General features: G+C 42.8%; 1 protein-coding gene across 2 annotated transcripts; it reads left to right on the forward strand.

The window, feature by feature from the left end:
* Positions 1-28,019: 28,019 nt before the first annotated feature.
* DSEL (dermatan sulfate epimerase like) lies at positions 28,020-34,172 on the forward strand. Of its 2 annotated transcripts, none has more exons than XM_048508228.1 (2): positions 28,020-28,858; positions 29,463-34,172. In XM_048508228.1, the coding sequence occupies exon 2, from the start codon at positions 30,341-30,343 to the stop codon at positions 34,001-34,003; it is 3,663 nt and encodes a 1,220-aa protein (XP_048364185.1). In that variant the 5' UTR covers positions 28,020-28,858; positions 29,463-30,340; the 3' UTR covers positions 34,004-34,172. The 2 variants fall into 2 exon arrangements, with proteins under 2 accessions (XP_048364185.1, XP_048364186.1); XM_048508229.1 differs by having other exon boundaries at positions 28,020-28,416.
* Positions 34,173-72,089: the final 37,917 nt, after the last annotated feature.

Here is a 72,089-nt window from a genome sequence, read left to right on the forward strand (position 1 = left end):
ATAAATGGTGAGTTTTCTCTCTGGTTTCTAAAGGCTCATTATTTCATTTCTCACCGGCTTACTGATTAGGTTCCAACCTGTGTGCTTTCTCCTCTGAGCAAGGCTTTTGCTTGCTTTCCAATAGTATCTCCCCTCTCCATCAACAAGTTATTTATTTAGACTCCTATGTGGGTTTGGTTGTTATTACTGATGTTAGTGCTACTGTTGATGATGGTCACTGTAATAATGATAATAACAGAAACAACAACTACAGAAAATGGTCTTCCTCCCTCATTATGTATGTGTTCCTGATCGTCACACTTTCAGAAGAAGAGCCTGTTGCTTTGCTGACTGTTATTAAAGAGGCAGAGACATCGTGGGACACAAAACGGTAATGCATGTGTTTAATTATATTTCTTTACCATGATCATGATCCAATCCAATCCAAAAACCTTTATTAGGCATAAAACCAGAAGTACCATACATTCCAAGTACAATAACAGGATCATTGTTACACATCATGTAGAACACGGATTAAAAATGTGGCAACTGCGTCAGAAATTTCTACATGAGTGCTGTTCAATAGCTTAGACATTTTTAGTTTGTCTGAAAAAAACATAAATTCTAGAGATAGTAAAGCTCCCAGATTGGTACTAATATCATTATACCTCGAACAGTAAAGCAGGATATGAGGAATTGAGTCCATAGTGTTGGGACAGTACCGACAACAACACTCACTTCATGGGATGTTAAGGAAACGACCTTGAAGATAGACAGAGGGGAATGAGTTGCACCTTGCTCTGGTCATGACCCATCTGCACTTATAGTTAACAAGCTGTTCTAAATATACAGCAGGGCTAGATTTCTGGGTTGTGATCCCAAAGTATAGAGGGGAACAAGAGCTTTGCACAGGACTCAGGAGAGATTGGTATTCCTGGTCATACAGTCTGGTCTTTAGACAATGGTAAATTTCTGTGGCGGTAAGCATATGAAGAGACTCCCATGAGAAACCCAAGGAGATTTTTTTTCATGATCAACCAAACCAACATACACAAAATACACAGTACCATATCAAATTATCACTATTCTTTGAAATATCACCCCAAACTGTATATTTTTGTTTCCTGGGCCAGAATTTCCTTTCTAGTATTCTAGATTATGGTGACTAGGAGTGTGCACCATTTTTTCCAGGTTTTTTTTTTTTTTGGGGGGGGGGTATGCAGGCTTAATAGACTCCAAAATTTTTGGGGAAAAAAAGATAAACCCCTATATCAACATGAGCTTTTTCTGGCTTTTTTGAATATCCTATGGGAACATTCTGTGGGTCTCTTGGGGCAGTTTGTTTTTTAAAGTAGAGACACCAAATTTGCAGCATAGCTGCTGGTAACTCTCCTTACAAGAACCTCAAGTTTGGTAAAGATTGGGTCAGGGGTCCAATTTTATGAGCCTCCATTTTTTCTCCCCTGAAAACAACAAAGAATGAATGGGGGCACTTTCTTTGTGGGCTTATAATATTGACAAAGATCAATAAAAATGACAAATGTGTGTGTGAGTTACTAGAAATAAAAATGGGAAAGTATATGCAAAGAGTGCGGAAGGATAAGCTCTGGGATGTTATAGTGCGAGCAGTGGCAAGGGGTGGTATGGGTGAGGAATTCAAAATACAACAGTGTAGATAGTCTGGTTATCTAGGAAAGGAGGAAAAGGACATATGGTGATGAACAGCACAGATCAAAGGAAACAGGGATTATAGAGACTCCTGTCTAGCTATGAGAAAGCAAACTCCCATCATGAATGTGATGCCAATTTCATTCCTGCCACTGCTAAATAATTGGTCTAATAAAAAAAAAAGAACTGAGTAGTCAGTGGTCTGGGTTTAATATTATATTGTTTTATTGAAATCTAACTCAAGAAAAGAGCAGATTACATGTTCTGGAGCCTACTACAGTCTATTTAGTAGCATGTGGATATTTTGTGATTACACTCATATTAACAAAACTTAAATTTAATATTTCTATTTTTTGTCCAATTAACCAAAAGAAAAGGTTAAATCCTGAAAACCTAGGATAAGTAAAAATGTAAGTGAAACTCCAAGATGATAATTTGGTAGTCTGTGCCCACCCTTTGAAATAACTAGGTATGTCAGTCTCACCTGGACTTGCCCTAAATTCTACCCCTGGCTGTCTTGTTTTAATTAACTAGCTGGTTTAACAGTGGTACTTCTTAGTTTCTAGTATTCTGTTGTGATTCTTCCTGGGTCTTTTAATTGTTCTCTGGCAAGTTTTTTTTTTCTTCAGAGTGGCTAAATGGATTGGTAGTATATTTGTTTTTATATGATGCTTGTGAGATTTGCGAGCCTCTTTGGTTTTGGGATACAGTATTGGCTGAGGAGTGTAGGATGTGAATCATTAAAATAAAGAAAGAAAGGGATTGGATATTCTGCACATAGCAATTTATTTCAAGGCATGTTCTAAATGGGTAAAGCTTTTGGCAAAGTACACTAAAACAGTCACAGCTGGGTGCTAAATTAAATTAAGGCTGTAGCCCTGAAGCTTTTTAATCAGACACCAATTTTTGTCAGCAGCACTATGGAGCAAGTAAACTGAATTTGAAAAATCAGGCAGCTAACTGTGCAATCATAGCTGAGTCCACGCCCAGGGATGTCAATGAACTTTGGAAAGGGTAACTGCTTAGAACTGGATTGTAAATTAATGAGCTGATCTTCACAGCTTGGGAAATCCACTGACACTCAGATCTGGTGAAGAAAGTATTTGGTTAGTGGTAGAATTACCTTTTTTTTTCCTGGTAGGGTACTGATACTGCTCCTTTGAAAAACTGTGTGGTGGGTGAAAATCCAACTGGTGCAGCTATATCTATCACTTGCTGGGCAAGAAAAAAACTCCACTTCATTGTTGAATCTGCCTACCCTGCTACTGCTCCAGTGCAGGAGCCTGACCAGGAAAAAAGTAATAGTAGTACCAAGTCAGTCAGCAAGGAAGAAAATTACCAGCTGTGCACATATAGTCTTTGTGTAAGCAGCATTATATTGCTTGTAGAGAAGCATATGTTCATCACAGCATAAAGCTTTCCATTAGAGCCATCTCAATGCCAGTAATTTGGCTGTTTCCCAGAATCAACACATGGTGTTATCTGGGATCGGTATGTTTAATATTGCATTTCCATAAGCTGAATTCTTTAGGATTTGAGTCAGGAAGGTATGACACAAATCTCCTCCTCCAGCTTTGCCACAATCAGATAAAGCCACATCTGGTGCAAACAGTGTTTGTTCTTTTTAAAGAAACATTTGAAAATACAGGACGTTTTGATGCTTTTGAGTACTGTAAATGTTGAATTCCCCTGCTGTGGCTACTAAGCATTGTGTTTCCCGCTGCTGTTGCCAGAAGACAGTCGCATTGCGAGAAGATATGCCACAGCCTGCATGAACATGCTATTTCCAAGTGCAGTGAGCCAATAAACAGTTAACAAAGAGAAAGCAGAATTATCTTATTTTCTGGCAGTGTAATCTTAAACAACCTTCTAAGTTCTTGTAACTCTGTTTAGGATGGCATTGTAAGTAACCTTAGAGTAGACGCTTTCCATTATGATCATAATTTTCTTCTTGTACTTTAGACATCCAGTATAAGCAAATTATGGATAAACTGGACACATTACCACAAGCTTTGGCAATGCTTTCATGAAGCAACCCAATATGGCAGTGCCTGAGCAATCTGATCCTGACACCTCTCTCCATTGTAGTATTTGCCCTTTGATACACTGTGTGAGTTAACATGAGCTCTCGAAATGAGCCACCGCTGAAGAAAATGGTGATCCTTCCTGTAACTGCTGAGAATGAGCCAAATCCACTGTAAATTGTCACTGGTCCTTCTTAGCAGTCAACAACTCATACCACATTATAGGTATTTGAATGCATTACAGAAGGGAATGATCCTTAGCATTGTCATCTCTTGTGAGCATCCATCATCACAGGCTCAACTTTTGTGATTGGGGGTAGGGTGCTGGCCTTCACTGGAGTTTAAATATCCAGTCACCCTGCCACCAGTTCTCTGGGTGATTTTGAGCATTTCTCTCAGTCCAAACTATCTTGCAGAATTCATTTGAGATAAAATTGTGAACAGTCCTGTGTTCTGTGGGAACAGGGATAGAATATAAATGTGACTCATAATATCAGTTAGGAAAAAACTTATTTTATTCTCAGTTTTTGCTGCTGCTGCTCCTCAGCTGTTCCATATGGCCCCTAGTACTTTCAGATTTCTGTCTGGAATACTCAGGAACAACTTTAGGAAAGGAGATTTTGAATACTGGCTTTTAATTTTCTTACTTCCTTTTTTGCTTTCCCTGAAAATTGATTGGCATGACCAACCAACTAGAATAAAACAATGTGAAATAAAAGGGGAAATGGATTTTCATAGCTCAGAAAATACAGAAACCGATGTTTCAGACATAGAAAAGCACATACATAAAGACAGAGGCATATCAAGTGAAAATGACCCCCAGGGTATGACCGGCTCCCCAACCCCCACCTAGCTCTTTACACCCCCTTCCTAGCTCCTTGTGTCCCCCTCTGCACCCCACTTATATCAGCCAGCAGGGAGACTGGGGAGGGCAGGGCTTGGTGGCAAGTGACTCAGGCGGGGGGCTCAGGCACAGTGGCAGGCCAGCTTGGCCGGCGAGCAGTGCCCTGGCATGGAGGGAGCTGCTGGGCATTGGCCAGGTCGCTGCGCTGCAGGAGAGGCCGGGTGGAAAGACCCAGCCAGCTCCCAGTGCCCCCCCATATGATCAAATGGCATGCACCCAGGGACATGGGGTACCCCATGTCCCCATGGATGGTACACTCCTGCATAAAGACACTTGAAAGCTGTTTTGGGATGAAGAGCAAGTGTATTCCTTAGTGATAAAGTCCAGACTTCAGTGAGAACTAGGTCTTTGTGTATACAATTAGGGAGGGAGGGAGGGAGGGAGGGAGGGAGGGAGGGAGGGAGGGAGGGAAGGAAGGAAGGAAGGAAGGAAGGAAGGAAGGAAGGAAGGAAGGAAGGAAGGAAGGAAGGAAGGAAGGAAGGAAGGAAGGAAGGAAGGAAGGAAGGAAGGAAGGAAGGAAGGAAGGAAGGGAGGGAGGGAGGGAGGGAGGGAGGGAGGGAGGGTTTCAGTGAAATGTAGGCCAATTATACACAAGATGTCTGGTGCATGACAGGGACAAATATCCATCATGGCAAGATTTCTTGTACAGATGTTTTTCCTCATGTTCCACTTTCACTTCCCATTCTCTCCATGGGAAACAAAATGACTTCTAGTGCAATTTTTAATTTGCTTTGCTGCCAGGACAGGAACATTTGCCAGTGAGCACAGCTTTGTCCCAGACATATTCCCTCTGCCCCTGACCAGCCTACCTAGCTCCATCCTTCCCACTCCCTCGCACTCCCATCTATGCCTTCTCCCTCCCCCCTTCCATGTTATTGGCTTTTTCCTGCTTCTTTAAAAAAACTCCTATTATAATATTGATATCTCAATATAATAACAGAGAGGGTTTTTCCAAGGAACAGTACAAGCAGGGTCTCTTTTGGTTCCACCCAACCTCCCCCACTCTACTTCTTAAAACTTTACTTTACAAACAGCCTCTTTCTTCTCCTGTGGTGGCAGCAGCATCAGGAAGAGTGTGTGTATGTGTGTGTGTGAGAGAGAGAGTGTGTAGGGGAGGGGAGAGGAGAGGAGAGGAGAGGAGGGGAGTGGAAGAGAATATCAGGTCTAGGACACGGTCCCTTTCTTCAGCAGTGTGTGGTCCAGGGAATTGCTTTGCCTCTTTATTTTTTGTGGGAGGTTATTTTTAGGAATGGCTACAATATTGATATAACTGCATTAACAGAAATATTAATATATCAGTGATTTAAAAGCTTTAACAAATCCAGCCAAATCTTGGCATTACTGGGTGTGATGAGATCTGTACCTTTAAGGCTGAGTGGATGGACAAAGTTAAAGAGCACCAGGAAAAGCAGAGGCTCGGGAGAGTTCTGTGCAAAAAAACTGCTTGGCAGGAGTGAATGTCTCCTCATGTGTAAGCAAAGAAACATGAGAAGATCCTACTACAGGCTCAGTGAAAAGCCTCAAAGTAAATGAAGAAGAAGAAGAAGACTTTATTTACAGTCAATGACCAGATATATTACAAAACTCCAAAATATCTACAAACAAAACAAGAATGCAGATCTCTCTCCCGTATTCCAGCACTATCCATCTATATATCATTATACTTTGTAAACACACCAAACAGCATAAGAATACTAAACAAAATAAAAATATCTAAGGGGGATACCATATTCAGATCATTTTTTTCTTTTTCATAATGAATAGACAAAAAGTAAATGTTCCATGTATACTGGGGCAAAGTGACACAGCTGTGAATCCTAACATATGCGCTCTTGTAGTTTCACTCCTTTTTGTTTAATAGATTTTGTTTTAAATACATTTTTATTTTCTAAAGGATAGTTCAGAGACCTGAAGAAATGACACTTAAGAAGGAAATGTTATGGAAATATTTCTTTTTCACCATTTCCAAGAAGAAAATGTGCATTTGTTTTCCTACCCGGTTGGAAAGCTCTTAGTCAAAGAAAGTAATAACTTTGATTTCTGTGTTCCACATTCTCCTAGTTATTTCACTTTTTACTTCCTTGGGAAGGCTTTTCATTTGAAACTGAACTCACATTGTTAAAAAGGAAAAAAAAAATTCTCTTTAAAATGCTAGTAGTAAATAAGGTACTTCAGTTTTGAATAGTGAAAGTAAATGTAGGTTTAATGGTTAAACACCTTCTTCCCTGCATAGCTTGAAAACAAATCAAAGCTACAGGGACTTGCATTTTGCATTTTATCTGTGATCTTCATGTCATCTGTTTGAGCACTCATACCCGTGTTTAGCATGGAGATTCTACATAGATTCATGCATGTTATTTTACTGAAAACAGTGTGCTTGCTTAGTTGCATGTGATCATATAGCCCAATGCATACATTTTCTGTCTATGTGATCTAAAGAAAATATTGTATGGCACCACATTTGATTTCTTGACACCGCTGAACCACATATTCACCAAACTGCTTCTGTGCTCATTGCATTAAAAACCTCATGGAGATACAGTCATTCCTCTTACTCTAGCTGAAGCTTACATTCTGCCTGACATACAAATGCCACTAACATGATAATAATTTTGACCATCATCATCCATCTTCAGAATAACCCCTCAACAATTTCATATGAGTATTTCCTACTGTACAAATAACCAGATAGAATAAGTGGTCTGAAGAAAAGAGTGCAGTCATTTGTTCCCCCAGAGGGATATTAATCTCCAGCAAAAACCATGGGTCCTTGACTCTTACTGCTTCACAAATGAGCTGGTATATCATGCATGTTCAAATGCAAATCTTTTATTTCTTCCATCCCACTCTAGGACTAGGTGAACACTCTATCAATTTACTACTGATATGTGAAATGACATTTTGATGAATTTCCAACAAATTTAAGAATTCAACAAGCTAATTGTATATACTCATACCAGACATAATAAGCCAAGATGAAACTAAGGCAATAGAATTGGCCCCCAATGTTGTTCATTTAAGTAACATACAGTCAAGGAAAAACGTTAACTGACTTAAGTCCTTCCTCACCTTTAGAAGGTGTATAACAGGGGTCTGCAACCTGCGGCTCTCCAGATGTTCACAGACTACAATTCCCATCAGCCTCTGCCAGCATGACCAATTGGCCATGCTGGTAGGGGCTGATGGGAATTATAGTCCGTGAACATCTGAAGAGCCGCAAGTTGCAGACCCCTGGTGTATAATCTACCTAGGTTTAGACTTCTAAGATACAATTTTTCCAAATAACTGCTGTATATGGGCTATCTGCCCTTCTTTAAGTCCCAAAGTGATTGCAAAAAGTCTAACCGAAGTCACAGCTTAGTTGTTTTGATAAATTTCTTTCAAAGTCACCATGCCCTAATTACAACAGCTATGGTTGGTTGAGTCAGTCAGAACTTAAGGTGATTTCTGTTCTAACAGCATTCAATGGCTGATTTGAGGGAGCCTCCTACACCCTTTAAGTGATCCCTAATGGTATTCTGGTCCCCATATCGAATTTAAGTGATCCCATCAGTGGTGTCCTACTTAATATTTTAATAAAACTCACTTCTACAGGCTCAGTTTTCCAAATCTTGTAGTGTAGAGTAAGTAAAACTCGACAATTGGACAATTAGAACTCAAATGGAAAATCCAACTCAACAGCAACCAACTAAGCCTATGCTGAAAAATTGTATTTTGCATCACACTCTAGATTATAGTATGATCATATCAACAGTTTACATTCTAAAAACAAAGCTGGCAATTCTTTGAATACTTAAATCTAGTGATTGGAGGTTTGAACAGGCAAGCGAAATAATTCTGCAAAACCTGAAAAGGGCCCCAGGTTTGCTGAAAAATCTGAAATCTAATACACACAGAGAGAGAGAGAGGACTTTTTAGAAATACAAAATAATAACAGGAGCACTATGGCTTGCTCCTTCACCCAGAGGCATAGCTGGGCTATGCTGCACCCAGTGCGCACTCTGCATTTTCCGCCCCAATGTTGCCACGCCCCCCCCACACCCCACACACACTTCCTTACCTTAGTTCAGCCTGAAAGTGCAGGCTGGAAAAAGCGGCCTGTTACTTGAGGCTGAAAACAGCCTGGTGGGAACTACACTTCCCAAGAGATCTTGGGTCTTGCAATGTCTCCTGGGAAGTGTAGTTCCCACCAGGCCATTTTCAGCCTCAAGTGAACAGGCTGCTTTTTCCACCCTGCACTTTCAGGCTGAACTAAAGTAAGAGTGAGGGAGGGTGATTTTCCACCCCCAGGCATGCGCCCAGTGCAATGTGCACCCCCCCCCGCCTCCTGGTAGCTGTGCCTCTGCCTTCACCCTGCTTACTTTCAGAGGAAGGCTAAACACACTCTGACTGAGCTGGCCAGATTTCCTGCCTTTTCTCAGTGACTGAGCAGCTTGTACTGGTAGCATGAGGTGATTTATAAAACTGTTGCTCCACCCTATAACACCATGATAGGTGAAAGAAGCTTGTTATTTAATCTATGGCAAATTCCCTTTATCAAGGAACCAAAGAACAGTGAGGCAGGTTCAACAAACAGAAGTAAAAGTAATTAAACAGATGAGATGGGATAGGAGGAAACTTAAATGGATGGAAAATAAGCAGTAGATAAATCAATTCCACTTTAACTTAGAATTCAGTTTTCAGGCACTGGCAAATACCTTAATTAGGCTTTATGAATTTCAATTGCTTAGATGTTCTAGAAGATGTTTTACTTCAGATGGTACAGTTTGATGTTACTGATTTTACTGGCTAATGGATTAACACAGATTTTGGCTCTAACAGGCTGCTACCCTTTCACAGCACACTCACACAACCTTGACTTCCTTAGCTACCTAACTCAAACATAAATCTCACCCCTGAGGTAAAACTTAAAGCAAAACCCTGTTACACTAGAGGGGATCCACCGAATGTGTATAATCCTGCACTAACTGGTTCAGGAATTCTTATTCTACCCCAGAAAACCTATTCCTATTCCTATCCATATTTATGGTCATTTGTAGAAAGTCACTGCTCTTTTACCTCAGCTTTGGCTACTAAATGAAACAACCAGTTCTCCTTGTCTGGGTATTATTTGCTTCCTCAGTTCATGCTGAAATACACCTTCAGAGCAGATATGTTTTAACACACAGCTAAAGCAATAGATGTTCACTCTCAGGAATCAGAATCCAAAAGCATCCTAAAACTCTTTGGAAAATCTTGTACATTTTGTGGTGGAATCTGAGAAGGGTGGCTTTTGGGGAAGAGCCTCAATCACATGTAATGCCATAAAGTCCACACTCCAACAGTTTCCTCTGGAGCAACTGATCTGTGTAGTGTGGAAATCCATTTTAATTCTGGGAAATGTTGAGGTATCACCTGGAGGCTGGCAGCCCTAGGTTTGGCAGCAACCAGTGGGTTGCTGGGTACCATCCAATTTGAAAGACTCACCTATATCCTTTTCAGGATTAAAATGACACCATTTTGAGAATGCATCTGTCATTTCCTTCTTTTTAGAATGCTCCGTTTGGGTTTTGATGCCTTCCTAGTTTGTCTCAAGGACCCAAGTGGAACATTCTAAAACAAAGAACATCCAGGGAATGGTGGATGAATTCTCAAATCTGATGTCATATTTATCCTGAAAAAGCTATAGGGCTGGCTGCTGTTCAGCTAAGGCCAGCCAACGAAAGCTAATGTGGTGCAGTTTTAAAGTAGGGCTTGGGGGACTCAGGTCTGAATCACCGTATTGCTCTGAATGCTCATTGAGTGATTTGTTGCCAGTTATATACTTGCAGCCTAACATATTTTATAGGGTAGGTTGTTTGGATAAAAAGGTGGAGAGGATAATAATGTCAGCTGCTTTGATCCCCAATGTGGAGAAAGCTATGGTATAAATGAAGGGAATAAATAGGTAATATAGCTGAAGATGGAGAGCTGATAAAAAGGTATACTGTAGTACAGAAAAGGTAGGTTGTGTTTACAATACCTGATAAAAGGGATGTTGTCTGACAAAAAAATAGGGTTTTGATTAATAAAAGAGTGATGATCTTCCATGATTTTCCATAGCCAGTCATATATTTACTGTCAAAACACATAGCTTTGATTTCCAAAACAAGTTATATATGTCCCAAATTCCATATATGTTGTGGTAAATGTATATTTTTTCGTGTGTGTGTGTTTGAGTGGCCTCCAGGGAATATCCCTGGATATCCAGGGAATAAATTGCACCAAATGTTGCAATTATAATTGGTAATTCCAAATAACAGACCCCCCCCCCCCCAAGTCAAATCAGTCCTTGGGGCTTAGAAAATAGGGGTGGAGGAAGGGACAGTCAGATCCTCCACGGAGCAAAGTGTGGCATGGCAAATATGCCCACCGTCTATGCTTTAAGTGAGGGAAGGGACAGCTAGATCCTCCATGGTGTGTTGTGCTTGCTGAGCATGGCATGGAAGATCTTTCCTCTGCTGATGCTATAACATACAAATTAGCAGTGTGGCACAGATGCTGGTGTTGGGCCACTTACCTTGGCGCTGGGCCACTATATGGCAGCCAAAATTGAGAACTGGGTCTCTGCCATAAATGCCCGCACTGGCATTATGGTGGCATTCCTGTAGGTGGAATTCCCAGTGTATTTTCAGGCTGTAAACACCCCCTTCCTATGGCACACATGTATGCCACCAAAAAGTGTGACATAAGTCACTCTATGCTATGTGCTTTCCAAGGGTAGTAATGGTTTTCCCCTTCTCCCCTAGTTCCCACTCCACCAATTGTCTCTTTGGAAAAAGCATGGTAGTGCTGTCTCCAGACACTCCTCTGCCTCCCCACTTCCCTTTTGGATTGGGCTGTTAGTCATATTCATCCATTTTCACAGTTGATTTATGGTGACCATTTATAGTTTTCAAGTCAAGAAACAATTGAGGTTGCTTGCCATTTCCTTGAGGTAGTTTGCCATTGGCTGCCTTCTCATGGGTTGAGAACTGTGACTGGCCCAAGGTCACCCAGCAGGCTTCATGTGGAAGAGTAGAGAATCAAAACCAGTTCTTCAGATTAGATCCACTTCTCTTAACCACTACACAATACTGGTTGTCCCTTTAATTCTCTAATCTAGGGGTGTCAAACTCATTTGTAATGAGGGTCATATATATATATATATATGCAAATTCCACTCACTGACTCACTCGCCAATGGAACTCAGAAACCGCCGAACCTACGCATTTGAAATTTGGCACGCCGGTTTCTCATGTGCCCGAGGCGCTCAATAAGAAAGGATTTCCAAAAATATTGAAGTCAACTCGAGTTATTAGCTATTTTCTATTTTTCCTATTCATCTCTGTATCTGCCTGAACATTCCGTGGATGACAGTTGAGCACCAAGGCACTTCAGCTGGCTTCCCAGTTCCTCTGATGAGTCACTCACTCTAACAGTGATTGGTACTCCGCATTTACATCTACAACTTCCTGTCACAGGACTTTTCAGTGATGGCCACATTGCTGCTCTAACTCCACTATCCCCATCAACAAGCTGTGGTACTGCCCACCAAACAACAGGCACGCTTGATCCACTGGTGTGATGCCTTAAATACACACAGCAACTTACACATTGCATTACACACAGACAGTGCCAGAAAGCTGCTGCAAAATATGCAAAACCCACCCTGCCACTCCACAGGCACGCTGTGAGGAAACAAGCTACATGTCACCCCTCAGTTCACAAACACACTGTACAGAACTATGCTGACTATCACCCTGAAATTCACAGAGACACCGCTCTCACCAACACGTAGCGAACCACGGCTGCCCTGCTATCCAACAGCAACCTGTTCCTTCTGCTGCAACCACCACAGGGGGACTCAACAAATTCATGCAGATGCTGTGATCACCAACATGTAGCAATTCACATTCACAGGTACCCTGTCTAACACTGCGCTCCTCAGCACGTAGGAACCTGTTCTGCTGAAACCGCTAAAGGGAGAACATGCTCCACTGCTGTGCCACTGGCCTTCTAACACAGCACTCCTCAACACATAGGCTGTGCTGAAGCATGCGCACTGTCACCCCGAAATTCACACACAGCCTGTGCAGGAGCATGCTGAATGTCACCCTCGGGACAACAGACAAGTGAAAGAGAGTAATTTCATGCCAACATTCAAAGTGCACGGACAGGTCTACCACAGGACAAGAAGCCTCAAACAGGGACTCCAGCACCATGACTGCACCATGGCTCACACAGGAGGTATCGAGGCCCTAAGTAGGACGCTCCAAGATATTACTGGCCACAACCGTCTTATGGGTGGAGTTCTTTGCATTTGTTATGGGTGGAGTATTTGCATTTCTGCGTTCTGCTTTTCTCAACTCCCCGTAGCGAAGCACAGGCACCCTGCTAGTATGATATAAATGTGACCTGGCTGAGGTGGGCCAGGGGATGGTGGTTGCCTCAGCTGGTGAGCCCCCAGCCGGCTCACCAAGCCAGATACGTAATGGGTTGGGTGCCTGGATTGGTGAGCCCACTGTGGCATGAGGTGGCTGTCTGGAACATGCAGATGGGGTGGGGGGTGCATCAGCTGACTCACAAACCTGATAAACCTTCTCATCACCCAGGCTGTATGTTTGATACTCCGGCTCTAATCCTCTCATAATAGACCAAGTGAATGCTGGGTAACATCCTGAGACCAGGAATTGCCCTCACTAAGGACTAAATGATCCCAAAAGCTTTAATTATAAGAATAAATCTAAAAGGAAGAAAAGCAAAAGAAGTTTTAGGATGTGAAAACTTAAGTTTGCAGTTTCTAGGTCTCGAGACAGAGTATCATCATAAAGAAAATGAAAGTAATGTTCTGTTTGTCCACTTCACCATTACACACCTGATATTCTACATATTATGAATATGTATGACCAGGAACAGGACACCCTGATTTATAGAAGTCCATTTTTCTTGTAGATGACATAGTAATTGTGGATATGCATCATTCATTTCTTTATTAACTTATTAGGAGGAGATGGATTCTAGAGTTCACTGCTTTAGAGTGAAGTAGGATTGTTTTTTTTTTCTTGGTGACTCACAACTGACAGTTAGACATTATGCCTGTATCATTTACTTTAGTATATCTTTTGAATCCATCTTGTAATTGTAAGAAAAGGGATTGATTAGTGTAATTTCTTTTAGCTCGTTGCAGTGTGGGGCAAGGAAAGAAAGGAAGGCTGCAGAAGAAAAAGAAGAGTCAGGAAGATTAAATAACCAGTAAGATTGAGAGAAGTTGAGAGTTCAGTTTGCAGTGGACTACATGACTTCCTAAGAAATTCAGGAATTCACCCATTTGAATTCACCCATTTGAATTCACCCACAATGAGCAGATTCCAGTGTGTGATGTGGAGCAGAACTGAGGGTCTCATTTTAAAATACAGAGGGTAAAGAAGCTTACTTGAAAATCTGGGTAGTCAACATATATCTCATTAGACACATGTGGTCAATTCAAGCCTTGCTGTAGTCACTCCTTAAATTTTTTTCCAGCGAGTCTGGAAGATGGATACCAGGAAATCCTATCTAAGTCTATTAGCAGGACCAGAAGAATGCCTTTGAGGATTACATCCCAGTGTATTTGTTGCATCATCAGATTTCCTGTATTAAATACTTTTACCAATTGAAGTCAAAGAAAGGGGGGAAAAGATTTTTAATGAGATTGTGAAAACAGAATGAAAAAAAATGAACGCCAATTCAAATAGTAAAATTCAAATAGTGAATTCTCACTGTGGTATTTTCAGAATGTAGAACAAACACCACAAACTGCCTGAACCCTAACTGGCATTTCCGTCTCTTTTTCTGAGAATTCATCTACAGAAACAAGTTTTTGGATAACTGCTGGGGAACAAAAAGTGTTTTTAATACTCATTTCTAGCTGCATTGCTGCAGCATTGATGAAATCTAGCCAAGAGCAATACAGTACAATTTGGCAAAAAAAAAAAATACTAAAGAGAAAATATGATTTCTCAGAAATAAAGGGCATTTAATAGCCAGATTTTTGGATGTCTCAGTAGAAAGATATTCAGTACTGGATATTCTCCAAAACCATTTTTTCTGCTCCTCATGAATTCCAGGAAATAATTACAGAAAGAAAAGAAAAATCCTCCCCAGTTTTATTAGTTCATGGCAGGGGTTTATTGTTTACTACTTTTTTACAAAATAGTGTATTAGATAGTTCAGCTTTGTGAATCAGATGACTTTTTTACTAGCCCAATTACAGTGCCATTTCATAATTTAGAAAATGAGACTGGGTCTATAGGTCAGACAGAAAGGAATATCAGGTGGTCCTTTCTTCAGAGCTGGAAGAGCACAGTCCCAGCCTCATGATCATTGCAGCACTAATGAACTAATGCTTCTTGTATCAGAACACACATGTCTGTCACTACGGGATATAGAAATGGATGAGATGGGGGAGGATCGCTAGCAACAACCCAGAAATCCATTTTAAAAGCTATTGTGCACCCGCAGAATCAGTCTCTTGGCACACCTGCATTTCTTTGTTTACAGGAGACAGGACCAGATGTAATTTTTGGTCACTTCCAACTTTGCAACTTTGTAAGATGTGCTTCCTGGACCTCTGCAATACTCTCAATAGAACTCCTGGAGTTTTGAAAAAGATACAAGGGAGGGCGGGGCACAAAGTGGTATGTATTTCCTTTGCTGACTTTCCATCCTGTCTGTTTATTTTCTCTGGCAGGCTTCCTTAGAAACCAAAGATACTTGAAATTTAGAGTGGATATAGAAAGTCCCCATTTGCTGATGTAGACATATGCTGGCAAAAAAGGTAGGTGCTCTGTCTACCTAGCAGGGAGAATCTAGCAGTGATGTCTTTTTTTAAAGGAATCACAGGTGATTCTCCCTGTGCAGACTGATGTCACTTTTTTCAATCTTCATATTGCAGCTGGCTGCAGGAATGGCAGCAGAAAACAAGAGCTGGAGGGGAGAATCCCCAACCCAAGTGGGAAACTGGCAAGCCTGGCTGTAACTCTGGCCCCAGTTTGCCATCACCACTGCAAACCACCAGCCCTTGACCTGCATGGCACAGGGAAGGGAATACCCAGTCTGTCTCACCCCACTCACTGAAGGACAGGCTCAGGATCTTGCTCATATGGTGCAGCAAAGGTGGTCTGGTCTAGCTCACCTACTGTACAATGAAAGTTCCTGAGCCAAGCTGACATGCTCAATATGGTAAGGGATGGTTCCAAGCCTGGGTTCAATTGTCTGGCACCAAGAAGAATGTGCTTATCCTTGCCCTGGACTGGAGATGCAGCATGGGGACTTGCTGTGCAACCTTAGTCTCTCTCTCCTTTGTGTGTGTGTGTGTGTGGGGGGGATCTCTTCAAATGTGGTTTCTTCCTCCCAGGCTGCACCTGCATGTGCAGCAATATCTCAGACTCTGGGAAAGTTGGGGTCCTTTCCAAAGGCTCTTCAGGAAGTCATGTGAAGTGGAGGATACAAATTGAGTGACATTAGGACTTTGGGTACCCGATCACAATCTATCCCCTTGATGAGAGGAGTCCATTAAAATCAACTGTCTCTAAACTACGTGGGGAGACCTGAACTGATCAGAGCCTCTCTCCAGCACTAGTTGCATATGCTGAAATCTAACTCCTCTAAGCTTTGGAAATACATTTCATTCTGATAATTTGCATATAGATACCAAATAATGAGAAGACTCCAAAGTGCCACGTGAATCTCCTTTCAAATTTACATTTTCACTTACCCCCCAAAAGAGCTAGCATTAGGATTTTAGAGGGTGTTAATCATCACTGGAGGGTCTCCTAGCTATATTCCAGTTGCTATGAAAAGAAAATAGTAAGAGAATTTTTCTGTGACTGTAAAACTAAGAATACCCAAATGCACTGTAATCTGCAGGTTCACATATCTAAATGCTTCTAAAATTGGATCTGCACACTGATCAAGTGGATATGATTAGGGGAAAGAAGCGTTTAAATTGGTAGATATGTTCCTTCCCGATAACCTCTGTTTCAACACTATGGCTACTTAATAAAATAATTTGGGGAAACAAGTGTAGTTCGTAATTATGTTGCTCTCAGAAGTACAAGTTTAATTGCTACATCTAAGTGTTCTGTATGTCTTACACTGGCCCTTGAGAACATTTCTCTGTGCAGAGGCTATTATTACCTTTTTTCCAAGTGAGGTTAAAATATTAATTCTGACCTTTCACTGCCCAACAGTTAAGTTTGTTAATGTGCAGCTACTGGTTATGCTAACCTTTGAGTGTTTCACCTTGGTAGTTTATCCATAAACTATGGAAGGTAATAAAAAAAACCATTTTGTTCTCATCTCATGGGTGGGACTTGCTACTGTCCCATATCTAACTTCTATTACCTCTTTCCAAATTTCAATGGGCCTTTTCCAGAGTACGTTTTAATGCTTTTCCTGGGGCTTTACTTACAGGAAGATTCCAACATTGGCCCATGGAAGCCCACATAAATCCCTGTAGAGCTGGTGTAGTGAAAACATTTGCTCATATTTTACTTTACTGTGAGTGGTATAGGGATGATAGGAGTCGTCTAATTCCACCTTTGTTGCACAGAGCCTTTAGCCACCTTGGACATCCTGATGACTTTGTGGTAACCTATCTGCCTGCTGATAAGGATAACACAGTTTTGTTTACAGTAGCAAAGTTTTGTTGCAATGTTTACAAAATGCGGATGGTTTTGGTTGGCAAGTCTATTAGCTAAATTATTTTATTGTACTGTTGTCATGCAATGCTATTTGTTATTTGTTTTGATGTTTTACTGTGCTGGTTTATGACTGTATTTAATAAACTGAACTGAACTGTTCTCATTTCTATTAATTGCCTTTAGGTAACCCATATATATTTTACAAGGTAATCCTCATAGTAAATACTAACGTTTGTCTCAGAGCACAGCTCACCACCTATGATATGATATATTATAACTATTTGCAAAATAATCTATATGAAATAAAATTAAGTAATTAATGGACTCTGTTTGAAAGAAGGGGAAAACATGCTTTGACCCTACCGTTTCTCAAGCTGGTTCTCTCTACAGCGTTTTGCTGTCATGACAACTTGTGGGGTGAGTTACTCTTGGTTTCCCAGAGATCTTCATGGCTGAATGGAAGAAGGAGGATGAGAGAGTAGTAGTAGTAGTAGTAGTAGTAGTAGTAGTAGTAGTAGTAGCAGCAGCAGCAGCAGCAGCAGCAGCAGTAGTAGTAGTAGTTTGGATTTATATTCCCCTTTTCCTGTAAGGAGACTCAAAGGGGCTTACAATCTTCTTTCCCTTTCCCCCTCCCCCCACAACAAACACCCTGTGAGGTGGGTGGGGCTGAGAGAGGTCCAAAGAACTGTGACTCGCCCAAGGTCACCCAACTGTGTTGGAATGCACAGTTCACCAGATAAGCTTCCACAGCTCAAGTGGCAGAGCAGAGAATCAAACCTGGCTCCCTAGATTAGAGTGCACCTGCTCTTAACCACTACACTCACGTTGGCTCACACTGGAAATTTAGACTTGAGCTCCCCTAGTCATAGCCTAGTCATAGCCTAGACTTGAGCTTTCCCTAGTCATAGAGGGAGCAGCAATGGCGTAGGAGGTTAAGAGCTCGTGTATCTAATCTGGAGGAACCGGGTTTGATTCCCAGCTCTGCTGCCTGAGCTGTGGAGGCTTATCTGGGGAATTCAGATTAGCCTGTACACTCCCACACATGCCAGCTGGGTGACCTTGGGCTAGTCACAGCTTTTCGGAGCTCTCTCAGCCCCACCTACCTCACAGGGTGTTTGTTGTGAGGGGGGAAGGGCAAGGAGATTGTAAGCCCCTTTGAGTCTCCTGCAGGAGAGAAAGGGGGGATATAAATCCAAACTCTTCTTCTTCTTCTTCTAAGTTTTTATTTCTACAACACATTGGCATTTATATAGCACTTCCATTTATATAGCACTTCATGCATCATGAAACCTTTACAACAACTTTTTTGGGCAGACTATTTTAAAAATTATTCTCATATTGCAGATGGGGACAGGCAGAGTGGTCGCCTAAGGCCACCTAACAGTTCATGGCATCAGTGAGAGTCCAACGAGGATCTTTCTGATCTGAAGTTTGACAGATATTACTAGGCTACCCCTACTACTTTATGATTACTACTACATGCTAGAGTAATATAGATGACAAAGTGCTGAACTTGAGACTGCACAGGCTGAATTTAAAATTCTGCTACCTTTTCCTGTTACTACTCTTCCTGATCATTTTCAATTTTGCCATCCTGTAAATTGGACTATAAAAGCTCTGAGGGAGCTAACTTTCTAACAACAAGCTCTTTGGACTTGACAAGTATACGTCAGGTCTGTTATGTATGGAACACTTCCCGGGAGAGTCTTCACTCCACAGTGGGGTCACAGCGGGGTCTCCTTGCACACAGGGAGGTACCCCACTGCCTGCCGCAAAGCTTGCCTGCCCTCACTTCCAGATCACTTCCTGTTGATTGTAAGATTGGTGTTTTTTAAAGTCCTTTAAGTTTTATATCGATATTCTTTGAATTATAGCAATATTCTTCACATCACTATTGTGATGGCTTGTTATTATTATTTGCAGGGGGGGGGGGGTTGGAAAAAAATGAGCATTGATCTCCCAGAAATGCCTTTAAGGCATGGAAAGGGGAGACCTGAAGGAGCAGAAACCTGGAAGCTAGGGAAAAATTGAGATTTCCCCACTCCCAGGAACCATGTGACTTCCAGAAACTGTGGCACTGAAAATGTGGATAAGTCTACAATGAAAACTCTGTCATGAGTTTGTGGGCCAGAACACCAGTGTATAACAGCCTCAATATTCTATAGTTCTAAATTAATCGTAACGGAACAGAACAAAACAAATCATCATCTCTTACTTGTGAATAAAGTCCTTAAAGTTTATTAGTGTCTTGTCTATGTCAGCTGTTAGAGTTAAAATAGAATAGTGGTGTGCATTTGGATGCGCTGAACCAAAAAAGGGCACCATTTCACTGGAGCCCCCAAAAAGCTGAATTTGAAGGCCAAAATAATTTACCTTTTTCCAGCTTTTTGAGATTTCCCCAGAGGCTTTAATAGAGGCAAAATGCCTCAGTCAAAACCTATGGGGAATTTTTGCGAGGCTGGTGGAGGGGCGGGAGGAGATTTAAGGCAGAAATGCCAAATTTGTAACATTTGTAGCTACCGATGACTTTCCTTAGAAGAACCTTCAGGTTTGGTAAAGAGTCAGGGGTCCAGTTTTATCAGCACCCCAATGGAGAAAGAAGTAGGGGCCAATAAAATTGGACCCCTAACCCAATCTTTACCAAACTCAGGGTTCCTTCAAGGAGAGTCACCAGCAACTATGCTGCAAATTTGCGGCATCTACTATAATAAAAAGCACCCTTAGCACACCACAGATTCCTCATAGGTGGGGAAATGTTCTTTATGGTGGGAAATATTTCTTTGTGCAATTTTCCACAGGTTCGTTTTAGTCTATGGGGAATCTTTGTGGGACTGGGGAGGGGTTTTTTTTAAGTTGAGCAACCAAATTCTGCCCCCCCCCCCAACTACTATCTCCCTACCCCAATCCAGTATTTGTAATTAAATATATACATGCTACAGAAATGGTTCAAAACAGCCTTCGGGAACTATACTGATAATGATAGATAATGCAATTTGTTTACAAAATGGACACCAATTTTTAAGAGAAGAATATGAAACTGACAAATGTTCTACTCTAGTTGCATGATCCAGAGCCCCAGATAAGCTTTGATGGACAGACTGAACTTTTATGTAAGTGGGTATTGTTCATTTCAGTGGAAAACTCTCTAGGAACATCTTTATTCCTTATGATTAGTGGAAGAATATTTTTTAAAGCAGGAGTTCTGTGTATCTGATGAGATAGATAATGCATTGTACTACCAAACAACGATTTATATTTTATAGCATTGAAAGCGTTGGATTTGGTGGATTCTCCTTTTTAGCAATATACAAGCTTTGTGAAATTATGATCTTTGGTTTATTTCAAGATGCTGCACATATTTTTGGAACTTTATTCCATGGATACTGGCTGTTTCTCAGATTAACAACTGATATGAATGCCCAACTTCTCCTTTTTTGTTCTTGGCAAACAATTTCAAGAGAATCTTATGCCTACGCTGGCAGTAGTACAAAAATGAATGAAGAGCTTGGCGGAAAACCCTTATGTTCTATTTTTGTGAGTATATTTAAATTAAGCTTACCATATTCCTATCCGTCATAGCCAATATTCAAAGACCTAAAAATGCCAAAATGAAATGTGTTTTCATCCCTTTATCTCCCTGTATTTTAAAAATTCATTGTATATTTAACAAGCATTTCCCCTTTCATTGTATAGGCATTATACGCACAGGAGGATTTAGAAAATCATGTAAATAAACATATAATGATGTCCTGTTTAGTTACACTAGGTACACTATAGGACATCATTATATGTGTATTTCAATAGAGTTGGTTAGGGGCTAGAAAAGTCCTACTATAAAAACCAAAGATCTGCAAACTGTCTTGGTTTAGACAAGCAGTGGCTGCAAGGACTTCTAGCCGGCATCTCAATTTCCCCTTCACTATCATTTCCTCTTTCCCTTCCCTGAAAATCATCATAGTTTTTCCCTTTATCCTGTTTCCATTTCTCCTATCAGTTACCTATCAATTAAACTACCGTTATCTGTCTGCCTGTCTTCAGCTTGCCTTCTTTCCCTTCCTTTGTGAGCTCTACCTAGGAAAACTATGGCTCAGTTGCATGGTGTCAGCTACCACACCAGATACAGTTACACATTGTTAGCCATCTGGCTCAGCCCTATTGAATAGTGGGAGACTTTGGAGGCCTTGCAAAGGCTCAGTTATTTTCCTATGTATCCCCTTCCCCACAATGTTTCCTCTTTCCCTCCTCCTGGCAACTTCCATATCCTTACCTTTCTTTGTCCTCCTATCCTTTCTACCTACCAGCCAATTTACCTTTCATCTGCCTCTTCATCTTCAACTATATCTATTATCTCATTAATACTCTACCTTTCTTCCCAATGGAGACCCAAATTAGCTTACGTCATTCTCCTCTCCTCCATTTTATACTCACAACAATCCTAAGTTATTCTGAGAACGTGCAATTGGTTCATAATCAGCCACTGAATTTCCATAGCAGAATGGGGATTCAGACTTGGGTCTCCCAGATCCTTGTCTTAAACTTTTAACTGCTATACTACACTAGCTGTTGTGGGCTGACTGTTGTTAAATAACAGCTGGGCCTGGGTAAGCCAAGGAATTTGTATGATAGCAAGTTGCCTGGCAGTTACTGCCAGGCCTGGCTATGATTCCTCCTTCCAGGGCAGATTGGTCATTATGGACACAGGATGTTCCTCAATGTCCTGTTACCCCACACACGCATGAACTGAGCCCACCCTATGATGGAAAGGCCATGTCCAGCCTGTGCACTACACAGTGTAGGGGAGCTGGTGCTCAGCCTATCCAAGCTTCACTTGAGGTGAGGTAGAAATTTCCTGACCAATTGGCATGCACCTAGGTGGGGGAAGCAAGATAGACTGTCTCTTCCTCTCTCCCTCCCTCCTTTGGGAAGCTGGGTCCTGGGCAGGCCTGGGGAGGACCCTTTCTTCAGGACCATTTTTCACTCTCATCCTGCTCCAGTCTCCTTACTCAACAGCCAAAACAGTCTTAGAAAAGGTCCTCCCTGCTACCTAATACTGACAGAAAACATGGATGGAAGGTTGGTGATATTATTGTAGTTGTGAAGCAATGGTCACCAAAGGTATTCATTCCTTAAAGCTAGAAATTCTGTTTCTGTTATTTTGGGGTGTTCAACCCCTTCCCTTTTAAAAAAATATAGATTTATCAACTAACTTTGTGCATTTTTGAGGTTTGTAGAAAGACTGTCTTGTATTGTTGAAGGCTTTCACGGCCAGAATCAACTGGCTGTTTCTAGGCTATGTGGCCATGGTCTGGTGAGTTTTCCTCTTAATGTTTCACCCATCTCTATAGCTTCCATCTTCAGAGATATGTCTCAGCGAGATGTGTTTGTCTCCGTAAGTATAGAATTAAATCAACCTTCAATTTTATGGAAGATGCTTTGCACATTTTTTCTTTTGTGATGGTGATAAAGCAGACTGGTTTTTAGTCAGCACCACATTATGAAAAGTATGTAGAAATATCACATTGTAACGCAATTCACTGACACTTTTCCAAGGCTTATCCGTATATCACTCCCAGAAGGGAAGACGCAAAGCTAATGTTACTTTGTGACATTCTGAAAGAAACCTTGACTGTTACTTATCTATGTAAACAGTATATTACTGTAAAAGAGAGACTGAACTCCCTTTGCCTGCATCAAATCATTATAATATACAAAACATGCAATTACTCAGGTTGAAAATTTCAAAAACAGTCTTCTACTGGTGGTGTAATTTTAATCTCTGTATGGCTCAATTAACATACTGTCTAAAAGGCCTGCTTACTAGGGCTTTGCATATGGGAAAAAACAAGCAAAAAATGAATGTGAAAAACCTGTTTCACTTTTTTTGGGGGGGGGGATTATTTTCAGCAAAAAAGGGTAGCAATTTAAGGAAGCTAAACAGTGGACCCCTCCCCCCCCTGCCATTTTTCTGGCATTTTTGAGCCACAGCCAATTCCTACATTTAGCTCTGCGATTCAGAATTCTTCAGGTTCAGCTTTGAAAGATCTGAAAAAAATCAAAAAGTCAGAAAAACTGGTATGGGGGTTTGGCTTTTTTTAAATAATAATAATAATAATCCAGGTCTTTTAAAGCCAACCCCAAAACAATACTGGAAAAAATGGTGCACACTCCTGTTTCTGACCATGTTACTTATTAAAGAGCGGGGATAACTTTTTGGAAATTGTTTCTTTGTCTTCAGGTGCATGAAAGATGTACAGGGAAAAGACCATACATCACCTAAGATGCACAACTCAAATCCAGATCCTTTCATGTTTTTTTTCAAGAGTGTCCTACATAGGGCACTTTCTGCAAGAAGGTTACACTGAATGTGAATCCCTTTTCAGATGTCTGTTTTATGCCCCCTTCTACACGTGCAGAATAATGTATTTAAATCCAATGTATTGTCGAAGGCTTTTCAATCCACTTTCACAATTGTTTGCTAGTGGATTTTGCTATTTCACACAGCAAAATCTAGGTGCAAAGTGCATTGAAAGTGGATTGAAAGTGCATTATTCTGCATGTGTGGAAGGGGCCTATGTAGGACATTACTACAAAAGTTTCCAAAATGATTGTTGATTATTCCATTTTGTTCTATCTGTGGGTGCTTTTCTATTTATTTATTTGTTTTCTCTCTAATGCAGAACTGTATCATTCTCCTCTCCTCTATTTTCTCCTCACAACTTTGTGAGATCTGTTAGGCTGACAGAGCATGGAGCTGCCATGGCTGGTTGTCAAATAACAATGCTATAGGGAGCACTTTCAAGTTCCACACATATTTTTATTGTTGTTGTTATTAATTTGGCTTAGTATGTAGCCTTCTCCCCTTCTGGACTCAGGGCAGTTCACAATTTTTCAAATAACAATATACATATCAACAGTAAAAACATTTCAAAGCATTCACATATATAATAATTTACTAATTCAAGATGGCAATGAACAGGGTTCAGTCTATCTGAGGGATTAATGATGGACTCAATAAAATCAGGGGGAGGCCAAATGGTATCATAGCTGTCTCAAACATACACCTTGTAGAACAACTCTTTCTTCATGCAGTATATTTGAATTATCTCCTATGAACTGCTTAATTAATTAATTAATTAATTACTACTACTACCAGTAACAGTGGTGACTGTGTAGTGGAGCCCCCAACAAACACACACCCCACCACCATTGTGGAATTACCTTTCCTTCCATTTTTTGCTTCTCAATATACATCTGTTTATGATTGATTAATTAATTAAGGGCTCAGGGCAGTGGGCAACATAATTAAAACATAGCTTTAAAACCAAATATAACAAGATAATACCCAGGTACTAAAACAGGAACCAATAAAAGCACCAGATGGCGTCAGACTCCCCTTCCCCCTCCCATACCTGCACCCACGGGAGGCCAGATGTAATAGTATGATGTTATTAGCCAGGCTGGCCAAATGCCTGGCAGAGCAGGTCTGTATTACAGGCCCTGTGGAAACTCTGCAAGTCCCGCAGGGCCCTGATCTCCCTTGGGAGCCTGTTCCACCAGGTAGGGGCCAGGGCTGTAAAGGCCCTGGCCCTTGTATAGGCCAGCCTGACCGTTTTTGGGCCAGGGATCACCAAAAGGTCCTCCTTCAAGGAACGGAAGGGCTGAGCAGGGGAATAGGGGGAGAGGAGGTCCCTTAGATATGCAGGTCCTGATAGAATGATCCCCCACTTCCAAGCTTCTCCCCAGTGCTATGCAATTTTTTATGTTGTATGTTTTATTTTATATATTAAATTACGATGTACACCGCCCTGAGCCTATTGGGGAGGGCGGTCTAAAAATATAACAAATAAATAAATAAATAAATTCAGTTTGGGTCCTCCACTGTCATTTATGAAGATTAAAATGCATGTTTTCAGGTTCAGTCATGGACATAGAGTGGATCATGCCTACGAAAACAATAAGGACAAGAACCACTCTCACCATGCCTGCATTTTGTCTATTTTTATTTGTTTGATTTTTGCTAGTTTGAACTAAACTTTATCCCTGATCCAGCAAATAAAGATAAAAGTGGTAGACTGTCTCTCCCAAACATGACGGCAGTTTAGCAGCAATTCATGAGCTATTTAGACTATTTCTTTTTAATTTAGCTTTATTGAAGAATTTGGAGGATGTGCATACCCCTCTGCCATATGCTCTGATTTATTTATTTATTTAGTTCTCTCTCTCTCCCTCTCTCTCTCTCTCCCTCTCTCTCTCTCTCACTCCCTTAGATGTGAACTGCTAGTGATGCTGGACAAAGGCAACTGCAAGCATAGTAATAGTATTAACAATACATTTTTTTTAAAAGGGAGACTGAATACAATTTCACCCTTAGGGAACATATATGTGGCAAATCAGCAGCTAATTTTGTGGCACTCCTCTGAGAGAATATTATGTTGCATGAGTCAGGACTGTTTATGCAGAGAGCAAGATAAAAGTCCCCTGGAACCAAACAGCATGAAATAGTTGGCCAAGTGACTAACTGCATTCCAGCGTCACGAATAAAAACTGAAATAAACAAAGATACAAAGAACGTCTGCACTTAACTGTATATGATAAATTCCAAGTGCAGTCTGTCTCCTGGAGGCATCTTTGTCTCTTGACTACTACCAGTAACAGTGGTGACTGTGTAGTGGGGCCCCCAACAAACACACACACCACCACCATTGTGGAATTACCTTTCCTTCCATTTTTTGCTTCTCAATATACATCTGTTTATGATTGTCTCATTTCAAGGCTCTTTACCCCTGATTTGTCCTTTCTGAGCTTGCAATCTACAGCTCCAAATTCCCTGTCTTTCTCTCTCTCTCTCAGTTGTTTCCTATCATTTCCACCTTTTGCTGGAAATTTTAGAACTGATTATTGCCATGTGTAGGGCTACCATTCAAAATAGTTTCAGGCTGAGCCAGACTTTTGTAAGATTCGGGATTGATTTGTGCAGGGCTATCCTTAAATATGGTTCAAAAGCTTCAACTAGTGTGCAGTTGTCACAGATATGACCAGAAATGTAGGGGAGCAGTTACTGGATTTGATTTTTTAAAAAATCATACAAAATGTTTTGGTGCACAGCTAGTCTGATCTTTCTGTGAAACATGTCACAGGGAGTCTAGAAACCCAAATTAGAATAGCCTTGGAGAGGGAAAATAAGACCAAGTAGTAATATAACTGCGTGGCCTTGTGCATATTATAAGCAGTGGCAGAACTTTTCTGCTCTAACCTGCAGGGTCTATTCCACTGTGCCCTCCAAGGCATCTGGACCTCAAGATCTCAGCCTGGCATGTGCCATCACCTGGTGTTCCCAATACCTTTTACCTTTCTGTTCCATCACAGCCACCACCTGACCTTTGTAGGAATTGCCCACTGAGAGGTCCAGGACTCCCAGCTTCCCTTTCCAGTTTGGAAGCTTCTTTCTGAGTCTCCCGCTGTCCAGTATCTGGTCACCACAGAGGCATCTTACTGCCGACCCGCTGTTTGGGAGGGGGGGTGGCCTGGGCGACTCTCTTCCTCCCCAGGGCTGCTCTGGGGGTGTTTGGTGCGCTCCATGGCTGGCAGGGCCTTTTGCAAGGATTATATAACACCATAAAACATTTTCATAGCAGTAATAAAACATTTTGAAAGCATTTTGAGAATGTTTTCAACATTTTTTATTTCTGCTGTGTGGCATGGCCCATTGCTGTGTTCTGTTCAGATTTGTGAGTTAGGACATGTTCTATAATGAGATGGTGACTTTGAGATGACCTGGTGCAAAAAGTCATTCATTGGTAGTAGTGGTGGAGGGCAGCTGCCCATATCGGGGCGGGGGGGCGCAAAACTCAGATTTCGTCCCGGGCTACATTTTCCCTAGCTACGCCCCTGCTGCCATGTGTGCCACTGAGGGAGAGACCCTTGCCAAGTGACTAGCCAACAGACACTAGCCAACATATTTATGTACATTTCAGGTGGTTAAGAGAAAATCTTTTACACTCCACCTGAAAGGATGGTACTCTAATCCCTGTATCTTCTGGAAGGTTTATAGGCAACACTGCCTCTAGACCTCAGTTTGAAGCACTAGGGCTCACTGGAGAGCTCCATTAAGATCACAATTTGGATGCCTTTTTCTCCTTCCGTGAACCCTTGCTCTGTGGACTGAAGCTTGTTCTGGGACACTATGCTGCTCAGAACTTCATCATCTACCAGGGAGATTGCATCTCCATTTCCCATAGCTTTCAGCTGAAGATCTGTGCAATTTGCTTATCTGAAGTCTGCTAGTTATGCTTAATGCTCAATTTATTTAAATACCCTGTCTCATCAGCAATGCGGATGCTTTTCTGTAGAGATATTTCTGTTTTTAGAGTTTTGCTGAAAGCCATTTGATGCTATGCAGTTTCTCCAGTGCAAACCCATTGAAAACAGCCATACCCCAAAACTCTTGTTCGTCTCTGAGATGCTACTGAACCCAAATCTAACTGTTCTACCACAGATCAACATGGTTACCCTCTAAAATAAATTTTATTAAATTGCTATTTGGTGGCTGCACGTGGATACACATGCTTTGTAACAGGAAATCTTTCAATTAAACTAAGTGCCTCCTACCCCTGTTGCGCCTATCTTAAAAAGAGTGCACTACCCCGCCCCACCAGAACCTTTACTGCTATGTCCCCTTCCCTTTTCTGCGTGCGGCTTTGAAGAGTTGAGTTCAGGGCAGAATGAGGGCGTCGGCTTCACCGTCTTGCGAAGGGCATGTGCAGAGTTTTGCACATGCTCAGTTGTGTGCTTGGGGAGGGGGGGTGAGCTGAGTGGAGAAAGAAGCTCAGCAGGCGCTGCGAAGCGGAGCTGAAAATGAGCAGCCTCCTGCGATTGCAAAGACAGCAAGACCCGCCTTAGCTCCGCCTGGCTTGAGCGAGCTGCTGCTGCTGCGCGTCTCCGGTCGGCATCCTCCTGGCCGTCTGGCTCCGTCGATGTCGCGTTGCCCAGCGGAGGAGCTACTGAGCCGGTCGCCGGAGCCGAGCGGTAGACACGGGGGTCCCCGGCCCAAGGAGGGAAGCATGGCTCAGACTCTCCCGGAGAGACCTCCTCGACTTCCCGCAAAGTCTGCTCCACGGGCAGCCGCGTCTGGGTCGCCTCGACGGAAGGCAAGTTCTTGGTAGGAGTCGGGGGAATCCGGAAAGGGGGGGGGGGGAGTCCCAAATCCTTCCTCTGTTCGATTTTGTCTGCATCACCACCCGGGGCTTTATTCACACCGTCCGGCGCTCTTCCCCTGTCCTGAGACTCGACAAGGCTAATGCGGGACAGCCCGGACTTTGAGAGTGAATCGTATGTCAAATCGGGATGTTATTCGCGAAATCAAGGAGACAAGACCGATCAGAGCCTCTGTCCAGGTTGGAGGATCTCGCCTTCGGATTGGCTGCTGAAGTTTTGTGTGTTTCATAAATATGGATGGGCTGAAAAAGCCTGAGCAAATTTGCAAGGGGGAGAGATGGAGACCCTCTTGGTGCTAGAAAACGGCAGTGCGAACAGCTGGTTCCCTTCCACCCCATAGGCATCAGGCCAGTTGTGATGCGACTTCCAAAAGTTGACTCCTTAAGGTAGGTAGAAATGTATATTCCGATCTCTTTTGTTTGAACCAAGCACGAAGGGAAGAGCACTTGGGAAGCCCTGGATGGCCGACATCCTGTTGGCAGTGACTTTTAAATATGTTCAGCTATTGACAAAAGAAAACTTGTTCTAAGTTCTTCCTCGGCTCGGAGGCCATAATTAGCCCATAGCGCCCTCTAGTGATTGGCAAGCAAGTCGGATTAGGTTTCACATCACAGGTGAAAAGAATGTGGCTATCGAAGTCATCAAATTCAGGCTATCAGAAACAAATAGGTAGTCTTTATAAAGCATACAGATGGAAAAGGTAATGGATATTTCCATCATTCAGATTTGTTAGCTTGATATTTGGATAGAACAGTAAGGTGTCAAATTGCTTTCTAAAGGTAAAATGCATCTAAAGGTACCGTTAAAAAATAGTGCGATGTGGTTGTTTGCCGAAGGCTATTTTAGCACTAATTTCTGAGAGCCCCCAATTCAAAATAGTGGGAAAATACAAGGAATTTGTTTTTATTATGTTCAAGGGCAAATTGTGATGCTGATGCATTTGGTGAACAAACTTTTAAGACCCTCCTTTTCTCTTTTCTGGGCCTGCAGATAGTAATCATACTTTGGGGACATGAGTGAAGGACGCGTTCCATTTTCCCCCCGAACGAGATCAACGTGCAAAGCGGAAGACTTCAGAAGCAGCTGTTGATTTTTTAATTTGGCTGATGGGGAGAAGAATGGAGCTAATTGAAACCCCTGTCAAGAGGTGGTCTCTGCAGGACCGTGAAGATAATGAAAGATGACATGAATGCCCCTAGTGTGGTATGTGATAATCAATCTGAGCAAATCTTCCATAAATGGAGGTGAGCAAGTGCGAGAATTACGGCAGCTTTGCCAAGACTGGCTGATAAATGAGGCTATCGGTTGATTTTGTCTTCTCCGTCCAAAATGAAGAACAAACTTCCTTATGCAGCAGGAGAAAATGGGATGGAGAGACAATCAGAATTTCATAGTTCTATACAAAGTTTTGTTGTTCTCTAATTCCTTATAATATTTTTCTAGACATTTAAAGTGATTTGTGTCTCCCCCACCTGGAATATCTAAATGTTAAAAAAAATGAATGCATCTTGGTCACACTTCACTGTTTGAGTGACTTCCTTGGGACACCAAATTACTCATTAGCCTAGCACAAATGGAATGCTGTGCAGCAGTTTTCTTTTTCAGCTTTGTTGTTTATTTTTTCGTGCATTTGCCTGGTCTCAACACATAGCACCTTCAGTTAAACATTTTTCTGGGCCATACCCAAAGACCTCAACAGTTGAGACTGGCACGTGCATCTCATGGCATAAACGTTCTTCCTCTTTTTTCTGTCAAAGCTTTCAAGAATACTTCCCCCACACACTGGTAGTTCAATGCACGTTTGAAGTTTGAGCTGTGTGTTTTTCAAAGAGGTGTACGCCTGAAGGGAGGAAACTGCCTAATGGATCATGGCTATAATGTTTACAGGACCTTCCTTATTTCTAGCAGTGGTGATGTTGGCCCTCTCTACTGTTGAAGAGTCTGCAAGCAATTACTCAGACTGGGTGACTTTTGCGGAGAACATGGATCAGTATGAAGAGCAAAAATTGGAGGCTTTCAGGACTAGCGAGAAAATGAAAAAAGCGGTTAGCCACCCAAGCTTGTATTTTAATGCTGATGAGATCCCAGCACTGAGGCAGAAATCACGCACGAGCCACCTTCACCTTTTTAGGACAATCCGAAGTGCGGTGTCAGTGATGCTGTCCAGTCCATCCTACTACCTCCCGCCACCCAAGCATGCTGATTTTGCTGCCAAGTGGAATGAGATCTACGGAAACAATCTGCCTCCCCTAGCATTGTATTGTGTCCTGTGCCCAGAAGACAAAGCTGCCTTTGATTTTGTTGTCGAATATATGGACCGAATGGCTGGATACAAAGACTGGCTGGTGGAGAATGCCCCAGGGGATGAAGTTCCACTTGGGCACTCTTTGACTGGCTTTGCCACAGCTTTTGATTTCTTACATGCCTCACTGGATGAGGTCAGAAGACAAAAATATTTTGCCAAGATATGGGCCGTGAGCGAGGAATTGTATGAATATTCCAAAGTACGTGCTTGGGGCAAGCAACTTCTCCATAATCACCAAGCCACTAATATGCTAGCATTGCTCATTGGGGCCCTGGTAACAGAAGGGGGCATTGAGTCCCAAGCCAATATTTGGAAGCATGCTGTGGTGGATGTGATGGAGAAAACCTTGTTTCTACTTAATCATATTGTCGACGGCTCTTTGGATGAAGGTGTGGCTTATGGTAGTTATACAGCTAAATCAATAACCCAATATATTTTTCTGGCCCAGCGCCATTTTGGAATGAATAATCTTGAAAACAACTGGCTCAAAATGCACTTTTGGTTTTATTATGCTACACTTTTACCTGGCTTTCAGAGGACTGTAGGTATAGCTGATTCTAATTATAATTGGTTTTATGGCCCTGAAAGCCAGCTGGTTTTTCTTGATAAGTTTGTGTTGAAGAATGGAATGGGCAATTGGCTTGCACAGCAAATTAGAAAGCACCGACCCAAGGATGGGCCAATGGTGCCATCCACTGCCCAGAGGTGGAGTACCCTTCATACAGAATACCTGTGGTATGATCCAGGACTCACTCCCCACCCTCCACCTGACTATGGCAATGCTAAAATGCATGTATTCCCTAACTGGGGGGTTGTTACATATGGAGCAGGGTTGCCAAATACTCAGACAAACACTTTTGTTTCTTTTAAATCAGGAAAGCTGGGTGGCCGTGCTGTCTATGACATAGTCCATTTTCAACCATATTCCTGGGTTGATGGGTGGAGAAGCTTCAACCCAGGGCATGAACATCCAGACCAAAATTCTTTTACTTTTGCACCCAATGGGCAGGTTTTTGTATCTGAAGCCCTCTATGGTCCCAAGCTTAGCCACCTGAATAATGTCCTGGTGTTTGCTCCATCTCCTACTAGTCAGTGCAACCAACCATGGGAGGGTCAGCTTGGAGAATGCACTCAGTGGCTTAAGTGGACTGGAGATGAAACTGGAGATTCAGGTGGTGAAATCATTACAGCTTCTCAGCACGATGAAATGATGTTTGTGAGTGGGGAGGCTGCATCTGCATACTCCTCTGCAATGAAACTGAAAAGTGTGTACCGATGTCTGCTTCTACTAAATCCTCAGATGTTACTTGTAGTGGACCACATTGAAAAGGAAGAGAACTCTCCCATCAACTCCATCAGTGCCTTTTTTCACAACCTTGACATTGATTTTAAATATGTACCGTATAAATTTATGAACAAATATAATGGAGCCATGATGGATGTGTGGGATGCTCACTATAAAATGTTTTGGCTTGACCATCATGGAAATAGCCCTGTTGCTAGGATACAAGAGGCAGAGCAGGCAGCTGAGTTCAAAAAGAGGTGGACGCAGTTTGTAAATGTCACTTTTGCGACAAAAAGCACCATTGCAAGAATTGCTTACCTGTTCTATGGGCCTTATGTCAATATTTCTAGCTGTAAGTTTATAGAGGATGCCCAATCAGGGTTTCAGATGGCTCTAAATGTCAACAATACAGAAATGATTTTCTCTGTTGTAACAGACTATCTAAATCTGAGAACAAGATTCAGTTATTTAGGATTTGGTGGCTATGCCAAGGTAATCACTCAAGGAAAAGTTACTAGATTTGGCCTAGGCACTGAGGTAGTAGAAAAGCAGGCCCCAGCTATTAGAACTGTTTTCCCATTTGGATTTAAAGTGAACATAGTAGTGGGGCTGGTTTTGGGGATTAGCTTGGCCATATTGGCTTTTCAGTGGCGGTTCTACATTTCCTTCAGCAAATTTTTGCGTTGGATTCTGATCCTGGTAATCACACTGTGGTTTGTTGAACTGGTAGATGTGTGGACTTCTTGTACACAACCAATCTGTGCAAAATGGAGCAGCGATTTGCCAAGCACCAAACCTAGCACAGGAAAGGAACAACGACACCCTCTCAGCTTGCCTGATGTTATCATCACATCTCTTCCTAGTTCAGGTGCAGAAATTCTGAAGCAATTGTTTTTCAACAGCAGCGACTTTGTTTACATCAGGATTCCTACAGGATACCTTGATATCCCTGAGACTGAATATGAAATTGACTCCTTCGTAGATTCCTGTGAATGGAAGGCTTCTGATGTTCAGAGTGGTCGTTTTCATCTTCTCCAGGGTTGGTTGCAGTCTCTTGTCAAAGACACAAAACTTCATTTGCAAAATATTAATTTACACGAAACCAGCAGAAATAATAAGTTAATTCAGCATTCTACTGCCAGTAAAGACAAGAAAAGGAGACCCAGGAAGAGAGATTCTATAGTGGAGCAAAGAAACCGGTTGAGAGGCAGCTCAGACAAAGATGCTGAATACATTAAGGAACTGAGGAGACACCTTGCTTTCTATCCCAATGCACGGCCTGTGCTTAGTTTAAGCAGTGGGAGCTGGACATTAAAGCTTCCCTTTTTTCAAGAAATCATTGGTCCTTCACTGAGAGCACTCTATGTAATACGGGACCCTCGGGCATGGATTTACTCAATGTTGTATAAAAGCCAGCCTAGCCTTTACTCCTTGAGGAAGGTCCCTCAGCATTTAGCTAGGCTGTTTAAAGCAGAAGGCAGGAAAGACAAGTGCAGTCTAAATTCAGGCTATGCCTTTGAATATGAGTCACTGAGGGAAGAACTCTCTGATTCAAATTCAAATGCAGTTTCTGTGATGTCTCATTTGTGGTTGGCCAACACAGCAGCAGCCCTGAGAATCAATGGGGATTTGTTGACAGCAAATTATCTCCTCCTCAAGTTTGAAGACATTGTGGGCTTCCCCCAGAAGACAGCCGAAACCATCTATACCTTTCTGGGCATCCCTCTGTCTCCTGCCAGCTTGAACCAAATATTATTTGCCACTTCGACCAATCTCTTCTACCTTCCTTATGAAGGAGAAGTGTCCCCAGCAAGTATCCATGCTTGGCAACACAATATGCCTCGCGAGGAAATTAGTCAGGTTGAGGACATTTGCTCAACCCTAATGGACCACTTAGGATATCCAAAGTTTACTGATTTAAATGCTGCAGGTCAGCCGTAGTTTGCACTAAGGATCCCCAGGCTCTTCAGTTTGTAGAAAACAATCAGAAAAGCTGGTTTATTCTTGTAAAATGTCTGTACAGTCTGTTACACCTGCAGAGAGAGATTATTTTAAATGAAAAGAGATATTTGGTCTAGTCGTCAGTTTTTGCTTTGCTTTCCCTCTTTCCAGAGGTGGGATCCAGCAGGTTCTCACAGGTTCCCGAGAGTAGGTTACTAATTATTTATGTGTGCCGAGAGGGGGTTACTAATTGGTGATTTTGCCACTTGATTTTTGCCTTAGTGATGCTCTTCCTCTCAGCAGTAGCGCGCAGAACTTGAAGCAGTCTAGAATGAGGTGCACTGGCGTGTGTGGCAGCCTGTGCCTGCGTGCATTCGTTTCTTGCCCAAATACCAGCACAGCAGCTGCGTCCTTGCCACAGCCCTGCCCAGGAATGCCCCACCCACAGAATGTCCGGCCACACCCCCATCATGCCCCGCCCAGCCCCATTGGCGCTATGCCACAGTTTGAATCCCACCACCATGGGAACCTGTTACTAAAATTTTTGGATCCCACCACTGCTTCAGCATATATAATTCTGTTTTTTAATGTCATTTTTTTCTGTAAACCAGTGTGGTATAGTATTTACAGTACAATCTGGAAGGCCCATCTTTGTCACAGACCCTTTATTAGGCATTTGTTATAAACACTAAACAATCTGGAATGTTACATAGTTAACACAGATATACATATCAGAAAGTGCACTGATAAATGTTCATAAACTTAATTAAAATGGAGATAAAATTATTTATGATCACTCACAACAAACCCAGGGATCCTTATAGTGGCTAGGAAATACCTAGCAGTATGATTGCTAATGTAAGGATTCCAGTCAGTTAAAAGGTATGAAACCAGCCACTCATATGGGTAACCATGAAATTTATGTAAGAGGTGGCTAATTATAGAATTCCTCAACTTAGTATAAAAGCTACAATATAACAAAACATGAGGCAAATATTCAGGAACCTCAGTTCTGCACAAACAATATCTCTCCTGATGAGAAATTCAAAAAGGATTGCTGAAGGTAGAATGCTGGTAATTATGAAAGCTCAACAGATTTGTAGAGCTATTAGGTGGAATGAATAGGGAGCATGAGCCCCATAAACTAACACTCTGTAACAGGAAAACATGTTCTATTTGCTAGAGTGCAAAAATAGTCTATCACGATCCATCCATCTCTGGCACAGCAATGTGAAGACCTGTTTTTTCCCTGACATAAGGAGTGAGTCAAATGGAATGCCAATTGAATTAATTTTCTGCAAAACCATGAAAATCACTGATTTAAGTAGGAGCCTAATAATGTAGTATGCACATAGCTGGGATGATCAGATTAAAAATGAATTTAAAAGTCTGTATGCAGGTTCTAATTTCCAAAAGGCCCATCCCTATTTCCAAACACATGGTTGCATATCCAACACAGTTTGGGACACCCAGGATAAAGTACATAAAGATAGTTTGAACCTTCTCCATGGATTGATTGACTGAACTGACCCAAATGGGAACACCATACAATAGCTAGGTTATCGATTTAGCTTTAAATACATGAATGACTGCGGAGATATGTTGCCCACCATGAACATAAAATAAATATATCACAGACATACTGCAATTGATCGAGTCAAATATATATTTTCATGTAGTCAAACAGCTGTTATTATATCAAAAGATTCGAGATACCCATGTTCAAATATCCACTCTAACATGGAAACTTGCTGGGTGTCTGGGCACTTTCTTGATATAACCTCCCTTTTGAAATTATGATGATACAATGGAAAATGATCTTATGAACTTTTTTAGGCCCCCATTTCTAAGAGAAGTGAGGCATGGCTATCTAAATTTAATCCCACAATTTGAATCAAGGTTTGTTTTTATAAGTTTTTGTACTGTAATAATCTTTTGATAGAATATTTGGCAGATAAAATTAGGAGTCAGAAGCAGATATCACTCCCTTTCAACTGTGCTTCAAATTGCCACACACTCCACAAAAATGTCTGAGTAAATCACAAAGATGTGCACTGCAGAAGACGCTCAAGATAATTGCACTAAAAAGTCATATAATAATAGCAAATGTAGTGTTAAACTTTTTCTGTATACTTTCATCCCTAAACAGCAACAATTTGAAACTTCCTTTTAAAGAGCGAATGTCACCAGGTAATGAGCAGGATTTTGCAATTAGGGATGTGCACCTTTTTAAAAACAATTTTTGAGTTTGGCTTTAAAAGGAAAAAAAAAAGTTTTTAAAGTTAAAAAAAAAAGCCCTAATACCCATACTGGCTTTTTTCAGCTTTTTTTTTTTTAACTTTTTGGATTTTTTTTAAGCTGAACAATTCCAAGCAGCACTGCTGAATTCTCTGCCACCTCTGAAGTACAAGGAGGCTTTAGAGATGTCAGGGAATGCTGAATGCATGGATTGGCTGAACCAAGTCTGGCATTCAGTTTCCTCCCTCACCACCTCCAAGTTCAAGTGGGTTTCAGACATGATTGGGAAAAGCTGATTGCCAGACTTGTCTCAGCTGAGACTAACATTTCAGTTCTCCTGCTACCTCCAAACTCTAAGCAGGCTTCAGAGGTGATGCAGGAGAACTGAATTTGGGGATCAGTTGAGCCATTTGGGCGGTATAATCAATCAATCAATCAATCAATCAATCAATCAATCAATCAATCAATCAATCAATCAATCAATCAATCAATCAATCAATCAATCAATCAAATAAATAAATGTATAACAGGTTGTAGTTGGGTTAAAGGAACTCGCTTTCCTGTTTTCTCATTCACATGCATCTGTGCAGACAGTGATTGTAACCCACAGAAACAATCTGGGTTGCTGTTGTGCCTTTGCATAGAGATGCATCTATTTTTTGTAATTGCTTTCCACACACGTGTAGCTATTCAGGCATGCACAAATGAACCCTTACAGCCATACTGATGTCCCACCATATGATCAGTTGCACCTGCATAGCTACACAGATGCAATCCACAAAAGAAAAAAAAGGACAAGGAAGGGAAATAAAGGGCCTCCTCCCTGGCAGTTCGCTTGTGAGCAGCTGTAAATCACTTGTTAATCAATATTTAAAAAACGGGTTGGGGGAAAATAACATGGGGGGGACTCATTTTGGCAGTGGGATCTGTGCAAAGCATCATACACCTGTGTTTATTGGCCCATGTGGAAGGTAACAGCTTTTTCGGTTTGAGTTTTTCCAGATGCACTGCCCAGCTTACGATCTCCATCTAGTATTCAGGCTGGATGGCCAATAGACCATGTGTGTGTGTCACAATTTTCTTTGTACCATACATCCAGTCAGATAAAGAGTTCTTAGGGAACTTTACAACATGAACACTAAATTATGACATATGAGTTGCTTTTAATAAAGAGAAATACATTGCTGATTTTTTTTAATGGACTAAGATGGCTACCTACTATTTTGGTCTATCCTTATGTGAGGTATTATGCATTACGACAGAACACACATTTGACCTCTCATAGTGTCACAAGATATGGCAAAACAGAGTACAATTACTACTGTGAAGCCAAGCTCATCCTATGTGAGGAATAGTTAGGTAGCCTTCGCAGAAAAAGCAGGAACAAACACCTTTAAAGGTGTGTTCATTAACTTGGAAACCAGTAAATCACAAATAAATTCAATGTAATGATTCTCCCCTAATTTCCAATGGCAATTGTTGGAGGACAAGAAAACTCTGGTCCTTTCCGCACGGGCCGTATACAGCGCCCTGCGGATGGCAAAAACGCCATCCCTAGGGAGCTGTTCGCATGGGGGCACAGCTGCTTCACAGCCACGCTGCCCTTGCTCCTCCCCAGTGGCACAAAGCCACCATTTTCCCACCTCGCTCCCCAAGCGAGGTTTTTGGAAAACGGCATGCGAACAGCAACGGCTGGAAGGCGCCATCCCTCCCCACTTTCCTGATCGACTTACCTTCCCTGCGATCTTCCGGTGCACCGCCGAGGCCTGGGAACATGCCCCCCTGCCCTGCGAGGCTCGAACGGTCGCGCAGGGAAGCAGGGGGCATGTCCCCTGACAACCTCGGCGACGCGGCAACCGGAGGCGGTCGCAAGGGAAGATATAATCGATCGGTAACGGCGCACTCCATGGCGCCGTCTTCCCTGTCGTTCCCAGGACCGTTTGTGCTAACAGTCCTGGGGGTTGGGTCGGTGTCATGTACGCCAACCCAACCCCCAGCGTGGCTGTGCGGAAGCAGCCTCTGATAGAAATGTGAAGCCCAAAAGCCAGTATTTTTCAGAAGTACATGCCTTTGGAGTTGGCTTATTCACATGTCACCAAAAGAGAACATTTATTGTGCTTCTTTTGTTTAATAAATCAGCTGTGAGTGGGAAGGAACTTTCTTTGACATATTCCCCTTTCTGGTTGTACAAATCACCCAGAAATTCTCTTTATTGCTTATCAATGTGTGAAGTAAAACTATTGTGGAGGTGGACCATTTAAAAGCATTTGAGAAATGTAGAACATTGTATTCTGAATAATTTTAAGGATAATTTATACATGCAGTGTTTTTAAGAAGAAAAGAAAGAAAGAATGAGATATTTTGGGGGGGAGTCAAGCCTCAAAACCTTGTGTACACAACCTAGGAGAATCACAGCATGAGGCTTTGAAGCAATGTAGCATCGAATCCTTGGAGAATTTTAAAAACCCAGAATGATTTTAAAATGGTGGCCAGGAATCATTTTGAGGGCTGAGTCAGAGGTGGGATTCTCTTACTAAGAGTCTCTTACTGATACCACCCAGGTTTTGTGAAGTTTGGTCCAGGGGGTCCAAAGCTATGGACTCTCAAAGGGGGTGCCCCCATCCTCCATTGTTTCCAATGGGAGCTAATGGAAGATGGGGCTATATCCTTGAGGGTCCATAACATTGGACACCCTGAACAAAACTTCACCAAACCAGGAATGTATTATCAGGAGAGTCTCTTATTGATACCACCCAGGTTTTGTGAAGATTGGTCCAGGGAATCCAAAGCTATGGTCTCCCAAAGGGGGTGCCCCATCCCCCATTGTTTCCAATGGGAGCTAATAGAAGATGGGGGCTGCACCTTTGAGGGTCCATAACTTTGGACCCCCTGAACCAAAATTCACCAAACCTGGGTGGTACCATTAGGAGAGTCTCCTAAAGATACACTGAAGGTTTGTGCTTCTAGCTTAACAATTGCACCCCTGACAGCAGGCACCCCCCAAATTTCCCGAGATTCTCCTTTTAAATCCACCCCCTTCGGCATGGATTTAAAGGGAGAATCTGATGTCCTCAGTTTAGAAGGAGAAGAAGAGTTTGGATTTATATCCCCCTTTCTATCCTGAAGCAGACTCAAAGGAGCTTACAATCTTCTTGCCCTTCCTCCCTCACAACAAACATCCTGAGAGGTGGGTGGGGCTGAGAGAGCTCCGAAAAGTTGTGACTAGCCCAAGGTCACCCAGCTGGCATGTGTGGGAGTGCACAGGCTAATCTGAATTCCCCAGATAAGCCTCCACAGCTCAAGAGGCAGAGCAGGGAATCAAACCCGATTCCTCCAGATTAGAATGCACCTGCTCTTAACCATTACGCCACATTGAAAGTGATGCTGTTTCAGGGTGGGGATAATCCACCCCCAAACAGCATCACTTTCAATGTTGTTTAGCTGGGGACCCCAGATTCTCCCTTTAAGGAGAATTTAAAAGGAGAATTTGGGCTCTATAGTTTAAACACCATTGAAAGTGATGCTGTTTGGGGGTGGATTCCATATCACAGCAGCTGCTACTTGGTCCAAACTCATATTTTACACCAGGCTCCATTTTCCCTTATGCCTCTGCCCAGAGGGGAGGGCAGAAGGAACTGATGGCTGCCAGCTGGGAGGCCAGCTGGTGGGGGGCAGGGCAGGGCAGGGGAGTCTGTTTTTATAAGCACTAGGTCAGGGGTGGGGCTTAGGGGGGCATGGGCATGGCCTTGGAGCAGGTGGGGGTGTGGCCCCACCCCCAACTCCCCATAAAAAATCTATACCTGCGTCCTTGGTGAGAAGCATTTACATAAATTCTCTTGGGGAAAATGAGCAAATTGATGGTTTAAGTTGACCACATAGAGTGGCTGTTATGTACACAATTAGGGATTTGTGGTTTTGGATTAATCCTTTCTCCAAGAGAACAGAACAATACTCCAGTATCCTGTCTGTATGATTTGAGATAATAGTAAGAAATAGTTATCAACCACTGTCCACTATTAGCACCTATCAGGTTGAGTAATCCCTATACTACAAAATTTTATTACCAAATATTTTATTTTACTGCACTGATCATTAGCAGCCCCTCATAACATAATATTATTGTAAAATAAAATTACTATGCAACGTCAACTGTGTGAATAACATAGAATACTTAATGTGCTGTTATTCACTGTGTGGAAATATTTCATGTAGCATATTTTTAACTGCTGCTTGATCTTCTTCAGTGCTGATCTATTAGAGGACATTTATGCTATCCTGTAAAATTGCATGGAAGTTTTATCTAGTCACTGTAGTGAATTACATTCCGTTCTAAGAGAACAGCTGTGGATTCAGATATGAAAAGGTGCCTGCTGGTACCTCAAGTCTGGTTGACAATCGGTGATGCAAAGCTGTTAACATAATTGAGTTACCTCTATTACTGCAGTGCTTGAGAGCCTGTCAACATATCTCCCATAAACCCCTCTTACCAGGGGCTTAGATGAAAGCCATAAAAGCAGTTCCCAATGGAAAGTAATATAAAAATTGAAAAGGTATGGGGAAATTATTTTGAAGAGTGCTGTGTTTATGAGGGATCCATTCCTTGATTCTTGTCAGAATTACTGAAGGCCCTATGTGTGTACACATTTCAATGTACAAGGCCAATGTTTATAAAGTTATCAAACCAAGCAAAACTGTCACTAAGGGAACAGTTCTAAGCAGCTGTACTCAGAATCCTATTCACATCTATTCAATGGGATTGATGCTAAGGAAAGCAGTTTTAGGATTGCACTGTAAGTTTGTTTGTTGTTCGGATGGTCATTACCAGAAAATCAGCCTAAACAAGCAACATCCATCTCTTTACTAACTCCAAATATTGATTACTCTGCTCCAGGGAGGGGCCAAAGGCCACGTCAAAGCTTCATATAGGCTCCTGGCCACCCCTCCTGCTGATGTCATGATGCCAGGCTAGAGCCATGATGCTGACACCCATAGTGGGCATGGGCACTGCCTGCCTTCTGCCTTCTAAGGGGAGGCATGGTGGGGCCTCTTTACAGAGCCCATCCCCGGCAGCAATGGTGGGCCCCGCTGATTCAGGGCCACTCTTTCTACCTGCACAGATTAACCACTGGGTGGGGAAAGGTTTAGTAAACCAAAATCACCAGCCTAATTTATGTGGGTTTGACTAAAGCCAGCAAGGTGTAATGGTTAAGAGTCATGGACTCTACTCTGGAGAACTAGGTTTGATTCCCCACTCCTCCACATGAGCAGTGAACTCTTGTCTGATGAACTGGATTTGTTTTCCCACTTCTACACATGGAACCTATGGGGTAACCTTAAGATAGTCACATTTCTTCCAAACCCTCCCAGCTCCACCTACCTCATAAGGTGTCTGTTGTGGGGAGAGGAAAGGAAAGGTGTTTGTAAGCCACCTCAAGTCTCTTTATAGGAAAGGAAGGCAGGGTATAAATCCAAACTCTTCCTCCTTTATTTTCCAAAGATGGACTTAGGCCTGTTCCACATGGGCCAAAAACAGCACCCCGGGAATGGTAAAAACATTGTTCCAGGGGAACACTTCACATGGCTGCTGCCTCTGCAACAAGGCTTTCCCCCCACAAACTGGTGAAGGAACACTGTTTTTGAAACTCGCTCAATGAGCAAGTTTTTTTTTCAAAAACAGTGTTTTGCATCCTGTGCTGAGTGAATGGCACCAGATGGGAGGAGCTGCTTTTAGGTGCATCCTTTTTTCCAAACTTACCTTCTCTTCCCTACACAGTTCTGCAGGGACAAGGGGACACACCTCCTGCCTCCTGACCCCCAGGGATGTGTCACCTTGTCCCTGCAGAACTGTGCAGGGAAGAGAAGAGAAGTTGAAAAAATGAAATGGAGGCAACTCCATGTGGAGGTACCTCTATGAGCCATGGCAGCTCCGGGGCTGCCCACACAGAAGCATGTGAATGGCCCCTGGGCTGCACCCATTTATTCATTTATACTGGTGCACAGCAGCTTCCCTGGCACATGTGGAATGGGCCTCAGTTAGCCCCCTTATCCCTTGAACCCATCTTTCCCCAGGCACTATCTCTGTTCTTTCATGAAGGAGCTGCCTGGATCAGCCACCAAGTCTGAGGTATATAAAAACTCCCAGAAAAAAATTAAAAGGTTTTATTTAAAGATTGCTGTCAAAATAGAAAAAGTTGAAAGGTGCAAAAAGTTGATACTAACTTTTCTCATGAAAAGTGGAGGATTTTACATTTACAGAGATAAGAGATGTGTTTTGCCCCCAAAGCAAGTGCTTTGAATTGTGAAGTTCAAACACACAAAGTATGAATCAGCTGGAGGGGTGAAATGAAATGAAATCAGCTGGAGGGCTGGGAAGCTGAAATGCTCAGCAAAAAGACCAGTGAGATTGTAGGGATCCAAGTCATTGGCAGGAGAAGGATTTATGCACCTTGTGTTTCCTTTTCTCTTTCTAGGCCTTTCCTCTGCCTGGAGAGGCCCTGGTGGCTCCTCTCTGACCAGCCACTTGATCTTTATATGGGTTATCCAGTGGTGGGATTCAAATAATTTAACAACTGGTTCTGGTGGTGGGAATTCAAATAATTTAACAACTGATTGTTTACAAGCACCAATTTAACAACTGGTTCTGCCGAAGTGGTGTGAACCTGCTGAATCCCACCACTGGTTATGCCCAACCAAGTGCAAGTTCAACAGCCAACCCTGACCTCTCACACAATAGTTATCTCATACCATCTGCCTATGGTTGCCTGGCTGGAGTGGGGGGAATATGGGGGTGGGCACAATCACTAATTCTACATCACTTCCAGGCACAACACAAAAGTAATAAAGTATAACTATAGAAACCACCAGAAACTCTTGCAAAGCCTGCAAGATCTACAGTTACTGTTTATCACTACGAGCTTGAACCCAGAGGTGACATAGCTACATCAGTCAGTCATTCATTCAAAACTTTAATTGCTTATAGCCCAGGGGCACTACAGTATAAACATTTTATAAATAAAAACGAATGCAAATAAATACATCATCAACTAATAAATAAAATATAAATGATGATATTTGTCAAAATGAGAATTCTTACACACTAAATGCTAGCCTCTGAGCATTCCATTAGCATACTGTTGGAGTTAATTTGGACTGGATTTTCTAAGCAGCCAGGGCAAATAATGCCACATTACAAGTAATCAAGGCATTCGTATATGATAACAAACAGGCCAATTTGTCTGTAAGATGGGAGATTTAGACCTATCAATAGTTTATCTAAGTTTATCTCAGTTCTAAATACAAAGGGCAGGATATAATGGAGCCAGTCTTCTACTACAGGTTCATCACATATGCAGAGGCATAAAGCCTGCAGTATTTCAACATATCACTCAGCAAGTAAGGCTGTTGGTAAGTTCTGGAAATGCAGTTGGGAAAATGCCATACGAAGGTTCCATGTTGAAATAGATACCAAGTATGTCTCTTTTGTGGTCTTTCTGAAAAGCTTATACCAGGGATCTCTTGAGACAGGGGTAGATCAACAACATCACTGTTTTTGTTTTTGAAAATTTTTGTACCCTCTGCTTAGAGTAACATCAGGCAACAGAACTTGAAGTAGGAAATCTCCCACTACAGCAGAAGGTCTGACAAGCCTATCTCTATTCTGTCCTCCCACTTTTGATCTGATGGCCTAGCCATTTGGTCTGGCCATTACTTTTGTTGTCATCCCCATAAGGAGGGTGCCTGGCAGTGTAGAGAGGCTGTGTGTCATCTCTGTGTGGATAGAGAACTGACCATTTGTCAAGCTGATTGGATATAACAAAACAAATTAATATGCAACTGATTTGGCCAGTATCACTTTCCACTGGGGTTGGGTTCAGGGCTGTCTCACCATCCAACTCTAGAACTGCTTCTAGATGAGCATGAACCCCAGGACAGAGCCTCAGAATAGAGCAAGATGGGGGTTCTCTTCACCCAATTTTCCCACTCTGTTCAAATATTTACCTACTCCCATCTGACTTGGAATGGTCTAGCTCTTCCTCCTTGGCTGCTTTTGGTTACTCCCTTTAAATGCTTCTCCAAGGGAGGGCCAACCCTAGCCTTAGCCAATCCTCCCTCCCTGGGGAATAACAAGCTCCTGTACCAGTGTATACTTGCCTTGGAATGGTAAGCTCACTTACCTTTCCCCTTGGACTTTAGATAGTTGGCTGCTCTCCACAGCAGTGCTTTCTGTTCTCCCTACCCCTTTTTCAGAGCTTTCCTGGGTCTCAGTACCAGGGTCATATCTATTAGGAACTTGGATAGGTTGCCTTTTGATATTGAGTGTACTGCTGACATCTGGCTAGGCTCCTTCAAACTGGCTGAATCTTGAGTAAAATCTGCCAAGGTCACACCCTGCTGCAATCTGACGGATGATTTCTGCAGCCTCAGGGTTTGCCGGCACAATGTGTTTTTAGTGGGAATTGCAGTCCTTTGGAGTAAGTGTGGGAATCCTTCTCTTGGCCTGGAAATGTGTGATGTATACATCATCTTCAAGAAGCAACAAAAACAGTTGGTGTTGGCATGGATCTTGCTTTTCTGGTAGCTCACTGTGAATCTGCAGAGAGATAGGGATCGACACCACCTCAAAAACCTAGTTATTATGGTCCTTCATGAATGATCTGTTATGTGGGCAAAAATGTTGTTGGCAATGTAATACTGGAGAGTCCCTACAGTCTGTTTCATTGCTAACAGCTAATTGTCATGGTGGTGTAGCACATCTTGTTGTTCCAAGAAAGGTATTAGTGGAAAGCTCAGTGCTGGAAAATAACATGCAGACACATTCTTTAGTAAAAATAGCTGGCCACTGCTGTTTATTGAGTTCAGGCTTGAGGAGCTAAGGAGCAGCATAACAATGGATCCTAGCATTGGGCAACCCACCTGTTGAACCGATGAGTGCCGTATTTCCTCAGCCTCTTAGTTGGGGAAAGAGGCAAGGAATAAGCACATCCTGGGATACCACTGGGTGCTAGTTTCTGTGTACATCTGCCATTACTACCTAGAGTCAAGGACATAGGTAAGGGGTACATTATCTGGTTCAAACCCTGTCATTACATGTCCAAAGCTTCGCCCCCCCGTTTGTGGGTTTTTGTATTTTTTAGTGTTTCTTTTAATTTTTGGCCTGCAGGGGGCGCAGTTTTTAGGCTAGCAGTGCCAAAATTTCAGAGATTTTTTGAGAGACTCTCCTGATGATACTACCCAGGTTTTGTGAATTTTGGTACAGGGGGTCCAAATTTATGGACTCCAAAAGTGGGTCCCCCATCCCCCATTGTTTCCAATGGGAGCCAAAAGAAGATGGGGCTACACCTTTGAGGGTCCATAACTTTGGACCCCCAGAACCAAAATTCACCAAACCTGGGTGGTATTATCAGGAAAGTATCTTACTGATACCACTCAGGTTTTGTGAAGTTTGGTCCAGGGGGTCCAAAGCTATGGATTCCCAAATGGGGTGCTCATCTCCCATTGTTTCCAATGAGAGCTATTAGAAGGTGGGGCTGCACCTTTGAGGGTCAATAGCTTTGGACCCCCTGAACCAAACTTTACCAAACCTGGGTGGTATCATAGAGAGAGTCTTTTACTGATACCACCCAGGTTTGGTAAAGTTTGGTCCGGGGGTTCAAAACTATGGACTCCCAAAGGGGGTGCCCCATCCCCCATTGTTTCCAATGGGAGCTAAGATGGGGGCTACACCTTTGAGAGTCTATAACTTTGGACCTCCTGAACCAAACATCACCAAACCTGGGTGGTATCATTAGGAGAGCCTTCTAAAGACACTGTGAAAGTTTGGTGCTGCTAATTAACAATTGCACCCCTGACAGCAGGCACCCCCCAATTCCCCAACATTATCTTTTTAAATCCTCTTCGGCATGGATTTAGGGGGAGAATCTGAGGTCCACAGTTTAAACATTGAAAGTGATGCTGTTTCAGGGTTGGGGATAATCCACCCCAAAACAGCATCACTTTCAATGTTGTTTTAACTGGGATCCCACATTCTCCCTTTAAGGTGGATTTAGAAGGAGAATTTGGGTTCTCTAGTTTAAACACCATTGAAAGTGATGCTGTTCGGGGGTGGATTCCAGCTTCACAGCATCCATCCATGTGAGGGGGCATAAAACTCAGATTTTGAACTGGGCTCCATTTTCCATAGCTATGCCTCTGCCCAGAGGGGAGGGCAGAAGGGGCTGCCAGTGGCTGGGAACCCAGCTGGTGGGGGGTGGGGTAGGGGAGTCTGCCATCCCTGGTTTCAGAGAGCTGCTTTTATAAGCACTGAGGCCAGGGGCGGGGCTTGGGGAGGCCCCAGGGGCAGGTGGGGGCCTGGTCTCACCCTCGAACCCCCCCCATAAAAATCTATACCTACGTCCCTGCCTGGAGTTGTGGGCCAACCAGCAGCGCCTGCCTGGGCATGCAGCAATGCACCTCACCACACCCCCAAGGTCTTTTAAGGTCTCCCCAACCTTTTGGGAGTCAGGTTTGTGGATGCCACCTCCCACAAAAATATTTCTTCCAATGCCCAATATGCCCAGCTTTGATGAATAAAATAAGCAATGCAACAGTACAAGCATATACAAGTAATAATAATGTAGCATAGGGAAGGAGGGCAATTCTAGACAGGTGCTGTAGCATACAGGCCAAAGGTCAGGGAGGGAGGGCTTTTTAAACCCTGCCTGGCCCTCAGCCCCATCCCCTCCAATCTACTGCAGGAAACGTGCCACCTAGCTGGTCACCTCCAAAAGTCCTGCCCTATGGGGACCATGTGGCTGATGTGGTCAGCACCTTTTATCCCCACTCCCTCCTGGACAAAAATAACAGCTCATTGGGGTAAGATGGAATGATGTCTGGCAGACTGTAATTTGTGGCTCAAGAATAAAATTGGAAACTTTTTGCTGCACCAATTCTGGGAGAGTATAATTCATCTCTTATGCATCAGTCCTCAGTAAGAATGTTGACTGAAGTCAGATTCATGAGAACAGATGTCCAGGACAGAGCAGTCCAAAGTATGTTGAAGGCATCATGTCTTTAAGGAATCCATTGAACCTTGTTTAGTTGGTCTTTCTGGAGACAATCAGACAATGGGAGGCATAATGCACAATGAACCTACCATTATATCCCAAAGCCACCAAACCTGCCATTTGGTCTTTGGTCGGGGTACTCTTCCAATGAGGTCACTTTTTCTGGCAGAAACCAGACCCAACCATCTCCCACTACAAAGCCCAAATAATTATGTTGTCGGAAACCAATATGATTTTTGGCCCGGTTTATTTTCAGCCCTGCAAAGCCTTCAGAATTTGCTCCAAATATTCAGTCCAGTGTGAGCTAAAGATGATAATATTGTCCATATAGGCAACTATGGTGAGAGTTACAAGGCTGTGTTCTACCAGCTTTGCACTTTGTCCCTGTTGCTGTCCCTCTGTCCCTTACCCAGGTGTTGATAACCCCAGCCTCACCCCCAGTCTCAGGGGAGTGGTTTATACAAGATAGGTGTTTGAGCCACAGTCTGGCTAAGGAGGCGTCTTCCCCAGGCTCCTTACCCTCCTTGCTACTACTCTGCTACTACTTGAAGGAGTAAGAATAAGGCAAACTGCACTAATGATCATGTTCACATCAAATTGCACAGTATAATTATTAATAGCATAACTATAAAACTACATCAAATAATTCACTCCAAAATCTTATAACTAAAGTATTAAAATTGACCCCACACAAATACCACAAAAGCAACAAAATCAGAATCTAGAATATATCAGCAAAAAGTCATCTGAAGCAGCCATAGGATCCCCAGTTAGGTTTTTCCATAGCAGGGTGTTGCTACAGATTAGCCTCAAATTCTGGGACTATTTATGTTCACAGATGAGACTGCTAGCCTGATCTCAGTGCTCATATTAGGCTACGCAAAGCTCAGCTGTCATTCAGATACCAGGGTGTAAGGAATTCCAAAGAGCAGAAATGCAGTGCTTTTGATTATAAGGGGTCCGGGGGGGCTTACACCCCCACCCTCGCCTTGAAAGCACACAATACACACGCATATGGCAGGAATGAGCAACCCTCGCTCAAACAACAGGTTATAATGCTGACTAACCCATCCCCCCGGCTCCATTCTTATGAGAACGTGAATTCTACTATGCGCGAAAAGTTTGGTAGATAAGCATTACTCTCACAAGCGCTGAATTGACCTGGCCGGACGCCCGCCAAAAGAATCTCCGGCCAAGGCCAGGTTTTGTTGTAAGGGAAACAAGAACTACTGAGATCCTTACACTCTGCCTCTCCTAAAAGAAATCTCTCCCCCCTTTCCTCCGGGTTTGTCCGGAAAAGCTTGGCGAGCTGCAGCAATTAAAGAGGGGCGCCGATATTCCTCTTATACACTCCATTGATTATGGGCTGGTGAAGAATAGCCAAACTCCATGACACTAGATATTGTAGACATTTGGCATAAAAGAAGTTTTTAGAGAGTCCAGGATACATAGCATCTATTTCATAAATGCTGCAGTCCATCAATTATAACTGGCGGGTGTTCCGAGTGGTCGTGCTGGTGTAATCTGAAGTGGGAGCCTCCTTGAGCAAGCTGGAATGAAAGACGGGATGAAATGTTACCTGTGCGAATTAGGCAGACGGCTAAGCAAAGCAGTAACATCATCATTGATCACTTCTTTGTAATCCTAAAGGGAACACCCACAAATCTCTTTGCCAAGTTTTGAAATATTTGTCCACGCCTGAAGATTTTAGTGGACAACAAACCCAAGCCCCAACACGTAAGTGGAAATTCTGAGCGTGTTTAAGTCTGCTCGAAACTTTCGGGCTCAGCTCTTGAGCCTGTTTTAAGGTAGGACTTGAACTGTTTTCCGTTTCAGCCAGTGACAAAAATCCACGATTGAATTCTGGTGGCTGTAATACCGCAGCTGGGGCAATGGCGGAAGGATCGACCAGAGACTACTTCAAATGGGGTTTTCTGGCGCATCGCTATGAATTGCATTATTGTAAGCTATTGGTTTCCGCTAAGGGGAAGCTACCGCCACCAGTTGTCCTGATGGTAGATTGTAATAATCACGTAAATTTTGCTCTAGCGTTCTTGTCTGGCCCGCTCACTTTGCCCTCGGCCACTTTAAACGCGGGTAGGGCGCGGCAATTGCTGGTGTGGTTCCCAATAACCTGGTGAAAGCCTTCCAAAACCGAGAAATGAATTGGGGCCACGATCCGACACCCACCTTCTCAGGAGAGGAATGCAGGCGGTAGATGTGTTGAATTTGAACAACCGGGCTAGTTTGGGGAGCTTTAAGGTATGGTGGTGCAAGGAATGAAATGCGCTTTTGTTTGGAAAAAGAGATCCACCACTTCACCACAAACACAGTGTTCCCGTGGACTGTCCAGCAAGTCAGTGATAAAATCCATTGAAATAACCTGCCAGGGTCGGGAGGTAACGGGAGATAAGGTTTCAGTAATCCATGAGGGCTTCCTCTCGTATTGGACTTGGCCTCCTCGCGACATAAGGCGAAACAAATTCTTTAATGTAAGCACTCAACGCCCCAGCAAGATAGAGCGCCACTCAAAAAACTGGCGGCGCGGGATGCTAGATGAAGGGTTTTCACAAAACCCTCGGAAGCGCTTCCAGCCTGACGCAAGCATCATGGGATGTGCTTGAAGAACCTGCTTTCGAAGGGGAGGAGGAACGCACTAACACCCCCCCCCCCTTTCCAGACACTTCATCCTCCAGGCGTGAAGTTGTGCATCTTTTCTCTGTTGGTAGCAGTCAAGCGTAATCCTCGCCTCCTTAAATTCTGGAGTGAAGGGGAGGCGATGGCTGGGATGGGTGAGGGGGGGGAGACACAGAGGATTGTGAGCGGGTGACAGCCAATCCCAGCGTTGGAGTGTGAGAGAACGGTGCGTTGAATAGTATTCGTAGGGATATTTCGCCTCTCTCCACGGGAGGTGGGACAAACGATCAGCCAGCTTATTGTTTTTACCAGGGAAAAAATGGACCGTGAAAGTGAAAAGCTTGTAGAGAAAAAAAATCAGCCCAACGTGAATTGTTTAGCTGACATTTTGAGGGGTGTGGAAAAGTGTTTTCAAATTTTATGATCCCAATTCAGATTCTGAAAGGCGTGCTTGGCCTCTTCCAACCTAATGTATTTCAAGTGCTGCTCAACGCTAGTTTGATGGCAGCGGTTTCCTTTATTCCCATATGTCCAGTTTCTAGTTCGACCAAAAAATTTTGATAAATAAGCACACGGTACCAATTTCTATTATCTTTATTTTTTCTGCAAGAGAGGGCAGCTACCAACGCCTTTGTCCGGAAGCATCCACGCGAACGATTGAAAGGAAGCTCAGGGTCGGATGTGTCAGAATTGGTCTTCAGCGTTGTGAAAGTTAAGTTTTCAGCTACTGCTGGAACGCCAATTGGCATTCCTGCCACCAGGAGGGGGGGTTCGGTTTACCGCCACGCTTGGCCTTTCCCTTTAGTGTGTAAAAGATCAGTGAGCTGTAAGGCAAGTTTGGCAAAATGAGGAATGAAATAATGAGTAGAAGTTAGCAAAGCCTAAGAAAGATTGCAATTCCTTCTATTGGTAGGGGCAGGCCAGCTCAACCACTGCGCCACTTTAGCCGGTCCATTTCTAGACCGTCCAGAGGATATTCGATAGCCCAGGTAGTCTATGGAGGATTGGTGGAAAACAGCATCTTTTACAAACTTGGCAAAGAGGGAGTTATCAAGTAAACGCTTGTAAAACTTCCGACTAAAGCCCTTTCATGCTCTTTCCAGGGTCTGTAGAGTAAATCAAAACATCATCCAAATATAATTTAATTACCCCTCTTTGTACAACAAATCATGTAATACTGCGTTTATGAGGGGCTATGAAGGCCCCTTAGGCCCCAGCTAATCCGGCGGGCATTATTAAATATTCATATTGTCCTAATTTGGTATTAAATGCTGTTAAATGTTACACTCTTCACCGATGCGGACACGATAATAAGCTTCCTCAAGAATCCAATTTGGTAAAAAATCCGCCTTTGCCTAGGGCATCCAAGAGGTCCTTTATTACGGGCAAAGGATATTTGCTGGAGATGGAAACAGCATTTAGTCCACAGTAATCAGTACAAAGTCTTAATGAACCGCTTTTTTTCTTAACTAATAAAACAGGGCGGCATGGGTGTGTTTTTGTGGCTCACCGCATGAACTGGCTGGCTACAAATTTTTTTATCTAAGAAGGCGCTGAGCTTCTTTTCCTCGGTGGGACTCATGCGATAGATCCCCACTCTTAGGTAATTGGGCTCCGGCTTGTAGTGCAGGATCTTGCGTAACCGGGTCATCTCTATGGGGAAGCAAACGACTCCTGTTCCTGGAAAAAACTCTGGATAGGTCTTTGATAATGCCTTTGGGATTCTCTACAGCAAGGGGAGCCCATTACAGTACACGGAAAGCTGTAGCCGCATCGTTGCTTCCCCCCTCCCCTACCGATGATCTTCCCCCCCCCATCCATGTGATCTCCACAGGGGGGATCTGAAAATTGAAGGCTGATTCGCTCCTTGCAAACTAAGGTTGGTTCGTGGTAAAAGTAGCCATGGCATACCTAATACAATAATGGAGTGCTTTGCAACTGGAGCAAGAATGAAACTAATTCTTTTCCCGAATGATCGCTGCAACGGAGAAGTACCGGTTGGGTTTTGAACCGGCCGACCCTCACCACCCAGTGGGCTACCGGCCCATTTGGGTGAAAGGAATGGGCTTCACCAAGGAACTCGGTCGAAACCGAAGTTCCTCAGCCACTTGCGGTCTCATAAGACAGTGGGAGCAACCTGAGTCCACAAGTGCAGAGGCTAAAAATATCGCAGGTATCACGCTATACAGTGCTGGCTAAGGAAGCTCGTAATAGTAATGGGCGCTACTTCACTCACCGGATCAGGCTGACTAAGCATTTATCCACGGGTGCTGAAAGACTAAGCGAAGTTTCTTCCTCTCTTCGGCCATCCCTCATCAAAAGTAGCTTTGGACCTATCCTTGAGTTGGCAGGCTTGATTTGCGCGGAGGCTTGGCAGAAGGAGCGCGGCCCCCGGAGGTGAGGCTTCGCTTCTTCAAGAAGGCAGTTGGCAGCCAGGTGGCTGCAGGACTCCTCCGCGAGTAAAGGCGCTAATCCCAAACGGGCGACGGCGTTTCTGACGCGGTCTCGCCGCAATGGCCGGGCTTGGCTTTGCTTCTAGCGCCGGGCGCCGGGCGCGGTTGGCTGCTTTCGGGCGTATGCCTCCAGCGGCATTAGGCAAGACGGCAGCAACTCGCGAAGCCGAAGCTGGATCCAATCCGCCGCTAGCGCTTGCCATGTGGATCCGGTCATAAGGATCACTGTTTCACTCGGCTTAATATCTCATAGCTCAAAAAAAATACTGCGATTTCGCATGCCGGCCAGTCCGTGGAAAGCGCATTGTCCGCCGCGCTGAATTCACGGGCAAAATCAGCAAAGGAGCTGCTGCCCTGTTGGATGGTTTTACTGCAACGGATGGCATCGTTTTTCAGCATTGGGATCTTGGAACCGACTGCTTAACGCCGGAGGAAGCCCGCTACCGTGCAGGTATCGTCCCCTGCAATTCATAAAGGGTAACAAACCACTCAGCGGCTACCCCATCCAACACCGACCCAATGTCTCTCGTGCATTTTTTCGCTGCTCAGAACGATATATATAGATCATGTAGAAAATTTTTGCATATGGGCTATCGAAGCTGCAGGATAAAGTAAGGAAGCTTAGATGATGGTGCCATCAAACGAGCTGGGATGGGGGGGTCTGTAGACAGTCTCAGCTTTAGTCCAGGGACGAGGTATAGATTTTATGGGTCTCGGGGCACACCTCAACCCTCGCCTCTAGGGCATGGCCTACACCTCCTCAAGCCCTTGCCCCTCGGCCTCCAGCTTTAGTAAAAGCAGCCCTCCAAAGCCAGGGATGGCAGACTCTCATCCCCTCGCCCCCTTTTCCCTCCCCTGCCCCCCCCAGCTGGGCTCCCAGCCGGCAGCTGGCAGTTCCTTCTGCCCTCCCCTCTGGGCAGAGGCATAGAGGGAAAATGGAGATTGGTGCAAAATCTGAGTTTTGCGTCCCATACCATCCCATTCCCCACCCCGGGCAGCTGCTGTGATGCTGGAATCCACCCCTAAACAGCATCACTTTCAATGGTGTTTAAACTAGAGAGCCCACATTCTCCTTTTAAATCCACCTTAAAGGGAGAATCTGGGGTCCCCAGCTAAACAGCATTGAAAGTGATGCTGTTTTGGGGTGAATTATCACCCACCATGAAACAGCATCACTTTCAATGTGGCGTAGTGGTTAAGAGCTGGTGCATTCTAATCAGGAGGAACTGGGCTTGATTCCCTGCTCTGCCACTTGAGCTGTGGAGGCTTATCTGGGGAATTCAGATTAGCCTGTGCACTCCCACACATGTCAGCTGGGTGACCTTGAGCTAGTCACAGCTTTTCGGAGCTCTCTCAGCCCCACCCACCTCACAGGGTGTTTGTTGTGAGCGGGAAAGGTCAAGGAGATTGTAAGCTCCTTTGAGACTCCTACAGGAGAGAAAGGGAGGATATAAATCCAAATTCTTCTTCTTCCTCTAGACTGAGGACCTCAGATTCTCCCTTTAAATCCATGCCGAAGGGGGGGATTTAAAAGGAGAATCTGAGGAAATTTGGGGGGTGCCTGCTGTCAGGGGTGCAGTCGTTAAGCTAGCAGGACCAAACTTTTAGGGTATCTTTAGGAGACTCTACTAATTATACCACCCAGGCATGGTGAAGTTTGGTTCAGGGGGTCCAAAGTTATGGACCCTCAAAAGTGTAGCCTCATCTCCTATTACCTCCCATTGGAAACAATGGGGGATGGGGGCACCTTCTTTGGGAGACCATAGCTTTGGACCCCCTGGGTCCAAAACCTGGGTGGTATCAGTAAGAGACTCTCCTGATGATACCTGCCAGGTTTGGTGAAGTTTGGTGCAGGGTGTCCAAAGTTATGGACCCTCAAAGGTGTAGCCCCATTTTCCATTAGCTCCCATTGGAAACAATGAAGGAGGGGGACACCCCCTTTGGGAGTCCATAACTTTGGACCCCCCCAAACCAAACATCACCAAACCTGGCAGGTATCCTCAGGAGAGTCCCCCAAATAATTCCTGAAAGTTTGGTGCTGCTAGCATAAACAATGCACCCCCTTCAGGCCAAAAACCGAAAAACACTAAAATGTTTTAAAAACCCACAAATGGGTGGGCGGAGCTTCGGACATGAATGGGGGGGTTGAACCCGAGAAACCCCCCTTACCTACTTCCTTGACCAGGGCTCCAAGTTATGAACTGCTTTAACCATAACAACCAACATTTTGAACTGAACTTTTAAACAAATTGAGTTGCAATACAATTGTTTCAAAACTGACGGTGTGTGCACATTCCTATGCACAAGCAGGCCACCCAATCCAGCTTGCTCTTTGTAGCCTTTATGTTAGATCTGGAAGCTTTGTATCAGATGTTAGTCAGTGATGTGGCTTATAAACTCAGGCATTTAGATGTATGTCATGTATAGTGATACATTGTAACTTGGGAGTCCCAGTCTTTAATGTTTTGAGAAACGGATGCATTATCAAAAAGGTTTTCTTCTTTTCTAAATTCAAAGCTGCCTCCTTTTTTAAAAAAAGCAAGCATCTGCTCTTCCATAAATCAAAATGGTTCAGTGACTTAGATCATAAAGCAAGAAAACCTCCTCCCCACCACCTCTTTTCATTTTACCAGTCCAATCATTTCTCAATAAATATTTAATTGACATTTCTGTGATGCTGCTAAGGTTTCTGTGGAAAAAAATGTAATTGTAACTGTCAAGTATAAAACACTGCACAGAGAGCCAGCGTGGTGTAGTGGTTATGACTGTAGGGTTGGTCGATACCCCAAAAATCTGGTAAAACTAGGATTCAGATGTTTTAGGGCACAAAATGATCTGTATGCCTGAAACTGAATCATAGTCAATTTGGATATGCCCGAAAATTCGGGTAAATCCGAAAAATTTGGGTCCGTTTTATTTTTTGGTGTTTTTACATTTTTGGGGCTGCAGGGGGCACAATTTTAAAGCTAGCAGCACCAAACTTGATATCATCCAGAGACTGTTCTGATGATTCTCCCCATGGTTGGTGAAGTTTGGTTCATGGGGGTCAAAGTGATTGACCCCCAAAGAAGATGCCACATTGTTTCCAATGGAAACTAACAGGAGATGGGGCTATCACTTTGGGCGTCAATAACTTTGCCCCCCCTGAACCAAACTTCACCAAACTTGGGGTGTATCATCAGGACAGCCTTCAGGTGATACCCTGAAATTCTGGTTCCACTATCTTGAAAAATGCACCCCTGATAGGCAACCCAAGAAATTTCCCCAGATTCTGTGCTCTGCAGTAACTTCACTCCATTTGTAGCCAATGGGAAATTTCTGGAGGAGGGCTGTGGGGTGCCAGCAAATTAAGCAAGCAGGTGATGAGAGTGACTATGGGTGAGTGGGGTATGTTTTTTGGGAGGTCTGCTTTTTCGGGGGTTGGAAACTGGGTGGGAAGCGCAGCTGCGGCAGAGGGAGGGAAGGTTTCCATTGGGGACTCAGGAAGGAAGGGGTTTTTTTGTCAGAGGGCTTTTTGGAGGGCTTTTTCTCTTTTTTCTTTTAAAATGAGTTGGGCCATCCAAGGCCTGATTCGGTAATGGTGCCGAATTGGACGCCATTGATTCAGATGGCTCTGATTTGGCCGCCATTGATTCGGACCTGGTTTGGTCCAAATCTGTCCGAATTGGAGGCAATTCAGAACAAACCATTGATTTTGCCGAGCCGAATCACCAACCCTAGTTATGAGCAGGTGAATTCTAATCTGGAGAATTGGGTTTGATTCCCTACTTCTCCACCTGAGTGGCAGAGGCTTATCTGGTGAACCAGATGTGTTTCCACACTTCTACATTCCTGCTGGGTGACCTTGGGCTTGTCACAGTTCTTTGGAACTCTCTCAGCCCCACCTACCTCACAAGATGCCTGTTGTGGGGAGAGGAAGGGAAATGAACTTGTAAGCCACCTTGAGTCTCCTTAGAGTATACCTGAAATATTCAAATCTTCTCCAGAATGGTGGGCAACGCTTTTGGCCTCACTATTCACTTATGTCAACAACACAGGCCTTATACCAAGCGAGTGGTTAACAGCTATAATTGTCCCCATATACAAAAAGGGAGACACTACTAATCCTTCAAGTTACCGCCCTATCAGTCTCCTTTCAGTCACTGGCAAACTATACGCCAAATTTCTATACTTGAAACTTGAGGAGTGGATTAGACAAACAGGTGTGATTGGTCCAGAGCAAATTGGCTTCTCTAAAAATAAATCAACACTTGATCATTTATCTGTTTTATCACACCTAGCCAATAAATATACAATTCATGCCAACCATAAACTTTTTGTTGCTTTTTTAGATTTGAAAGGAGCATTTGACTCAGTTTCAAGAGAACTACTCTGGAGTAAACTCTCTGTCCTGAACATTGACCCTAGATTATTGTTCTTAATAAAACAATTGTACACTGGCACTAGCTGTAAAATCAGAGCTGCCCCGAATGGGCCCCTTACATCTAGCATCCCTACTACTAGGGGAGTTAAACAAGGCTGCATATTGGCACCTATTTTGTTTAAAATCTTTCTCAGCTGCATTTAGTGCCTATTCTTTCAAAGGTCAACGGACACGCTAATCGAAACTGTGCTCTAAACATGTCCCTGCCCTGCTTTATGCAGATGACACTGCTCTTCTCTCATGCACAAAGGTTGGCCTCACCTGCCTTCTGAATCGCTGTGCGGAATACTGTAAGTCAAATGAACTGGAAATCAACTATGAGAAATCCAAAATATTGGTATTCGCCAGACGATTCTCTAGACAGGTATGGACTATCAACAAGAAACCTATAGAGCAAGTCAAACAGTTTAAATATCTGGGCATTACTCTTACGAGCAATCTTAATTGGGCAGTACACAGGACACTAGCACTTGATGCAGCCAATAACAGCGCTTCAGCAATCCTGCGCTTCTTCCACAAATCGGGCCATCAATATATACCATCAGCGTTGAAAGTTTTCAATGCCAAATGTGGAACCAAGCTCCTTTATGGAGCACCTATCTGGATTGAAGCTGCGAACAAAATCTTAAATAGATCTTAATCCCGCTTTTTTTAATAGTAAAATCATGGGACTACCCAACTGTGCTCCATTACAGCAGCCCTATGCTTAGAACTTGGGCAAATATCCCATGTCACAATGGCTTGGCTGAGGACCATCAAATATTGGCTGCACATCCATTTTTCACAAGATCATTCTAGCTTAATCCACCTCTTCGATGCTCTCCGACCTCGGTAGTTCCCAGATGGACGACGCTGGTGGAAGAAAAAATTAGCTCTATCAGCCTCCCACTAGAGTCACTTTTACTCTTTCACTCTACCAGAGGGCCTATAATTGCCTGAAAATCAGGCTGCTGGAACATGAGTACTGCAACATGATAGCTGAAGCGAGGAAAACATGCTCTCCTCTAAATTTGCTTATCCCTTTTGAACAAGGACATACAGCCAACTACCTTTTCTGGCTTACCAATCCATGGCACAGAAGAGCAATAACCTTGGCCTGTTTCAATTCAATGCCCTCTATGCTCCTTAAAGGCAGATACCAACGCATAGCTAAACAAAAGAGGCTATGCCCATGCAACTCAGGCCAAGTAGAGACACTGGAGCACACTCTGTTTCATTGTGCAAGATTTGCCAAGATCAGAATGACCCAGCCCATCATTGCTTCACTTCTATACAATCATTTAACTGATGCTCTTAGGATTCCGTTAATCTTAGATAATCTTGATCCTTACTTCTGCGAAAGAGTAGCAAAATATCTTTTAAAGATTATAGACGCAACGCTAGATGGACACTAAGCACTAGATTGCTATCATCATAACAACAACAATGCTGCTCACATTAACTATTTGCTATTGGCACACAGTGCCTACATCTGCCAGCAACCTTTGGGTTCACGGTCACGGTCACCCAAAGTCAAACGTGGGTGATTCATTGAGGGATGTCGTAGTTTTGTTATTGATTGCTAGATGGAGTGAGTGACAACTGATGGCTGTGGCAACCTATGGGAGCCAAATCAATTGTTTGCCCATTTCCTCGCCCCCTATCCCTTGTTCTGTGTTAGGATTAGGTGCCACTCTAACAAACTCTGTGTTTTATAGTGGAGTGTTGACACTGTATGCTGTTGTGATGCCTGGGCTCTGTTGGTGGGTTTTTAGTCAGATCTGTGGAGAGGTGTATAGGAATGGCACTTTTGATGAGTCCATTTGGACTAAACTTTTGATGAGACTCTGAATGGCTGCTGTAACTATCTGTCTTTCATGGACAATTGTTTTATGGTTTTATTGTTTTATTGTATTTATTGTTTTATTGTATTTATTGTATTTTGGAATGCCAATAAAGGCTATCATCATCATCATCATAGAGGAAAGAAATGTGGGATATAAATCCAAACTACTCCTCCTCCTCCTCCTCCTCCTCCTCCTCCTCCTCCTCCTCTTCACTCAGTCCATATTTTTCAAACAGGATGAACTCAGATGCCTCATGCTGAAATAATTGAATCATTGCCTTGGGGGGACTGGTTTATTTTACTTATTAAAAACTGTAATAGGGAATGAAGAATCAGAAGAATCTCCAGGCTTCTCTGGGTTAGTTTCTCAACCTGGCTACTTCACCCTAGCATCCAAGTTTTCATGAATTCCAATGTAAAATGATGCATAGCATAAGAGAACTGTAATTAAGTTCTCCCATAGCTTTAACAAAATGAATTAGAAGAAGAGTTGGTTTTTATACCCTGTTTTTCTTTACCTTTTAAGTAGGCCTAAAGAAGATTACAATCACCATCCCTCCCCTTCCCCACCACAGACAGCTTTTGACGTAGGTGGGGCTGAGAGAGTTTGGAGAGAACTGTAACAAGCCCAAGGTCACCCAGCTGGCCACCTTCAATTTCTTTGAAAGCTGAGCAAGGATTTTTAGGAGAAGAGAGTCTCTGATCCTTTCTTTCCTACTATTTACTTAATTTAAATGTTCCCAAATGAAACTGTAATTAGTTCTATGGTGGGAGAGAGACATATAGATGTTTTACCTTTTTTTTACTTGTGGAGTTAATTGCAAATTCAAGAGCACAAGTTTCATTTGTGAAAAGGAACAGGAGGAGACTGCTGCATGTTAATTAGTAAAAAGAATCACCAAGAATTTCAAATCATGGCTCTCACACCCACATCATGTCTAGTTTGATTTTCAGCCTCACTGGTAAATTGTGAAGCAGTGTGAATTAGAAGAATTTGAATAGCTAAATGTGAAAGAGAACTCTGGATACATTAAAACTCTAAAGGAAAAGCTGGGTTTCTATATAACTATTTCAACACTGACATGTTTGGTTCATTACTGTTTGATGTACCTTTGAAATGATAAAGTTTCCTTGTCAACTGTTTTGCTCCATAATTTCAAATTTACAATGTGCAGAAAATTGTGATTAAGGGCACCTCCTCAAAAACAGATTGCCTGCAAACTGCATGGGCAAAATAAGCAAGGCCCCGGGGGGGGGGGGGGGGGGATGGAGAAAACCAGAGCGGGTAGGGGGAGGATAGAGGCCTTTCATCAGCCTCTGAGGAGTCCTGCCCCACAGCCGCCTTCTACCACCCTTCTGCCTGGCTGGAGTGGTGTGATGAAAGTGCCTCACAAGGTACTCTTCGTTGCTGAGGTGGCTGATGGAGCAGATCCACCCTGATAGGACACTGCAGGTTCTGGCACTGTGTATGGGCCTGCTGCACAGGCTGATCTTCCTCAAGCTGCTGACCTTGCCCCCCCCCACTTTCCAGCAGCAGCAAGAGGATGTGCCTGAGCTGTTCTTGGAGAACTTGGAGAAAGGGTATGACCCTTCTGAAGAGCTTTTCAACCCAAGAATCAGAGGATGCTGGAGGAATTAGGTAGAGAGGTGATTCCAACACCATCCTTCTCCCTGGTTTCTCCAGAGCTCAGCAAGCCCTCTGAGGGGATGGCAGAATTGGAGGAGGAGAAACAGATCTGCAGCACGGCAAAGCAAAAATACAACAGACTCTATACCAAAGCTAATGTTTTATTTCTACACATGTAGATTGTGCTTTTCCCAAACCTGTTATATACCTCATATGCTGCATACAATAAAATGAAGTAAAACCATTCAGTTCTCAAACCAGAGGCTGTTGAAAGTAGAACTTTTGTTCTCTACTCTTGGGCTACAATGGTTGCATTCCAGAAAAGGAGGAAGTTTGTCTGCTCTGTGTTGAAGGTGATACTTTTTGTATTCTGTCTTATTAGTTTATTGCCTTCAGTAGTTTATGCACTGGGCCTAATAAACCATTTGAATTCATTTTAATCTCTGTGTGTTCCTTACTGTCAGAGTTCACCCACTAGGACAAATTAGAATGCACTATTTATTGGTAAAAACTAAATTAGTTAATGCTACACCAAAGCATCCTGATAAAATCATTTTGTGGCTTTGTCAGTGCACACAAGTGTGTTTGCAATGAAGAGAGGGAATATTTGCCTGTGACCCCAAAGAACAACAAAAGCCACGGAAAACTTCACATGTCAATATCATTCAATGTTCAGGAAAAATGGAACAGTGATTGTATTGGTTTAACTTTAAAAGATAAAAGAAAAGTACTTGGAAGTCCAAAATCTGGACAGAAAAGGGGATGGGTGTTTTTTTTTTAAAATCCCTATTGTGGATTTTTATAAATGTATGAGTGTCACTGGAAGCATAAAGATGTAAATGCACTAGAGAAGCCAGAATCCTCAACAAATGGGGCATAACTCAATTCTCAAATTAATTTTAGACATTTTTATATTCATCCAGAAAATCAAAGAAATGGAACCCAAGACAAATGGAACAGTAGAACAATTGAAGAACTGAATGAAAGAAATCCTTTCATTCCTAATTGCTGCCTTCTAAAATATGATCAATTCCTAATAAAAATGAATTCCCTGGTCTAATGGAAGAATAAGAAGAGAACAAGGTAGATTATTTCACTGTGGAAAGGATGATTTTCAAATATATTTTCTCACATATTACACTGTAATAATATTATAAAATAACTATCAGTGGAGGATATACAAGAGGATTGGAGGATATACAAGTGCTGTAGACTCCTTATTCCATTTATAATTTAACTAGCTGTAAAGCCTGTTATACAACAAATACAAAGGGCTCTAGAAAGCTGTTGGTGGAAAGTGTCCTCTGAGGGGAGCAACTTCTCCTACCTTTCTTCCTCCTTTTGTTCTGCTGGCTCCCCTTCTTTGCAAACCTGGAATCCAGCTTTGAACATGTGAAAAGGTGCCTAAGGAGGTGGGGAAACTTCCCAACTTCTTCGGTGCCCTGCTGTCACACTTTGCAAAGCTGGGATCCTGGTTTTGTGAAGTGGGGGGGGGGGTGCCATCAGGGTGCTTCTGAAGATGGAGAGAGTTCTCTCCATGTCCATAAGCACACTGCTTTGCAAAGCAGAACCCCAGTTTTGCAAAGTGGAGAAGTCAACAGGGTGCCTATGAACAAGGGGAAAGTTCTCCCCAAATCCATAAGCACCCACACCTCTGGTTTGCAAAGCTAGACCAAGACTTTGCTAAGGGAGGGGATCCAGCAGGGGGCCTTTGAAGATAGGGAGAGTTTCCCTCAGCTCCATATACACCCTCATGCTGTCTCCCCCCTCATTTACAAAAGCCTGGGGGCCTTGGAAAGTGGAGGGGGGAAACAACCCAGCTTCCTGTCTTGTGGCCGTTTCTCTCCCCCACCTTGCTTCTCAAGACCCAGAAATTCTTAGGAAGGGCAGTGGGGCCCCAGTCCTGCTTGCTGTTCTCAGTGCTCTGAGTCCAGCATGCAAGGCTGCTTTTTTCTCCCTCATTGCTTTCCAAAGGAGGTGAGGGGGCACTATCCTTGCTTTCCAAGGGAAGTGAGTGGGCCCAATCCTGCAGGGCCACTTCTCCCCCAACCTCACTTCCTGAGGCCCACAGGTTTTGGGAAGAGAGGCTGGGGGCTGATCCTGCTTGCCAGACTGAGGGTGCTGAGTCCAGCATGCAGAATTAGGCCTGCTTTTTCCTGCACCCCAGGAAGGGAGGTAAAGGGGTAGTTGAAGTATGAGGGATGCACTTCCAACCAATGGGTGCACTTCTATTTAAATCAAGGGATTTCAGCCATTCCATCATTTGCCTTTGTTCTACAGTTTAATCTTCATCTATTCCATTTTGCATCCAATCATCCAATATTTTCTTTATTGGATAACGATAGTAGTCTGCAAGAAATGATACTAGTTCTTTGCAACAAGGAACAGTTTAAATGCTATTTAAATGCTGATTCAGATTATCACAGTGCAATCATATTGTAAACTCAATGAACCAGACTTGGAATAGAGGTTCTGTGCAATGGCTTAACCATGTAATAAATAACTTCCAAGTGTTTCCATGAAAAAATATTCATTCAAATATCTTCCAAAATAAGTGCTTGGGGGAATGTTAAAATTTAATAATTTGGATTGATGCCTCTGAAGTCATATGCAACTCTAACCAGCAGCACTTAGAAATCTTAATTGATCCTTGTGGCTTTTGGTATAATTCATTTTTATCTTTGAACTCACTTTTTACAACATTTGATGAGTGTTTGATAAGTATAAATCTGAGGACTTTTCTGATCCTCATTTGCTCAGTTCAAGCAGTGCAGTGTTTGATTACCCAGATCTTTTTGGAAGTGATGAGTCTTAAATCTCATGAAATATGACACAGTGATTAAAACAGCAGTAGGATCCCATTCCTTATAAAAAGAAGTATGGAATGGTGTAGTGGTTAAGAGCAGGTTTCCTTCCCTGCTCCTCCACATGAGCAACAAACTCTTATCTGGTGAATTAGATTTGTTTCCTCACTCCTACATTCTTTGGGCTAGTTACAGTTTGTTCAGAACTTTGTCAGCCCCATCTATCTCACAAAGTGTCTGTTGTGGGGAGAGGAAGGAAAAGGAGTTTGTAAGCCACCTTTAGTCTCCTTATGGGAGAGAAAGGTGGGGTATAAATCGAAACTCTTCTTCTTACTTAATATGGCAACCTCCCATTTCAGAAAGAAGATACACATCTCAGGATGTGCCCTGGACAAAATTCAACTGCAGGAAGATTCACTATGATGTTGAGCAGCAGTCAACAACTCGTGTAATTTCAAATAGCTGTTTTAGATGCAGTCAGATGGCTTGGAGGTATGATCAGGGCTTTGCTGTTCAATGTTTTTGGGAACCAATTTTCTTGTCTCCTACTCCAGGAATGACTTTGCTGCCACAAAATTTATGCATGAGAGATGCTATGATAAAATAGCTGACAGAATGAGCTGAGAATTTTTGGTTTCAACTTACTTGTGTCGTTTGATGGAGGACAGTGGTCAACAGATCTAACAAGTAAATTTTATATCTGCTGTTCCAGTTCTCCACTTTGTACACCTGGCTGTGTAAATGCCCTTGTATGGGGCAACATGTTGTACAGCTTTGATGCCCAACTTGTACAGAATGTACATCATTTATAATTTACCTATATTTCTGAATGCTCATTTGCTGGTGCATAAATGCAATGAAAAATGGACACAGTTTACAGGGGGAAAATGAACTCAGAGGAAACCACTTCCCATCATATAGGAATAGGAAAGGGCAGTATATACTTGTCATCCTCATGGATTTATGCTTTTTTATAATGAGGAATAAGGCCATTCTGTATAATGGCCTGATCCCAGGGGAAAGAACACAAATGGACATGTGATCACGCAACAAAGAGTGCACAACTGAAACAGGGCATGAGATAGTGCACAAGTGAGCACAAATGGAAAAAATAGTGTGTGTGTCAGCCAGAAAGTGAGAAAGCAGGAGTCTGAGGTAAGATGAGGCAGTACAGACATTCAGGAGAAAGCACTTCCTGTTACAATCATCAATGGTTATTTTTTGTCTGTTTTGTCTGTTTTGTTTTTGCGGTGAGAAGGACGAACAGTAAGGTTTTGCTTGTTTGGCTCTCAATGTGAAAGCTATATAAAAGAAGGATGTGAAGTTAGAAGAGGGTTTCATTTCCTGGGGCTGAATGATGTATCTGACATTAGAAGCTTAAGATTCAAGTGTTGGGTTTATGAGTTAGATATTTAGGAAAACTAATTTCCACAGTGATGTTAAGTTAGGTTAACCCATTCTTTTGACAGGAATAGTGCAGGTTAATAACACCTTCATTTAGTATTTTCATTTCAACAATTTTTGTGGTTGGAGATACAGCAAATTGTTCTTAATCCTCTTACGTGATTTCCTAGGGCTCCTTCTGTAGTTTATTCGGGATCAGATTGTATGGCCACTGTTCTGCCTAATGGTTTCTGGAATTACCCATTGTGGCCTCATCTTTATGATTCCTCCCCTGCCTCCATAATCCTTTGTAGACACTTTGCTGCATCTTCAGGGGTCCTGGCCATTTTCACAGATGAAAAGGGAACCCCAGAGGGGCAAGGAAGATCAGAGTGGTTCATTTATGTTTTCTTTAAGAAAAGTTCAGCATTGCTTGGGAAGAAAATTGCAGGCACAGGTTTTTTCCACTATACTGGAAAATATTAATTTAGAATGATATATTTTGTTGAACTCAATAGTGTGACTCAAAGTCTACTTAAGATCAGTAAGATGGCAATTCTGTCTGCAAATTCACTATGACAAAACAATCACCAGACTTAACAACACCAGTCATACCATCTCAGGTGAATTCATTTGTTCATCTTCTACTATTATATACACTGTGAAATATCAGCAATGTCCTTCCACTCTCAATATTGAAGAAACAGATCAGTCCCTATGAAAAAGAATAAAAGGACATATATACACATTAAAAAACACAATAGCCAGTGGGAGAATGTCTTAATCTTCTAGGTTTTCCATTGCTGGTTTAAGAGTGGGAGTTCTCATATATAAAAAGCTTCAGTGGGAGATTACAATGTAAGATGGCAGAATTTGAATTCATACACAAGTTTAGAACAATGTGTTCCTCAAGGCATAGGATTCTTATTTCATTACAAATCTGAATTTTATGCCCCCAAGCACTTACCTTTTGTTCTGATCATACTAATTACTATGAGCATTAACTTCTTCATTCTGAGTTTCTTCTTTGCAATAACCCTCCTATCTTCTGACTATAATATAAGAACTTTGAGATCTCCATCCCAACACATATCTGACAGAGGGAGCTTTGACTCTTAAAACTTTATACTACAAAAAACTAATTTGTCTCAGAAGCAGTACTGGACTCAAATCTGACTGTTCTATTTCAGATCAACAAGGCTACTCTCTGAAACAATCATTCCTCTGTGTGTGAGAGAAGTGCCATTAAATTGCGACCAGGAGTGTACTGCCTACAGTGACGGGGGTGTCAAATGACCCCAGGTACAATGGCAGGGGGCGCGCAAAATTGCTCCACTCCCTTCTCCTAAAGGCAGAGCTAGCCTGCTGCCACCTGTTTGAGCTGCTTCCTTCCTTCCTGCCTGCCTGTCTCCTTCCTTCTCCTTGGGGGCAGGGCTCAGGGGCAGGGGTGGCTTGGACAGGCACCATGGCAGCCTGCTCCCCCCAGCTTCTGCCCTGCGGAGAGATGGGGGGAGTCAGCCTGCTGCTGTGGTGCCTGTTCGAGCTGCCCACACCCCCAAGCCCTGCCCCTGAATGTGGGGGAATGTGGGGGGGGCACCTGGAGCAGGTGTTGTTTCTGGGCGCCATTTCTTCCTGATACTTCTCTGTTGTGACCCCATAAGCGACTTTCAAGGCATGTAAAAAGCCAAGGTCTTTTGCCATTTCCTTCCACTGCAGAGTCTTCTCAGACAACCTCCCTTCCAAGTACCAACCCTGCTTTGTTTCTGAGTGCTGACCATGCTGCCTTCCTTCCCCCAGCAACATTCTACTTTCAATTTTTTTTAAAAAAGCAACAAGCTCATGAGACAATGAGGATGAGAAAACGACAAATAGTGGGTGATAGGAAAAAAGTATGGAGAACATCTCCACATGGCTCATTGCACCCACAGCATCTATGAGAGCAAAACGGAGAATAACTTCCATTATGAAGCACCCTTACTGGTTCCACGTTCTTCTTCAGCATGGACAGAATTCATTAGACCCAGCAAACATGGCTCTATGGGAATGGCAATTCCACAGTTTATTCACAAGATATCCGAGGAACATTTTCATAAATTCGTTCTGTTTTTTGTTATGCTACTGTTGTGGAGTAAAGTACTGTTGCAGATACAGACTAAACTGCAACACTTCCTGTTCATTAGAACAACCCTTCAATAGCAATTGCTATTCCTGAAGGACCACCAGGGATTGCCAGATCCCAGGCAACCACTGGTGGGAATGGGGGATAGGATTGGCAAATCCAGGTTGGGAGATTTGGGCAAGGAGCCTGGGGAGGACAGGGAGACTGGGATACAATATCACAGCATCCACCCTCCACTGATCCTGATCACTGTAATCTAGAGATGAGATATAATTCTGGGGGATCTCCAGACACTCGTTTTGTGGAGTAGTTAAGGTGAACACGTGAACATGCCTCCAGTTACTGGAAGCAAATGGTGAGGATTATACCAGCCAGATTTGGAAAACAAGTTCCCTATAAGGATTATACCAGCCAGATTAGGAAAACTAGTTCTGGGACCCTCGTATTTATGGGACCGTCTGGCCCCATATGTCCCAACTCGGCCTCTGCATTTAGCAGAGGCCAATTTGCTGGTGGTCTCCAGCCCCTCTATGATGCGGCTGGTTTCCACTCGGGCCAGGGCTTTTATGGCCCTGGCCCCTGCCTAGTGGAACACTCTCCCTCCAGCTGTCCGGGCCCTGCGGGACCTTAATGAATTCCGCAGGGCCTGTAAGACTGAGCTGTTCCGCTGGGCTTTTGGGGAGGGCAGCCGCTGATGTGTGCCACCTGCCCGCCCTTTTAACAGCGGGAGCCCTACTGTCCCCCCCAATAGGGGAGTCTTAAGCTGTTGGATGCCATCTGTTGTTGTTTTATAATTAAATGTCATAATTGAACGCTGCTTTTTAATAAGAACCGGTACTAAACTTACCGACTTTATTTATCTTTATTGTGTTGTATATGTACGTTGTGAACCGCCCTGAGCCCCCCAGGGGAGGGAGGTGTATAAGTCTAATAGTAAAAATAAATAAATAAATAAACCCAACTAAATTATGTACCTGACATACATAGAGATTGTCAAATAGTACCCTTACATATTATTACTGCTGTCCAATTTGCCTTTGCCAGTAAGTAGAAGTAAATATTTATATATTTTCAAGGCAAAAGACACTCAATGATGGTTTGCTATTGCCTGCTTCTGGATCACAATACTGGACTTCCTTGAAGGTCTCCCATTCAAATACTAACCAGGACTAAACTTGCTTAGCTTCCAAGATATGGTGACATTGGACTAGCTTCGACTGTCCAGGTCATGGTTAGAGAAATTAAAAGTTTTTCCCCCCACCAAAAACCAAAGAAAAACAAATGCAAAGTATTGTGCCCAGGCTGAATACATTGTGATTGGAATTTGTGCAGAAGATGGAACTGGCACAGAATAGTTAGTGGTACACTTAGTATTGTTGATATTCTTGTTTTTTATGCTTAAGTAGATTGTATGTAATGGGTTTTGTGGCGGAATGATTAAAGCAAAGTTAGTTGAAGTTGAATCCATCTAAGACAGATCCATCTGTGGCTGAGACAGGGAGGGGAAGGTGGAGTTTGCCAATTACCAACTCATGATGGCATGTAGCTAAGACCTGTGCCAGCCGTCAAGAGTCTTGATGTGATACTTGACGCCTCTCTATCAGTGGAGGCTCATCACGCTTTCTATCATCTGCAAAAAAGGAAACAAAAGGGGGAAGTGTGGTGGCAGTTAGCATAGGCTATCAACAACAAACAACATACTTCTGATCTGCAGGATTATTTGGTTAGATCTGCTTTCATACATGATGCATCTATTACTTCTCCCACTGTAGGTCATAGAAAATGTGGCCATTGTTCCATGTGTGTACAATCTATGAATATTACTGAATTCACACATCCTAATTTGAAAACAAATGGCTTCTAAAGATACTTATCACATACAACACTAAGTATTGCATGATCTAATTCAATGTCCTTATCCCCTTATATATGCATTGGTATGTCCTGCAGACAGGTCAAATTAAGACTTATAGAACACAAGTCAAAGATCTTGAATAGGTATTTGGATGCTCCTTTAGTCCAACAATTTGTTGAAAAGTGACACACATAAATAGATTGTCGAAGGTTATATTAAGATAACTTCCTGTGCAATCCAAAGGGGTGGCAGTGCTGTGCAAACTGGTATGGTTGCCAGAGCCGAGGGACTTACTTTGTCAGCCAGCCACCACAGTGTCCAAAAACAGAAGCTGGCTCTTGTGGCAGTTGGTCACCTCTGGAAATGCCCATACCAGCATGGAGAGGGGCATTCCAGGGGTGCAGCTGACTTTAGTTTGCTCCCAAAGGACTTTTGGTCCAGGAACACCCCCTTCAATTGTGCTGACTTATGCCATCCAAAAAGATGGTGCAAGTCATTTTCCACTATGGGCTTCCCAGAGGGAGAAAGGATTTTCTCCTCCCCTGTAGCACACACCGCCAATTTCCTGTTTGGAGGCAGCATGGCAGCACCTCTCTTGCAATTGGTTTACTCCCCCCTCCCTTTAGATTGGACTGTCTGTGTCCATGCTTCATTTCAAATTAATAAAACATTCATTAATCATTTATTAATATATTAATCATTTCAGATTAATTAAAAAAAACAGATATTGAAAATAGCCATGTGATCCGGGTAACACATTTGATTAGCAAGCTATTTTATCTTTTACCAAAACAACATAATATTGTAGCAGTTGTTCTCTATTTTCTATGTAATACTGATAAACTTAGAACTTGACTGGGAAAATAATTAGACAGCACTATAGAAAACTTATTGTGCTTAGTTTAGAATCTCTTCTCATATACTACATGTGAAAAGGCTTGTTTTTCTCCTATGTCCTGTAAATTTGACCTTGTTCAATGTGCCAAAATGAGCTAAAGACTACATGGAGAATCAACAAATGATGGATAGCCACAGCATTATCAGAGAAGCAGCTGGTATGCTGTGTCAGGGCCCACCTGGGGCCAGAGATTTGAAGCCTGAGTAGAAAAGCACCTTCCAATCGATTTGTCTGTCTGGTCAAAACCTATTCAGAAACCTTTTGTTTGCAAATCACTGAAACAATAGGTTTTAATGGCTTCAGAGGAGCTATTAAGATTTTTTTTTAATCAAAGGAAACTTTCGTTGGTGCAACACCAAACACTTCAGAGAGGTTTTTGTAGAAAACCAAACAGAAATGCTTTTCAAATTGATTGACTGATGCTAAACAGTGTTGCAGCAGACATAATTAAGCTGGGCTTTTTGCTATCAGGCTCCTTGGACTTGAAATGCCTCAAGAAAAACATGTAATGCACCAATATATTTGCACCGATTGACTATTTCTCAATGTTAGTTTTTTCTGCTATTCCCTTTCTCAACTATTCCTTCCTGAGCATGAAATGCGCTTTCCTATCATTAGTTTGCATTTACTCTTATTCTGTCTGGGAACCAAGAATTATTAGAATCTCTGTTACGTCTCTGTGTGTGTGTTAAGTGCTGTCAGGTTAATTTCAACTTATGATGATTCTATGAATTGTCCTCCAAAATGTCCAATCACTAACAGCCTTGCTAAGGGCTTCCAAATGAATGACCACGATTTCTTTTGTAGCGTAAATCCATCTCATGTTAGATCTTCCACTTTTTCTGCTGCCTTTGACTTTTTCTAGCATTATTGTCTTTTCCAGTGATTTGCGTCTTCTCACAATGTGAATTTGATATGATAGCCTCAGTTTAATAATTTGAGCTTCTTGAGAGAGTTCAGGTTTGATTTGACCTGAACTCACTTATTTGTCTTTTGGGTTGCCTATGGTATCTGTAAAACTCTCATCCAATACCATATGTCCACATCTGGCAGTGGAAGAAGATTCTGCTTCATAAGCTGATTATTCAAACTAAGTTAAGAATGTCACCATTAAAAATCAAAGCATCATCAGAATTAGGGAACACTTAGACATTGCAGCAGCATCACATTTAAAAAATCTACAGGAAAAAAAGTGTATAACCTTTTTCATATGTAAGGAGGTGTTGGAAAGTGCCAGCATGTTGCAGTCAGCTTAGAAGAAAAAGTATTTGGATTTATACCCTGCTTTTCTTAACTATAAGAACTATAAGAAGTTTCAGAGTCCCATCCAAAGGAGTGGGTGAATCTGCTTGCAGGAAGCAGCACACTGCTGTGCCAGCAGATTTGTCCTCCCCAAGGCACTTACCCTGGCAGAGGGGTGATTCTGCTAGCGTGCAGCCATCTTGGGGGCCCCCATCATTGGAACGTGGTGCTGGAAACTGACCAGCATCCCAGCCATCACTGGCAGTGTAGAGGAAGTTGTGGCCAGGGGAAAAACTGGCTTTAGCCAGCTCCCTACCAGCCTTTTCCAGCATTACACTGGTAGCCCAGGCCTTAGACTTAAACCACTCTTTTGTAATCTCAGAAGTCAGTGAAATTTGGGGGGAAGGGATTAACTGATTCAGCAGGTATATTAATGATTAAAAAGATTAAGTAAACTGATATGCCTAATTATTGGTACTGTAATTTTTTATAAAATATTTTAGGACAAATATGCAATTTTTATTTCAGAAAATAAGAATTGCTATAAATAAAAATATGCCCAGAACATACAATAGACTGGTAAATATTAAATTTAATCTCTTTTCCCATAACTCTGCTTTTGTACTATTGCTGTCACAATGTTATTTGATTTGAATTTGTTTTCTCTCAATACTTAACTACATAAGGAAACAAATCTTTTCCATTTTATGTAATTGCCTATGCTGAAGAATGTGCTCACAGCTCTCAAGGACAATCAAAAGGAGATGGCATTTAAGATGCAACCTGACCTGAGCCAGAGGGATACAGCACTCTTTGCAAAGTTTATTTTAGATCTCTAAGCCAGGATGTTTTTAAAAAATCCATTTCAGTTATCTCAAGTTCATGAAACAGCACCAAGCTGCCAGTTTCACGTTTAGACATATGCTAAACTTGCACAGACCTGCCCCCCATCCAATTCTAAAAATTGTTAAAGAACCTTTTGATATTAATGCTTAAACCAAAGACTTGTAACATACATCTTTTGGAGAGTGGGGAAAACCTGATGTAAAATATTATCTCTCATGGACTAAATAATTCTGGAAAGTTTAATGGTAATACAGCCTCTTAGACATGGTACACTACAGCGGAAATTTATATAGTATTGGCTCATGTGCAGGATGAACAGTTCTTTTCCTTACAGAACCTTTTGTACCTTGAATGTTTCCTGGCAGGGTAAAATTCATCAGATACAACATTTCTCATCCTGGAACTGCAATGAAACATAAAACAAAACTGGTGGAATTTCTCCTTGCAGCTGCTGCTGCTTGAATTTTTTTTTTCTTTCTGACTCTCCACTATATATTTTGCATGTTTTATTTATTATCAGCACAGGGTATCCATAACTCCCTTTTGCCAAGTTGGGTCCAGTTACTTCCTTCCACTAGACCTGAGGAACCAGCTTGACAGGCGGGGGGAGCACAATTGGATCCAGCCCAATGGTTTGCAGTTCACTGGCATTTATTGTATGGTTGTAATCTTCCCTTTTTAAACCAGAAAAGCT

The sequence above is a fragment of the Sphaerodactylus townsendi genome, linkage group LG09, assembly GCF_021028975.2.
Source record: "Sphaerodactylus townsendi isolate TG3544 linkage group LG09, MPM_Stown_v2.3, whole genome shotgun sequence".
Lineage (NCBI taxonomy): Eukaryota > Metazoa > Chordata > Lepidosauria > Squamata > Sphaerodactylidae > Sphaerodactylus > Sphaerodactylus townsendi.

What these genes read in the sequence shown, in the direction of transcription:
- DSEL (XM_048508228.1), top strand. Translation starts at nt 30,341, where the DNA reads ATGGCTATAATGTTTACAGGACCTTCCTTATTTCTAGCAGTGGTGATG.